We start from the raw sequence: 72,089 nt of genomic DNA on the forward strand, positions 1-72,089 counted from the left end.
ATAGGACTTTCATTTTCAGTTTAATTTTAACAGTAAAATATTTGGGGCCTCCCTGGTAGTGCAAGGGGTTAAGCACCGCACTATGAGATGATCTGCAGCCACTGTAGCACTAGTTCGATCCCTGGCTGGCAGGGAGCAACCCATATGGCGCAACAGACCTCTCCTGACTCATCTGCTGCTCAGCAGTGTATTTCAGTCAATCTGCCTGTTCTGTTCCCCACTCTGTCTCTGGTGGATCCTCTCACCCCCTGCATCTCTGGCCTGTACCCCAGCTCTTGTATGCATAAATAAGTAAATCTTTTGGGAAAAAAAAACACAGTGAAATATATGTACTGAATCTTGATATCACATTTCTTTGATTCTAAGAAAGTTTTACCCAACTATTAAGATCTCTGAAATGAGTCATTTCTTTTTTTTTTTTTTTTTTTTCCACAAGCCAAGCTAGAGTCCCATCCCCATGTCTTAGTTCCTATGGCTCTTGGCTGACCTGCCTTCACCTCAGCTTCCCAAAATGCAATCCATCATAGAAACTGTACTCTATTTTGCTACTTGACTATTATTGGACATTCAGGTTGTAGCTAGTTTTCCTCCTTTCATTTTTTTCCCATGAATAATTGTCTTACATGGTTCATTGAATCATGAAATGGTATTTTGTTTTCACAATTAGTAGGAGTGCTGCAATGCTACAGTATATATGGCATTTAAAAATGTGGGTTGCAGAATCATAGTGCCTGTGTTTGGATCCTGGCCCTAGTACCTCCAGGCAGAGTAATCTGAGCAATAATTTAGCTTAAGTCTCCTTAGTTGTGAGCTATTTCATATGACAGTACCATACTTGGCACATAAGCATTCCCTTTGTAACAAAAATATCTGTGGATATATAAGGATAATTTCTATAAAGCAGATTCCTGGAAATGGTAATATTTAACCAAAGGATATATAAAAATATGTTAGGACTCCTAGGAGGTATTGATAAATTACTTTTCACAAATTTGCATTAATTTACCTGCCTATCAGTAGTATAGTGTCAAAATGAATGTATTTTAATCTTTTTTTGAGACATACCAGCACTTAAATATTAAATGCTGCCTGGGAAGGGAGGTGGGCATTGACTGATGTATTTTATGCCCCAGGGACTGATCAGTGGAATACCTTGTTAATAAGATTGTAGCCATGGGTGATGGTCTGGAGTACATTAGTGGACTCAGCTCCCTAAAGTCCTAAATTCAGTTTTCAGTTTGACCCAACCTTTTTTTTCTATCAAAAAAAAGGTGAGGATCTTGCTCTTTTCTTTTTTAAAAAAATTATTTATTTATTTATACAAGAACCGGGGTATAGGCCAGATGTGCAGGAGGATGAGAGGATTCACCAGAGACAGAGCGGGGAACAGAACAGGCAAACTGATGAAATACACTGCTGAGGGGAGCAGCGGGCGTGACAGGAGAGGGCTGCTGCGCCATGTGGGACTCTCACCAGCCAGCCAGGATCAAACCGGCACTGCAGAGGCTGCAGACAGCTTCACAGCGCTGCGCTCCACCACCTGCTCCACCAGGGGAGACCAGAGGATCTTGCTCTTGAGCAGCATCCTGCATCCTACAGTCTGTGCCACAACTCCTGTTGCTTTTCTTTATCAATGTGGTATTGCTTATGCAACAAGGGGTGCCCAAATAGGGACACCGCAACATCTATTATATTTGTGGTAGAAAGATTTTACTGTTGCTTCAGGTGACTCATCATAGTTTGTTTTTTCATGTTTTATGGTTTTGGGTTGTGTTCCTTGAAACATAGGAATTCTTTAAAGCCTGGATTTAAAGGATGTCTTGCCTAAGAGAACATTTGTCCTTGTTAAGTGCATTGGAGCATTGATAAGTAGGACCACTAAGTTTCCACTAAGTTTTCAGACTGGGAGGCTTCAGGCTATATTGGCGGAGTGAATGTCCAGGATCTATGCAAGAGCACACAGCTTGTGGTTAGGATATCTGCCCCACCCTTTGGTGGCGGAATTATTTCTTCGTTCCTTAAATTATCCATTTAGTGGGCCATCTTTAGAACATTCCAGCTTTATTTGTGGTCTCTGTTCTGATCTGTCATCTTGTGAAAGATGCAGGCTTTTCTCTTGCTGCCTTCTTACTCAGAAGGTTTATTAAAAGCTCAACTGCCAGGTCACCAGGGACCCACAGACGCCCCAGGGTAAACATGGCTTACTTCTATCACCTGCCCCCTGGAGTCTTACAGTCTTGTAAGCTTTTAAACATTGCTAATTCCCATGTTGTAAGGCAGGAGCTATCTTCCAATCCACAGATCCCAAGGAGAATAACACCTTCTACCCCAGAGGAGCGTATAACACTTTATGGAGTCAGCATAGTTTAGGCATATTTATACACATAATTCATCAGACTATATGAAAGTATATAAAAGGTGACAGGAAAAAATACTGCATTGCAGAATAAGATAGTCACATGTGGAGTGCATGTTTGAGGCAGTTGGTGGTAATGTGTAGCTGAGTCAAAGAAGTTGGTCTGGTTTGAGGTAATTTTGCATGGAAAGGAATTGGCTTTATGACCTTAATGACTGAGAATTGGAGGCCAATGATGCTTGAGATGCCAGGTGGTTTCATTTTCAACTGTGGTCCAGATAAAGGGTGGTTCAGAATTGCAATCAGACAAAAAAGATGGCAGTAAACTGAACAGGTCACCAATGTGGCTCAGTTGGGACCCTTTGGGATCAACTGGATCACTTTAAATCTTGAAGAATTCAAGATCACAGTCATCACAACAAGAAGCAGGTAAGGTCCTCGTATGCCACGGTTGCTTCAGGAGCTGCCATCCCCTTTAGTCTCTTTGGTTTTTTTAAAATTAAAAAATATTTTAGATACACAAAAAATATATAAAATAATTACTCTCCATTCATCTTAATGATTAAGGCATCATCAATATATTGTTATGCCTGCGGAATTCTGGTAGGTGTCTCCTTTCCTAAGAACTCTGGTTATGAAGTCAGAAACATCTGAATTTCATCTGATTCCAAGTATTAGGGAATACATCTTTTGGGAAAAGTGCCCACATTGTAGCCTCCTTTTCTGAGAACTGCCCCCAGGAATGTGCCCTACAAATTCATGTGATTACCTTAGTGGACACATTTGATTGGATCAGAGGAGGAGAAAGATTAATCAAATTTTCTCCTAATATCATGACCACTGCATTTAGAACAAGTAAACTTGCAAGCTGGGGGCAACTCTATTTGGCCATGCATATATGGAGAAGCAAAGTACATGCCTGGTGCTTAGACAAGAATGAAGACAGATGACCTTGAAGAAGGAAGTCAGAAAGGAAGAAAGTGAAAGAGAGATGAATTCTTAACCACAAAAATACCTTTACATGAATTCTGAGCCTTCACGGACGTCTCCTAACTAATTTCCACTTCCTGATTTAAGTCCATTTTGGCGCCTCATATTACTTTCTGACCTCTAGTTCCTGGTTACACACCTCTGTTCTTAAATTTCCTTTTTGTGTAGGAGGGGAGCTTAATTTAGCTCAAATGGGTTTCTATTGCTTACAATGTAAGAAAATCCAATTCTAACAATCATTTACTACCTGTGTAACTTAGGCAAGTTCTTTAACCTTCTTGTCTCATTTTCTCATTGGTAAATGGAATTGTCGGAGTATCTACTTCCTAGGGTTGCTGTAAGGATTACATTAGTTAACATGTAAAGTTTCTTAATGCTATTGGTGAGCCAACATTCAGCACATATAACAAACCCATAACTTTAGTTAGATAAAGGATTGAATATAGGTAATAAATTTGTTGTCTTAGCCTCATTATTTTTGTGGCAAGGTGGCTTCTTCTTGGGTTTTGTTACAGAAAAGACAATTAAGTGAAGTCAGCTGGAGAAAGGCTAAACTCTTATATAAGTCTGGAGAAAGTCACCAAAATCTCTACTTTTAGGTTTAAGAACATTTTCCAGGTCTTTGAGATGTGAGATAATGAGCTCCATAAAAGTGTACATTTCAGAGAGGTATGTTTTGATTTGAAGACCAATAGACATTGCTACTAACCTATTCGGTGAAAATTTCCCTCTTCTTTCTTTTGATATAATCCTTATTTTGTTAAGGCAGCATGGCTCATCCAAAAGTAGATTTCACTTTTCTTGGCAAAGTGGTGGTGGTGTATGATTTTGGTCAATACGATGATCAATAGAGACACATACAGTTTGCACCATCATAGCTTCCTTCCCTCTTCTGCCTTGACTAAGGTGTAATGCCTGAAAGTGCAACAGCCATCTTGGGCCATGAGGAAAAGAGTGAGAAACTCATAGAGGTGCCATCTCTGATATAATTGAGATATTGAACACTGCCTGCAGCTTCTGCCTCCATCTTCTTGTTACGTGAGAAAAATAAATTGTTATTTGTGTAAGCCATCACAGTCTGGTTTTCTGTTATTTGCAACTAAATGTAATCCCTGCTGATGTGAGACTCTGGGCAGAATTGTGCTAACTCTGTTGATCAAACAGCCTTACAGGCAGTGAATATAACTAGACTTGACACTATCCAGGATCAAGAACTCTGACTTCAACACCCAAATTCTGTTTTTATTTTGGGATATGTTTTCCTGTGGCAGGTTTTCCTTAAATGATTGGCCATTAATTTTTAAGAGTCTTAAAAAAGCTCTTCAGGGCCTTCCTGGTAGTGCAGGGGGTTAAGTCGCAGCACTGTGAAGCAATCTGCAGCCACTGCAGCATGAGTTTGATCCCCAGCCAGGGAGGTGACCCACATGGCAGGGCAGACCTCTCCTGACTCGCTCGCTGCTCCCCTCAGCAGTGTATTTCAGTTTGGGTCTGCCTGTTCTGTTCCCCACTCTGTCTCTGGTGAATCCTTTCACCCTCCACACCTCTGGCCTTTACCATAGTTCTTGTATGTATAATAAATCTTTAAAAAAAAAAAAAAAAAGCTCTTCAGAAACTCTGAGTGCATTGATATCAGGTTTGTTGTAAGATGAGTGGATAGTGAACCAGCCTCATTACTGGGACACTCTAATGCCAGGCCTGGAGGGCTTCTCTCTGGCACTGTCCAGTTTCTCCAGCAGAGAATCTCTAGTTGTTTGGATGAAGACAGGGTATATGCTTGTTGCTGAAATTCCAGAGGCTGGAAAGGGACATACCATAGTTCAGTGCATGATACTCATTTTTAGTTCAATAGCTTGTCCAAGCCTTGAGTGTGGCTTAGTCTCCGAGTCTAGAATCTCTGATTAATTTCTCTAGAGTATGAATTTCCATTCTCCCATGGGGTGGTGAGCAGAGAGATGTACATTTGTCTGGTTACTTAGAGTTGGTAAGGGAACCTGGAACTAGAGGCCCAACTTCATTTTCCACACTATAATCCACCCCACTCACGTTAGACTCACACATTTGCTTCTACATTTTGTGGTCTGTGCTGCATGCAAGCACTGAGACTCTCGGTTCCTAGATTATTCTTTGGAATTCCCCTCTGGGATGCTTAGAGTTCAACTTCCTCTGTCCTATTTAGTTATTCCTCCTCCAATTACTTTTCATCTTCCAAAATTTTTGGAATATTGTCTTTGTTTTCTCTTCAATTTGTTATTGGGGGTTAATACCTTTTTACCGTCTATGTCTTTTTTTTTTTTAACCGTTATTTATTTTTTTAATATTTATTTATTTATGCATACAAGAGCTGGGGTACAGGCCAGAGATACAGAGGGTGAGAGGATTCACCAGAGACAGAGTGGGGAACAGAACAGGCAGAATGACTGAAAAACACTGCTGAGGGGAGCAGCGGGCAAGACAGGAGAGGTCTGCTGCGCCATGTGAGTTGCTCCCTGGCCAGCCGGGGATAGAACTCATGCTGCAGAGGCTGTGAATTGCTTCATAGTGCGGTGCTTAACCCCTTGTGCCACCAGAGAGGCCCCTGTCTATGTCTTTACTGCTATTTTACCGGTGTCTGGGGGTAGGCTAAGGTGAGTGGTCACTACTTCATGTTTTTCTTCTTTTCTAGTTAAATTGGTTTTGGATCCCAATTCAAATGGTAGTGAGCATCCCAACGATTGATTGTAGGAATAAAAGCTTGTCAAGAGGCTTCATAGGTCAGCAGATTGTGGCAGGATCTTGCATTACTTTTTAGTGAAAGAAACTCTACCCAAACAGACTAAAGCAAAAGAAGAATTCATTGGCTTATGACAGGAGGTTTGGGGGTGGGGGTGGGAGGGTTGAATGAACAATTTGTTCTAAAGAAAATTCAGAGAGATAATCTATGTAGGAGGAAGAAAAGCTATCTACATTAGTAGAAGTAAGATTAAGTTAAATTAGTAAATTCAGGGCAAAATGAACATGTTAGTCAGAAGACTTAAAGAGGGAGACAAAACAAGGAATTGCAGAATGTCTGTTTCTGTGCGCACAAAAGCAAGGGGCAGCAAGAGCGGGAATTTAACCTGGTGAGGGTCGATCAAACTTTGTTCACAGTGTAATGTGCTCTTTCCCCATTGTTCTGGCAGTGGAATTCTCTCTTAGAGATACTGACAAAGACCATATGCAAAATGAGGTAAAGAACAAATTAGGGGCAAAGTCACAGGTATTCTAGCTATCCCGGAACCTAATTGGAAAGGAATTTTTTTTTACTGCTGCAGAACAGATGGGAGAAGAAAGGGGAATCATAATGGAGCTGGCTTCAGATAGAACTGGGTCAAGGGATTCCAATGATCATCAGGGCAGTTTCCCTATCTTCAGGTTGCCTTATCTCTAAGCTTCTCCAGTCCCAGAAGTCTATGATTCCAGTTTAGTAAATTCAGCAAAATAGCAGTCTTTCCCAACATCTCTGATGAAAAACTCCTGGAGGTGATCCAGATAGATTTTGCTCTGAAAGAAGCAATGGAACTACAGGAATGGGAGATTCTGGTTAGTATGACCTGGTCACTTACACACTTTTCTGTTGCTGTGTAGCCTCAAAGGAGAATTCAGCCCCAGTTGGGTTCCTCACAGAAAATAAGAGTTCTATTATAAGGGGGAGGAACCAGACTTTTTAAAAAAATTTATTTATTTATGTGGACAAGAACTGGGGTGTAAGCCAGAGGTATGGGAGTGAGAGGATTCACCAGAGAAAGTGGGGAGCAGAACAGGCAGATCCACTGAAGTACACTGTTGAGGGGAGCAGCCAGCGAGGCAGGAGAGGTCTGCTGCACCATGTGGGTTGGCCTCTGGTCAGCCAATCTAACTCATGCTGCAGTGGCTGGCAAAAGCTTGATAGCACTGTATTTAACCCCTGAGCCACCAGGGAGGCCCCCGGAACCAGACTGTTAAACAAGAGATGTCCATCACAAGTTCACTTACCACTGATGGACTAAAGTCTTATCCCTGTGTGCTGGTCAGTACGGCCCCCTACAGAGATCATACCCATTAGACAACAAAAAACATTCTAAGCTTTTAGAATGACTGTGGAATGTATTTGCTGTACGTAATTTAAAGTAAATTTTAACTTGATGTGATGATCATAGTACCTGCAGACACAATAGTATTACAAACTCACTCTTTGAGTTTCATAAATCCAGCTTATAAATTTGGTAGCTGTGAACATGGGCAACCATGGCATCGACTAAAATGGAGAAATAATTTTAGAGTAGGGGATGTGCCCCTCCTGGCTATCAATGCCAGCATGCTCTGACTTAGCCTTCTTATCAGTGCCCTTTCTTATCAAGCATTTTAAATCCAATTTATTGGAATTTTTCCCTTCACTGGAAGAAATGTAATGGTTACTATATATGTAAATTACACCTAAAAGCTCTATTATGAGAAAATAGGATTTGCTCTGCAATTTGTGTGTAGTCAACTTTTCTGGAATATGAAACTGGGAACCAGTGGGATTTTTTTTTTTTTTAAACCAAATGTGACTGTTCTTCACACCTAGTCAGCCTGTGGAAACCAAAACCACACTAACAATACATGTCTACCTAAAAAGGCTTCAATAACTCCCCTTTATAAAATCGCCAGCAGACAATCTGGGAGTTGTGATTGGGTTTCTCGCATGTGCTTAAGAGCAAATCTGCTTATATTCCCGTGGAGGCCCAGTTTCCTGTGGAAGTTCCTTGCTCAAAATCTGAGGTAGCAACCCTATTGCTGGGCCCCTGTGTCAATTCTGCTTTTCTGCTGCTCTCCCCTACACGCACTTGCGGCCTTAACTTTACTCCATCCATGCAGAAATGAAGACAATGCCCTCAGCCCACTCAGTTCTTTACTACATGGGTTTCAAAACAGTTCTGTATGTACTCAGAGTATCAGGAGAAGGTTTTTTCAACTTTTTTTTTAGGCATGTATTTTTTATTTATTTTTATTTATTTGTTTGTTTGTTTGTTTACACTGGGTACAGTCAGAAGCACGGGAGGGTGAAAGAATTCACCAGAGCCAGAGCGGGGAGCAGAACAGACAGAGTGACAAAGTACACTGCTGAGGGGAGCAGCGGGCGGCAGGAGAGGTCTGCACGCCATGTGGGACCCTCCTCTGGTGGCCGGGGAGCAGCCGGGGAACGAACCAGCGCCGCAGAGGCTGCGGGCAGCTTCACAAGCCAGTGCTCAACCACTGTGCCACCGGGGAGGCCCTTTTTCAACTTTTGATTCTAACACTTTTCACAAGAACATGAGTCCACAGGACCACGTGGATCAGGGTGGAGTGGAAGTGGGGTGCTGAGAGACTATGCTTTTGACTCTCCCCTCTCCAGACTTTTGTTCACAATTGTTTCTCTTCCTTTCTTCCTCAGCCTTCAGACCCCCCAAGCATTAGCTTGCTAAGTCAAACGTAAAACACCCTTGTGTTTGTCAACATTTTCAAATACAGTATATACCTTAGAACAGGAGAAGGTGTGTATTTAGGTCTACTGGATCACCTGTTTCTTAGCTATATTGCTTTTCAGAATATCATTGAGACTTTTAAAAAAGTTTTTAATCACCTGTTCTAGTGGAGCAGGAACAGAATGGCTATATAAATGTTGACAATGGTTTATTCTTTCTCAGTCCTACGTGCTAGAGTGCCTTACCCTCTGTTTGGTCTATATTATATACTTGCTGTATTTCCCAGCACATGTTCATAATGGAGGTTCTATTTTTTGTCCATTAAATGAAAGTTTGAACACTGCATTCTGCAAATGTTAGATGCTGTAATTCCTAGTACAATTTTTAATAAAACTGGGCACTGTCAAAATATTTTTAGAAACTTTCTCATTGAAGCCAAACATACATTAAGTTCTTCCTCAAATCCAGTGATGGCTATCAGTGATGAAATAATTCAGATTTCACATTTTTTCTTGTACAAAGTTCCCTTTGAAATCTATGGCAATTCTGAATGTGGGCTAGCTACAGAAAGCATTTGGCAGAATAAAAATTATGCTGGTTCATGAAGGCGTCATTGTGTCCTTCCTGTATGAATCACATACAGTTTGGTTTTTATGGATTTCTAAAAAATGATTTTGCAAGCATCTAAATAAAGCTCTATTAATGATATGATTATAGTGGGAAGATTAAAATTATCTCTAATAATAAGATGTGTATTAATCTTTAAAGATTAATTTTTACGAGTTTATAAATCATAACATTGTTCAATTTTATTTTAATGTCCTAAAATTTTTATTGCAAAAATATTAAAAAGAATGTTTAAAAGTTTCAATAACTATCACTTATTAAAATGTCTTTTTAAGTTTTCTTTCCAGCTCTGTATATATGTGTATATATTTTATATAACTGTCATTACAGAAAATACACTATCCATATAAGTTCATCTGCTAGGGAGTCTCAACAGGAAGCAATTTTGTCCACTAAGGCACAGTTAGGAATGTCTCGTGATATTGATTGCAGGTAGGTGCTACTGGTATTAGTGGATGTAAGTCAAGATGCTATACATACTACAATTAAGGCCCTCCCAAAAAGATAATTATCTAATCCAAAATGTCAATAGGGCCAAGATTGAGAAATACACACACACAAATACGTTTGTATTTATGTTTTTTAAAATTGTCCATTAAATAATGAATCATTTTTTATTGTTACAAGAATCTTACAATTATCCCTTATTTTGTCTAGCTGACAATGATAATTTATCTAGTGATTTCCCTATTCTCGGATATCATAATGTAGTGAACAGCTTTATATAGATAGCTTCTTAAATTCTTATGAGTAAAATTACTTTGATAAAGGGTATTATTTTTGTGACTCTTGGTAAAGGGATGATATCAATGTTAACTGGCAAAATGCATTATTAATAACTTATTAAAGAGAATGAAAGTATGCTTTTCACTACAGTTTTTAGTGCTACAGTTTGTAGTGGGAAATAATGGTGCTGACAGTTTTAGCTTTTTGTATAGTTAAGGTGCTATGTACCCTACTATTTTTCTTGAAGTCTCAGGTAAGTCTATGGAGGAAAAATGGTAACAATATTCCTTAGCCTTTAAGATATAAGTGCTTGACATGAACACAGAGAAAACTGTGATGTCTTGCTCATCTTCATCTCCTTAGGCATATGCTCACCCTAGGGTCAGGTTGAAAATATATGTTATAAACATTTGTTGAATGAACAGAGAGCTGTAAGATTATGAGGTGATTAACTGAACGTGATTGACTTACAAGGGCAGATGACAGCAAAGAAACATTTGTGCTTCTATAAAGCTATTAGCACTCATGTTGCAATTGGTTCTTATGGTAAATCATTATCCTTAATGATTTAAAGATTTTTTCCTCTTGCTGTGAGACTCTGCTAGAAATATCTGCTAAGGTTGATTGTAGGAGACAAAATATCAAAGGTCTGGGAAAAACATATGGCTCCTCTTCTCAGCTAAGATGAAAAAACAGTCCCTTGCAAGGTAACATTGGTTTTTGTTTTATAACGATACAAAGGAATTAATTGATGAATTTTTTTTTTTTTTTTTTTTATAGAGGCATGTTTTATTTATTTATTTGTTTGTTTGTTCGTTTGTTTCGTTTATACATGCACTGGGTACAGTCAGAAGCACGGGAGGGTGAGAGAATTCACCAGAGCCAGAGCCGGGAGCAGAGCAGGCAGAAGGACCGAAGTACACTGCTGAGGGGAGCAGCGGGCGGCAGGAGAGGTCTGCACGCCATGTGGGACCCTCCTCTGGTGGCCGGGGAGCAGCCGGGGATCGAACCGGCGCCGCAGAGGCTGCGGGCAGCTTCGCAACCCAGCGCTCAACCGCTGCGCCACCGGGGAGGCCCATTAATTGATGAATTTTTAATAACTAAGGGCTATAACTACATGGCACATGAGTTGAAGAGTATAAGAAAATATATAAAGTATTTTTTCAAATTGTGGTTTCCAGTAATCCAGTTTCCTTCTCTGGAGGGTCTAACATAGATAGGTTAGGTTAAACTGCCACAACCACGTGATACCAAATTAAGGCAAAATAGAAGATTGTTTCTCTTACATAACAGTCTGAAAGAAAGTGGTTCAGGGGTGTTGGTGGGTGGTGGTGGTGAGGATGATGGCTCTGCTCCATGAAAATTGGAGGATCACTCATGTATTCATTGCTTTACATAGCAACTATTTATTTACGGTCTTCTGAAAACAGGTGCATATATATGTGTGTAGATATCTTAAGTACATATCACATACATATTTCTTTTACAGGTATGTAAAGCAATAGTTTTTATTCACAAAAATTACTTATTGATTTAAGAGTTATAGCCCTAGGAAAGTAATTCTCCTTATAGGGCAGAAAAATGAAAAGTTTCACTTCCAATCTAATCATATGTCCTCATTGGGAGAGTGAAAAGAAGATGGAAATTTGGAGATTAGTCTCTCCAAACTTCATCTGCCAAATGAAGATCTAAGGAGCTAACCTGTCTACCTCGTAGGTTTTCTGTGAGAATCAAATATATTTGAGATTGCTTTGTACATAGTAAAGTGCTACACAGTGCTACTTCTTTATAATTTAATCTAGAAAATTTTCAACATTGGATGCTTACAATAGTACCTTTAAAGATAATTATTTTTGTTTGCTTAGTTCTCAATTATGTAATTTTGATTTTCATATAATGTTGTTCTTAAAGATAAGTCAGAGAGTGGTTACTCACTTTGAGAAAGGAATGTTCACTTTTGGAAAATATTCATAACAGTAAATCTTTCATTAAATGTGCCTTTCTCACATTGAACACAGTGGTTGATTTACAAATTTAAATCATACGCTTTTTGGTACATCCAGTGCACAAAATGAGTCATATGTGTTCAGCTTTTTGAAGAATGGAATTATATTTTGAAAATGATCTCATTGCAAAAATGGGTGAGGAGCAAATCAAATTATAGATCAGTCTTTGAGATACCATAGGCGTAATTACAGTTTACATATTTTGTTTTATGTGTTTCTTTTTATTGAGCTATGAGAAAGAGCTTAATTTAGATCAACAAATATCCAGTCATTACCTATTATGTACTTTTATTAAGTGTGAGCTACAACTGGTAACTTTATCTGTATTTTCATATGCAAGATGAATTTACTTTGATAAATTCTATGTACTCTCAACTGTGGACAGAAATGCTATAGTTTTATTTTATAAAAATTATTATTTTTTTTTTTTAAAGATTTATTTATTTATTTATACAAGCACTGGGTACAGTCAGAAGTGCGGGAGGGTGAGAGAATTCACCAGAGTCAGAGCGGGGAGCAGAGCAGGCAGAGGGGCCGAAGTACACTGCTGAGGGGAGCAGCGGGCGGCAGGAGAGGTCTGCGCGCCATGTGGGACCCTCCTCCAGTGGCCGGGGAGCAGCCTGGGATCGAACCGGCACTGCGGAGGCTGCAGGCAGCTTCGCAACCCAGCGCTCAACCACTGCGCCACCGGGGAGGCCCTATAAAAATTATTTTTAAAGGTGTGTAAAACACAATTCACATGAATCATAGAGAAAAATGAAAGCCATTTAAATATTCTTTCTTAGACTAAGGGTAAGTGGCTACAACTGATGACAAAAATCTAATTTTACCTCTTATTAGCTGGGATATGACCAGTCATTGTAAGATCAATGTATTTTATTTTTGCAGATTTATCACAAATGGTTACTATTTTTTATAGAGTTCAAATGTGAAGGCAGTCTAGCCCAAAAGCAGATGTGCGTAATAATAGTGTGTGAAAGAGAATACCACTGTGGTTACACTTGGCTGCACAGTGAGCTAATTGTACTGGAGGCACTTCCTGCAGGGTGCATGCCCCTGGAACGGTGACTTTTCTCCTTAACCAACTGTGGATTGAATTAAATGGGCCAGTTTGGGTAACAGTGCTGCCTGATGCTCTCGGTTAAAAAAAGAAAGTTCTAACATCACAAATAGTATGTTTTGGGTTCATCACAAATAGTATGCTCCGGATTGACAGTTTCACAGGGACTAATTGATTTGCCTGTGAATGGACTTTGTTCTAGGCTGGATTTCATGTTAAGTATGACTTAATTAAAATATCCGTCTATAGTTCCAATCCTTTGGGAATGTGGCTCACAATTAAGGTGTGCATGAAAGTTTTATTTGAATTTTGCTGGAGATGGGATAGGAAACAAAAGCTTTGTATGAAATAGCAATATTGGGAATTGAGTTTTACTGTGAAAAGCTTATAATTTGTACCTCTAGCTCAGAGAATTCATTCCTCATGATTTTTGAGCCTTGTCTATAGAAATTAAAATTTAAAATGAACACTTAAAACAATTGTTAAATGAATTTCCTTATACCAATGAAAATGGTATATAATCTACAATCTACTCACACCCTTCCATAATTACAGCTAGAAATAAGTCAATTAGTACTATAAGGGACTGTAAATTATATCTGCATGTATAGTAAATAACACAGTAAGTCAACTATCCTTCTTCGTGATGGAGAGTACTGGCTTTGGAATCAGATTGCTTGAGTTCCAATCCTGGTTCTGTAGCTTACTGTTTCTCTAGAGCAGGTCTCTTAACCTCTCCTAGATTTTTAAAAATTGTGCAACGGGCATAGTAATGTTTCTGTTAGATGGCTTCTGTCAGGACTGACATATTACTCTTGAAGTGGTTAGCACAGTGCCTGGTACATTGAATGTACTGTAGTTTTCTTCACAAGTGTGTTATATGTGCCTTGTAGCCTATCTCTTGGATATATGCTTTGTTTCCTCAATTTGATTGTAAGCTTCGAGAAGGCAGAGACCAATTCGTATAGTTTCCTAGCCCCTCATCACAGGGACTTATAATTTTACATAGGTCAGCGATGAGATTTAAAACTAAAGGGCAATTTGGGGCTAGATTATAAAGAACCATGACTATCTGTTGCTCATATAATCTTTGAATCTTTTTGACTAGTGATAATGGAAGTTCTTGGCTGCTGCCTACTCAAATCAGCAGCAGTCAGTTCAATCAAGCACTCAGATAATTGGCCAAAGGTCAGATGCTGTATGTAGTGCAAAAGAGATTCCAGATGGTAACTGCATTTAGGAGCTCTTTTGGGGTTTCTTAGGCATTTCTGGCTACTGTGTAATTTCTTTATCTCATCTAAGTCATGCAGCAGGTAATTTATGCCCCGTTTCTTTAGTTTTTCTCCTAGTATAGTGATTGATGAGCTGCTTCGCATTTTCCTTACTAAAGAACTTACTGTTTGAGCAACATATCTGCAAGAAACCCAAAGGTTACCATGTCAATGTACTACCTGTGTCCTTTACATATGCTGTCTCAGTTTTACTTCCTTTTTTAACAGTTTTATTTAGGCTATTTAAAAAGAGAATTAAGTGTAATACTTGTTCATATTGCTTCCTACCCACTGTTAGCGAAGTAAATACTGAGTACAGCAGTAAGGTTTGCCAAGACTGGCTTTCCTTATGGACAGGTGTCACAGTTGCATTTTAACCTGTATAAGCCATAGGTTGGATGTAGACTTTGAGAATTTAAAATTATTTTTCCCATCATACAAAATATCTGGAAAGTTTGTATAATGCCTTCCAGTTCCTTTCTTTTTCCCAGTGTGCTGCCACTACAGTTCCTCATCTGTAACTAACTCTGCAGTTTCCTCTTATGATTTTTCTTCTGTTCATTTCCATGCGATCTTCATTTCTAATTGTTTTTAGTTCTACTTTGTTAGTGTACACCTGCAACCAAATCAAATTTCTAATTGTTTTTTAGTTCTATTTTGTTAGTGTACACCTGCACCCAAAGACAAACTTGATTGTAGCTGGATGGCATCATAGACAATGCCTACAATTGGATTTCAAGATGACAGGCAGGGTAAATTATCAAGTACAAAACACTGTATGTTAACGCACTGTCAGCGCTAAATAAAAACGGCTTTTCTGAAGGAAATAACTTTGGAAAGGAGAGAGAACTAGGCTAGGGAGGAAACAATCCACACAGGAAAGGAAGAGCCAGCCACCTTTAGGGAAGCAGCTGAGGGACAATAACAACAAAAACACTTAAATGACGCCTGATCCTAGGCAGCCCTCCAAGTTTGAAGTCACAGAGGCCAGTTAGGTGCTAGGTCGGTACTTCCTTTCCTGCAAGACCTTAATTTCAATATTGGACCTTAATTTTCCAGGCACCACCCATGCAGCATGCTTGAGTACCACATTCACGTGGTGGGGGACTGAGCAGGAACTGGGTTGGCAAAGACAAAAGGGGCACAGTTTCTGTCATCAGGCGCTCCTAGTGTTTACAAGAAAACATCCTAAGAAGTAGGTATAAAGGACCCGCTTGCAAAAGAGGAAAGCGGCAACGAGGAGTCCTCAGAGCTCCGTAGAGGAAGTGAGCGGTGTGGCTGGAAGGACAAACACTTTTACGAGCCCTTCTTATCTTTCAAAAACAAGCAACTTGAGATCGATCCTCCAGAACTGAAAGGGCGGTGGGGAAGAGTAAGATTTTTATCTGGAAGCTTGAAAACACACTTAATTGGAGCAGGAACTGCCACAGCCAAGTGCCCGACGGCGTGAGCCAGGAAAGAAGAGGGGGTTACCGGTGAGCGCCGACTTGATCACCCTGACTTTCGCCCGCGTGGAGGTGTCTTCTGCAGCTGCACCTCGCTGCTCGCAGTACGTGCCGACTGCAGTTCTTCACTATCTAGTTAGGGGCCGGGAGAGTCCACCCACTGCTATTAGATTCTGCACACAGCACGAGGAGCACGCTACTTCACGGCTTTCACCCCCTGCAGATTCAGGGGTGCACGGGGCGTGCCCGCAGGGACTGCAGAGGTCTTCCTCATCCTCTTCCGAGGAGAAGTAATTAGAGCATTTGAATTAGCGGGAGGGCGGTTAACACCCACCCGCAGCCCCGGCCCCCTGCTCGCCTCATCTCCCACCGGGGCTCACGCCGCGCCCGGCCTGGGCCTGGGCCTGGGCCAACACGCTAACGGCCGCGGGGCGGCAACGGCTCCCGCCGGCTCGCGGCGGGCGTTGCGCGGTCAAGACTCTCCAGCCAGGGGCTAGTTGAGAAAGCGGGGGGTGGGGGCCGTGGGCGGTTTTTGACGAGCAGCCCCTGCAGCCAATGGAAAGCCCGGTCGGCTTCCCCCCTCGCCAATAGGGAGCAGGACCCAGGCTGAGGGGCGCTTCCCGCGGGCTGCGGCTGGATTTGATCCTGCGCGGCGGCCGGGAGGCGGGGGCGGAGGGAGGCGCAGCCGGGGCTGCGGGGAGCGGATCAGGGGAGGAGGGAAGACCGGAAGCCGCGGGAGCGTCCCCATCCTTAGCTTCGCTCCCCGGGCCGGGAGCAGAGACCGAGGAGGAGCGAGCGGCTGAATGTCGGCTCCCTAAGAAAGGGGAGCGGCCGCTCTGGAGCCTCCGCCCGGGGCGCCCCCCTCCAGCCGCCCGCCCTCCGCTCTCACCCGGATCCTGGGCGCGCGGCCCCCGCGGACGGCTCGGCGGCGCAGACCCTCGCTGAGGCGGCGCTGCCCGCGGCGGGGACTGGCCGGCGTCGTCTGAGGCCCGCGCCCCGCCACCCCCCACACCCCCCCGCCTGCCCGCCGGGCCCTCCGGCCGCCGCCATGTCCTCCTCCTCCTCCTCGCCCCGGGAGACGTACGAGGAGGACCGGGAGTACGAGAGCCAGGCCAAGCGCCTCAAGACCGAGGAGGGGGAGATCGACTACTCGGCCGAGGAAGGCGAGAACCGCCGCGAAGCGACGCCCCGGGGCGGGGGCGATGGCGGCGGCGGCCGGAGCTTCTCACAGCCGGTAACAAAGCGCGGCGCCCTGTCCACCGTGCCGGGCGGCGCCCCGGGAAGCAGGGCCCGGCGGGGGCACCGGCCTCCTGCCCGCCCCGGCGGCGTCGGGAAGAGCCGACTCTCCTCCGGGGGCTTCTCCCCGCGCGGCTCTGCCCGTTTTCGCGTTTCCCGACGCGAACGCCGACGCGGCCCCGGCCCGGCCGAAGGCCCCGGCGCCAGGCGCGGCCGGCGGTGAACTTGGGGAGGGTCGGAGGCGACGGGGAGGCGCCGCCGGGCCGGGGGTGGGGGTGGGGGGCTTCGGGGCGCGCTCGGCTCTTTGTTAGTTTGACTCCTCGGGCCACTGACCCGCCGCGGCCGACCCCTCCCTTCAGCCCCCTCCGGCCGCAGCATCGCGCGCCGGCCGCGGGCGCAGGACGGCGGCGTCGCTGCCACCCCGGGGCCCGTGGCCTGGCTCGGGGGAGGCCGTGACTGACTGAACCGCTCCGCGCCCCGCAGCCGTGTTCCCCTGAAGGTTTACTTCAGCATTTTTCACTGTTGGCGGGCGTGGGGTGCCTGCCTGGCGACCCAGTTTCACGATCAGTGCGGAGGACCGTTTTCACCTCTTCGGTGGGGCGGCGAGCGTGGCGGGTGAAAGCACATCCCTGTTTCACGTAAAAGCCATCGTAAAATCATCTCAGTTCCCAGTAGCATTTTTTTTTTTTTTTTTTTTTTTGGTCTTCAAAATTTGCCCCACGAAGGCAGGAACTGAGCTCAGAACCGCTTTCAAGGGTGTTTCTAGATCCTTGTTTTATTCATCCAGAGTGTTAGCTGGAGGCAGAAGGAATGTGAAAATCACTTAATCCACAGCAAGTAGTAACTCGGCTTCAGTGGGAGACTTAAGGAAACAAGCAAAGGTTTTTTTTTTTTTTTTTTTAACCTTTTTGGTACACTTAAGCTCTTTTAATGACAACACATTTTAATTGTGAGTTGTCAAGCAAACTAACTGAAATTTATTAAATTGTACACATTTCATCGTTAGATTAAAATGTTTCCTTTCATCAGCGTCAAATTAGAAGTCGTTTAGATACCATGTGAATTTTTATGCAAAAAATTCTGTCAGTACTTTTCAGGGTTAGTTTCAAGTAAGTGATGGGACAGATAAGGTTGCAACATTTTTTAGTAGAACTTTTCTTCTCAAAATGAGATCTTTTTTAATGGATATTTTTATGCCTGACTGGGATCTTCAGCATGTAACTTGGAAATGTCAATGAAGTATATTCCTTCCTAGAAAGTTTCAGTTCCAAACAGGCTCCATTGTGGAAGTTAGAAACAATTACTTTAACGGGTATTTTGATGTGGTGGATCAGTATAGCTCTTTTGCCAAAAATACTGCAGGAGTTTTTGTGCAGCTTGCATACATGTCTTCTTTCAGTAATGCCTTGGGAAGATACTTAAGTCAGTTTGTAACAGTTTTTTGAAAACAGATTAAACATTAAGCTAATAGTATTCTTTTGGATGTTGTGAGGAAATTAACAGACTATCCAAAGTGAGTTTCAGTGCAGCCCTGGAAATAGCACTGGTCAGGGTATGGGGGGAGTTGGGAGTCTTAGGTCCTTTACAATTTGTGATCTTGGAAACGTTAGGGACTAGTCTCAGTTCTCTTAATCATAAAATGTGAAAGTGAACATGTTCCTTCCAGCCCTGAAGTTGTAGTTCAGTGACTAATGTAATGCAGTTTTTTTATTTTTTGAAGGTTGACAGAATAGAAAGAATAAAGATACTGTCAGGTAATTTGAACAGTTAGGTTATACCAGAAATGACTTGGAATTTATTATCTTTTTTTGATGTTCTGCAAAAGTTGGATTCCATTATATGTGCCTTGTTCTTTTTTTCAGACTGGAATTGAGCAGAATCATGGCTTACATCTGCCTCAAATAATTCTTGTACTCTAGACAAAGTGCTAGACCTTTAAGCAAAAAAAACAAAAAAAAACAAAAAACAAACCAGGTTACTGGCAATAGTACCTTTAAACTCTGGAGGCTTTTTAATGATATATGTAGGAAGGAACAAGCTGCTCCATTCAGTTTTGCAGGCGAGCAAGACCCCGCGTTAGATCAACGGACATTGTAGGATGAATGAATATATTATCAGGACAACCTGTATTCATCCAGGGGGCAGTTGAATTCTTCAGAATTGGTTATGAGGTGATGCAGCATCATCGTAATGATGGATTTCTATAGGGATAATTCTCGTTTTGCTCTGTAACCTATGAGCTCTTTTGAGCTTAACCACATTTCTGAGAGGAGGCATTATACCCATTCTCCAGCATCTTAACATGCTCAGGAGTTCCAGAGCAGTGGGTAAAATGAGTTAATGCAGCTTCAAATTGCCCAGTTTTTATTTATCTAAATTTATTTTACTGCTGTAAGTACAATCACTTAAAGTTTACCTTACTTAAAGTTTACCTTACTGCTGTTAGGCTTCTTAGAAGAGAGTGAATTGCTTTTATTTAGAAACACTATTGTGCTGCCATATCTATGAATACTTTTTTCTTTTTTTAAACACTTTCTGCACAATTTTTGGTACGATTTTGAAATTGTAACCATGGAAACCTGTACATAATTTATTAGGATAGGAATTTTCTGGATAAAAGTCTACTGTCTAGTGTGTCATCATCTAGAAATAGGTGATTTATCTGACTGAAAATGGTTTGACTTAACTCATTGGTCCTTTAGCCTGAAGAGGAAACACCTGTGTGGTCAAACTGTTAAGTAAATGTAGTTTAAATATGATGGGCAGCCCTTTAAACTCTAGTAGGAAATTTGTAAAACACTAAGTAAGACTTCAAAGATTTATGTTGTTTGGCTTTTCATAATTAAATTCCCATTAGTGTTTTAATATATTAACTATACTTAAAGAGGAAAGTGAATTTTGGAGGAAAACAGTAGTTCTACAAATGCTTCTAAAGTAAAGATGAATTGGTCATTGTGAATGATATTTTCTTATTTTTTTTAAAGATTTATTTATTTACACAAAAACTGGGGTACAAGCCAGAAGCACGGGAGGGTGAAAGGATTCACCAGAGACAGAGTGGGGAGCAGAAATGGCAGACTGACTGAAATACACTGCCGAGGGGAGCAGCCAGCGAGACAGAAGGGGTCTGCCGCGGTCTCTCTCTGGCTGGCCAGGGATCGAACCTGTGGTGCAGTGGCTGCAGACAGCTTCACAGTGCTGTGCTCCACCCGCTGCACCACCGGGGAGGCCCTGTAAATGATATTTTAATGTGCACAGAGAAATGAGTTAGTACTTTGGATATGAAAACTATCAGATTTGTGTCTTTTGGCATTTACTCTGAAGAGCAAAAACTTCCAGTATATTTCAGATTCACTGGGCCACATTGTTGAACAAAACTTGATGATGGAGATTCATACTTTGCACTATATACAGTTTGTTCTTATGGGGTAGACAGTGTTTTCGAATTTAGAAGGCATGACCTTCAAGATTACATTAATAATAAATTTCAGGGCCTCCCTGGTGGCGCAGGCGGTTGGGCGCCGCACTGTGGGGCTGTCCACAGCCTCTGCAGCACGGGTTTGAGCCCAGCTGGCCAGCAAGAGTCCCACATGGCGAGGCAGACCTCTTGTGTCTTGCCTGCTGCTCCCCTTAGCAGTGTATTTCGTAGATCTGCCTGTTCTGTTCCCTGCTCTGTCTCTGGTGAATCCTCTCACCCTCCCGTGCATCTGGCCTGTACCCAGGTTCTTGTGTAAATAAATAAACCTTTAAAAATAAATAAATAAATTTTAGTGTCGCTTTACTTTTAAGAAAGCAGCTTGATATATAAGTATTAGCACTTCATCTAGTAAAGATCTGGTTTTAACATTTACATCAATAAAATTTATGGAGTACTAGTTCATTTTGGAGACTTCAAGTTTTTCCTTTATTCTGCAAGTGAGTAAGCAGAGAAATAAAAGACTATAAAAGTTTGTTTGCTGATGAGGTAAAAATTTAAATTTCTCATCTTTGGTAAAATGCCAAGGATTTCCAAACAAAGGAGTTTACATTATGCAGAGAATCTAGTTTGAATTCAAGATACACTATTATACTTTAATGACCTAAACTACAGAGATAAGTATTATGGCTTGTTGGGTGAATTTGGGCTGGGAGATGGGATGAGGTGACTTCATTAGTCAAATTCCCATAGGAAAAGTGTAGAGACTGGCAGTGAGCATAGTAACCACCCTGTGGGGAATGAAAAAAAAAAAAAGGGTTTGTTCTCTGGAGGTAAGTGCCAGAGCTTTGCAGCTTCTATAGCAGTTATGTCCTATTGTTTTCTTTAGCTAAGCAGCTGTGCTACAGTGGGCTTTTTAGTTTTGGGTAAGAAATGTAAAGCAGTAGGTTTTACTATATTTTGGTTTTAAACAAGTGACTGTATTTCTTCATGTTAGTACATTCACTGAAAAGAGCTGTTAATAGAGCTACAAGCCCAACCAAGGCAGGTGTCTTGCCTCTGCTACCGACAAGCTTTGTGACTTAGCCTTTTTGGACTCACGATGACATGGTTGAATTAGATGAGCACTGTGAACTCTTTAATTCATTAAAAAAATAATATTAGCTCCTCCATGGGTTTGCTGCTGTTCTGGTGATGTGAGTATAATAGTAGAAACAGTTCCATATCTGTGTTGCTTTTTTCTCTCTGAAATTTATTACAACTTTAAAGACTTTGTTTGCAGCCATAGCATCTACTCAGGTGAACTTAAGCAAAACAAAATGGAGCTGAGGGTAGGGAATTTGTTGGCCCATGTAGCTGGGAAAGCCAAGTTAGGCATAGCTGGACCCAGAGATTTGGAGGATGTTTTAGCGACTTGATTCTGTTTCTGTCTCTACGTTGGGATAAAACTAGGTTTGTAGGTTTTTGTTTCTGTTTTTTTTTTTTTTTTTTTAACCAAAAGAAGGGAAAGGGTTCTGGGTAGGCAAAACCACAGGATTTTTGCTACATGAACAAAATAATAAAGATTTAAAAAAAATTTAAAAAAACTTGTATTTTCTTACATCATCAAGTCATTTTTAAATTTTTTTTTTATAGAGGCATGTTTTATTTGTTTGTTTATTTGTTTGTTTGTTTATACATGCACTGGGTACAGTCAGAAGCGCGGGAGGGTGAGAGAATTCATCAGAGCCAGAGCAGGGAGCAGAACAGGCAGAAGGACCGAAGTACAGTGCTGAGGGGAGCAGCGGGCCGCAGGAGAGGTCTGCGCGCCATGTGGGACCCTTCTCCGGTGGCCGGGGAGCAGCTGGGGATCGAACCGGCGCCGCAGAGGCTGTGGGCAGCTTCGCAACCCAGCGCTCGACCGCTGTGACACCAGGGAGGCTCTTCATTAAGTCATTTTTGCTCCCCCCTTGGGTGTGACCATCCCACCACCCTGCTCCCCCAAGTTTTCTTCCCCAGCTCTGATCCAGCTCTTCCCTCAGTGTAAGACACAGATCAATGGTCGACTCACGGGACATTTCTTTTTCTTGGAACTTGTCCTTTTCCTGGATGAGGACCTGTGCTGGACCACAGCAGACCAGGCTGCTCAAATCCCCAGGAGCAGCCACTGTGAGGCAGGTAGCAAGGCAGGGCATTTCAAGAACCTCTTGTAGGGAGTGGTTCTCTGGACTTCTTGATTCTGGGTCTTCCTGTGGTTTAGGAGCTGTCCTGTTTTCTCCAGACCAGTGATCTCTCTGGGTTCTGGGCATCCTCATTCACACTAATTGTCCCATCCATTCTGATGACTGTCCCATGATGCTGCTTCTCAGTCTTAAAATTCTGGTATTAGGAGTCCAGCTCCCAGCCAATGTCGGTGGAGGAGTTCCTCAGTGGGGCAGACTCCAGTAGGTGGTCAGTCTAGTTCCTCTCCACTCCTTTTGTGGTTTCCAGTTTTGCCCTCGAGTTGCCTCACCAACCTCCTCAAGGTCTTATCTCATGGTTCCAACCATGGGTCTGCCCCAAGCAATGACTGTCTGGGGATTTGATTTGTCCCCTCATCTGAAGGTCTCCCACCGGACTGGACTAAAGATTATTTTTTAAAAAGTTATTTGAATCATGTTTGTCCTTTTTAATCTTTGTTATGTGATTAGGTGTACTTGAAGACATTGGATAGGAAAATTAAAGGTTTTCTCATATTTTGGATCTGCTATATATTTTTTTTTTTAAATAAAGGAAATGACCAAGGAGAGAAATGTGATTGTGTAGTTTAATAATATAGTAGGAAAAAATGTAGTTTAGTCTAAGCATAGTCTGAGTTTAAAAAAAAAAATTGCAGCTGCACCTTAAAACTAGTTTGTCCTGGTTCTGCATTAAGTATCTGCTAAAAGAGTGGATAGTCTTACCTACTGTATCTGGAAATACTGTACTCACTTTTTTAACTACATCAATAAATTCTGATCTCAAGAGAAAGATTACTGGACTCGTATGTAGAGTGACAGAAGAATGTGGTGGATATTTAGCCTGAAGGGGAAATTTAGGTGTGATTTAATAAGAAATCATGTAGCAGAGAGAAATGTATGTAAGGGTAGGGAATGCCAAATAATATTTGTTGAACCTTTATTCAATAATTACATGCAAAACTGTGTTAGACATTTTGTATTTGTTGTTTCACTTATTGTAGTTTTGCATTCTTTGTTTTTTAAATAGTGAAAATGTGGCTTAGACAGGTTAAGTAACTAGCTTAAGATCACTGAGCTAGTATATATCCAAAGCTTCAAACACTGGTGGAACTCCAAAGACTGTTTCAGATAGGAGGTATAGGGAGACAGATTTGGGTGCCTATTATGAGGAATTTTCTAAAAATATAACAGATTGTCTTAACAAGGTAGTGTGTTTCCTGTCATTGGAGATGTTTAAAGAGAATCTGGATAATCACTTGGCAGTGGGTCTATGTATAGCTTGGTGTTGGGGGATGAATTATTGAATTTGGGCTGTTTTTTAAAAATCCTATAATTACAGCAGAGCAGAAAAGATTGTTCAATGCTATTGAACACGTGTGCACGGAGATGGTGGGAAGACAAAAATACCCATAGGCTTTTGCCTGGCCCATGTGTATACATTTAAGTTGTTGCTTCACTATACGAAGAGAATGAAGAGATTAATGGGCCCTTCTAATTTCTCTCAGATAGAAGCTTTATTTATATGCTTTTGAATTTTTCTTCAGTAGAGCCTGATCTTCATCCTGCAATAATCAAAATTAGCAAGTAAGATTGGTATTATATAGAATTTGTTCTTGCGGAAGGGCTGGGAGTTTGGAATGGCTATGACTAGCCTGGTTTACAATGTGGACCAAATATGCTGCTGTTATAGTAGACAGTTTACTTAAAGAAGAGATTGAATAATTAAGAAAGAAAAGTATATGTATATTGCAGGTATGCCTTCATTTACTGAACAATTAATTTAGGATATTTTCAGTCTGATAATAGATATAAATAGGCCAGATGAGTCTAGATAAACATTTGAAATGGAAAGAACTTGGTGTCTGTATGAAAAAGGATTAATCAAAGACTTGTTAAGTGGGAGAGATGATACAATCAAATATTAATATATGAATGGAGTAAATAATACTGATTTGTTCAAGTTTAGGAATCAAATGCATAGTATGATACTTAGTGATTTTAGGGTAGATAAAAGAAATTGTACAGACTGCAGATTTCTTATCACCAATATATGGAATAGGTAGAAATAGCAAAATATTGATTTAAGAAAAGTGTTAGTAATGGGAAAAGGAGGAGGTGGTGAAAAATAGTTTGAAAAGAGATCTTTTAATGTAATAGATTTTTTATTTGGAAGGGACCCTAGGATTTTTTTTTTCTTTTTAAAATAAACTACAGAAAGAATGAGAAAAGCTGGATGACCGTTTCATTGAGTTTTGGGAATAAGGGAAATACAAGAGGAATGAGATGCTTTCAGCCTTGATGTTGAGCTAGTCATTGTCTTCCTGTAGGTACCATGTTGATTGCACTTAGCATCTTCCATCTTCTAGAGAATGACTTTAATCTCAATCCATTCCATCTAGGAAATGTAGTTAATAATGTATTAAAATCAGAGTGTTTTTAAAGATTTGTTCTGTAATCCATTTCTTTGTGAGAAGACCATTTTGAAAAATAGTCCTTTTTTTTTTTTTTTTTTAGCACTGTATTCAGGATAGTGGTTATCCTGATGGGGAAGCAGGCAGAGGAGATATAACCAACTAATTGGTAGAGTTTTGTTTATTAGATTGCTAAGTTACTATCTGTATTGTTCTTCATACCTTTTTGGATCTAAAATGTTATTGTAGGGCCTCCCTGGTGGTGCAAGGGGTTAAGCACAGCACTGTGAAGCTATCTGCAGCCTCTGCAGCAAGTTCGATCCCAGCGGGCCAGGGAGCTACCCACATGGCGCAGCAGACCTCTCCTGACTCACCTGCTGCTCCCCTCAGTAGTATATTTCAGTCAGTCTGCCTGTTCTGTTCCCCACTCTGTCTCTGGTGAATCCTCTAACCCTACCTCACCCCTGGCCTGTGTACCCTAGTTCTTATATGCATAAATAAATAAATCTTAAAAAAAATGTTATTGTAATAAAATAATTTCCCCATTTCTTCTTATGGTAGAGTGTTCAATTGCATATACCCTTCACCTAGGTTCAGCAGTTTTTAACATTTTCCATTTGTGATTTTATCTCTATTTGTGTATATATTTATTTAAATATATTTATTCCCTTAAACTATTTGAGATCCAGAGGCAGACATGGTAATTCATCCCTATTCTAGCTTTCCTAAGACTAAGGATATATTTTTCTCATAGGCATTACCATTGTTATAATGGTACCAAGGGCAATAACTCCATTATATACTATCTGTATTTAATATTTTTCAATTGCCCCTAAAATGTCTTTTATAGCAGTTTTTAATCTATTATAAAATTAACATTCACTGTTGCATTTGCTTATTTTCAAAACAATTGAGTTTACTTTTTACCTTTGCCAGCTGATTTTTAATGATCAAGAGATGACTCTTATTTCTTGTAGTTTATTGCTGTCTATTTTTAGAGTAAAACTTATTATTTATCCTGAAATGTATGCTTTAAATTAGGTTTCTAGGTGTTATTTAGAATAACTGCTTTACTATCATCCATTTATGTTTTATGCTTATTTGGTTGTTGAATTTCACATAGTCTTATCTGGTACGATTGCCTAAGAGTATATTGATTTACAGAGGGCACAATCAGAATGGTTCATTTCAAATTTAGTGGCATGCGATGAATATCTTTATAACTGTAGAAAAGACTCAGCAGGGCCTCCCCGGTGGCGCAGCAGTTGAGCGCTGGGTTGCGAAGCTGCCCGCAGCCTCTGCAGTGCTGGTTCGATCCCCGGCTGCTTCCCGGCCATCGGGGGAGGGTTCCACATGGCGCGCAGACCTCTCCTGCCGCCCGCTGCTCCCTTCAGCAGTGTACTTCGGTCCTTCTGCCTGCTCTGCTCCCAGCTCTGGCTCTGGTGAATCCTCTCACCCTCCCGTGCTTCTGACTGTACCTACTGCTTGTATGAATGAATGAGTGAATGAATGAATGAATAAATAAATATTTTTTTAAAAAAGAGAATTTAAAAGAAAAGACTCAGCATAATTTTTAAAAGATTGATTGGTTGATTAATTGATTGATTGATTTTTTGATTTATGCAAGCACTGGGTACAGTCAGAAGCATGGGAGGGTGAGAGAATTCACCAGAGCCAGAGTGGGGAGCAGAACAGGTAGACTGACAAAGAAGTACACTGCTGAGGGGAGCAGCAGGCGCAGCAGGAGAGGTCTGTGCACCATGTGGGACCCTTGCCTGTTGGCCTGGGATCCAACCTGCGCTGCAGAGGCTGCGGGCAGCTTTGCAGCCCAGCTCTCAACCGCTGCGCCACCAGGGGAGGCCCAGCAGCATAATTTTTTTAAAGACTTATTTTTTTATTTATTTATGAATACATGAATTGGGGTGTAGGCCAGAGGTGTGGGGAGGTGAGAAGATTCACTAGAGTGGGGAGCAGAGCAGGAGGATGTACTGAAATGCACTGCTGAGGGGAGAAGTGGGCGAAACAGGAAAGGTCTGGTCTGCTGCACCATGTGGGTCAGCTATCTGGTTGGGGATCCAACTCAGGCCGCAGTGGCTGGTTATAGCTTGATGTCGCTGAGACTTTAACCCCTGTGCCACTAGGTAGGCCCTCACCATAATTGAAATAAAACTCCAAGGACTGGATTAGTATTTGCAAAGGACAGACTTTATTTCTTGGGTTTGACAATAGTGTAAGAGTAACCATGATTACTTTATAAGTCAATTCTCTCTTTTTTTACTGGGAAGGTACACAGTTGTTTTTCTAACAGTCTTTATACAAATAAAGAAAAATTGGTGGGCCTCCCCAGTGGCGCAGCGGTTGAGCGCTGGGTTGCGAAGCTGCCCGCAGCCTCTGCAGCGTTGGGGTGCTGGTTCGATCCCCGGCTGCTCCCTGGCCTCCACCGGAGGAGGGTCCCACATGGTGCGCAGACCTCTCCTGCCGCCCGCTGCTCCCCTCAGCAGTGTACTTCCGTCCTTCTGCCTGCTCTGCTCCCGGCTCTGGCTCTGGTGGATTCTCTCACCCTCCCGCGCTTCTGACTGTACCCAGTGCATGTATAAACAAACAAACAAACAAATAAAATAAATAAATAAAACATGCTTTTATTAAAAAAAAAAAAGAAAGAAAAGAAAAATTGGTGAGTCTTTTAAAATAGACATAACAGAAGTTAATTTTCTTAAAATGATTCTTCGGTTTTAATGGTAAGACATTAATGCTTTTAGAGTAGTCTGTTTATAGGCGAAAAGAACTATAATAGATTTTTGTGTGTGTGCATACATGTATAGATTGTATTGGAAATAATTTCTGAAGTAAGAGAAATGTCCAGCAGCCAGTGTAAATACAGATCTTTGTCTTAAGAGAACTTGAATAAGGGAATGAGAGAACTATTTTCATTTTCAAAGTAATTCTTATATATAGTACCATGTGAAATAAACTTTAAAACCATCCCATACTTATATTTTAGAACTTTCTCCTGGGCTTCCAAAGAAATATTATTATGTTACTCCTTTGAAGCCTAGGAAGGGTTGCATTTTTGAGTACTCCTTAGTCACCAGCAAGAGTGTGGTATCTTGTGTAAATTTAAATCAAGTGTACTGTTAAGTGTGTTACGTTATAAGTTTAAGCTCTAGTCACACTCGATAACCAAGGACAAGAGATGATGTAAATCTCCTCTTCAGAAAGAATTAAGTCTATACTCCTTATATTAATGAAAAAAATTAATTGGGACTTTTTATTCTTTTGGATTAGTTGAGGTTTTGATTTTTTCGGTGATGAAATTATGAAATTTTGTACACAATCTTTTCCAATCGTGGTATGCTCTATATATCTGCTGAAATTTTTTTTTTTTCTGCTGAAATTTTTTCTGAGATTTCCTTGACTAAGTTATCAAGTAACTTATTTGTACTTCTAACTGAAAACAAATGCTCCCTTTTAAAAAATCAAATTCTTTGTGTCACATTTAATTGTTGATTTTACTTTTGTTAACTTGTGAATTGCAATTTGGTTTGGGGTTTTGTTTAAATTTAACTCTGCTTTTGGACGCAGATTTAAAGGAAACAATAAGTTTTATAACTGGGAATTATTTTTTCTTGCTAGGAGACAGGTGGAAGTCATCATAAAGTTTCTGTTTCGCCGGTTGTACATGTTCGAGGACTCTGTGAATCTGTGGTGGAAGCAGACCTTGTGGAGGCTCTGGAAAAATTTGGGACAATATGGTAAGGATGATCGGGGCTTGATGCAGTTTGACAATACGGTTGCACAAACCTTGCTTGCTTGCTGCAAGCCTTGGTGTTTAACATAGTATATATTAAGTTTGTTATGATTGTATTTCTTTGGAGTCTTTTAAGCCTGTTATTTTTAACCTTCCTGGGATGATGCATTGATGTATTTTCATGGAACCATGATCATCGCTCAGTCTCCAACCTGTTATATATAAAGTTGATTATTGCATCTTTCATCAGATTTTCAAGGAGTCCATGATTCCTTCTTAAACACTTCTTTAAGCCAGTGAGTTGATTATACACTTCATCTTTAGAGTTTCAAGCAGTGGTACTTATGATTAAAAAACATCTTTTTTGTTTATTCTGGAATACTTTGCAATTAACTGGCAATTGCAAGTAGGTAGTTAAGGGTAGGTATTATTTGCTTAGGTGGTGAGTGTTCTTAGAGTTCTTGCAGATCATGAGCCATCACTGTTTTATACTTGCTTGTCTCTCTTTTGTGCTTTGTATTCAGTCAGGCTCCTCCTTACTCTCCCACAGCTGGTATATGCTTGAGAATATTGACTTAAGTGAAAACATAATTAGAAAAGTGAATCTACTGCCAAAAATAGACACTCGGAAATTCTTTGTAAATTATTTTTGGAGCGTGTTCAGCTGTTGTTCTTTTCTTAGTATGGATAATCTGGGGTTTATTTTATTATTTTTTTCTTTGATGAATATATTTAGGTTTTTTGTTATGGGTATCAGACTAAGTCAAAACATATAAACAGGAAATTTCAGTGTATTTGACAAGATAGCTTAATTTTATAAAAGTTCGGTTTTTTGTACTAAAAGGATGATATATAAATAGATGGTGAGGAAGTGATAGAAATGTCGAAACGAAAGTAATCATGCTTCAAAGGAATAGGAATAGTTTAACAGTTTTTTAATAGATTTAATAGTTTTAATAGTTTATAGTTTAATAGATTTAATAGTTTTTTAAAAAAGATTTATTTATGCATTCTAGAGCTGGGGTGTAGGCTAGAGGTGTGCGGGGTGGTGAGAGGATTCACCAGAGACAGAGTGGGGAGCAGAATAGGCAAATCTACTGAAATACACTGCTGAGGGGAGCAGTGGGTGAGACAGGAGAGGTCTGCTGCACCATATGGATCAGCCTCCTGGCAGGGGATGGAGCTCATGCTACAGTGACTGCTGATGGCTTGCTTCATAATGCTGAGACTTAACCCCTTGTAACAGCAAGAGAGGCCCCAGGAGTAGGAATAGTTTTATTTATTTATTTTTTTGAGTAGGAATAGTTTTAGATAACACCTTCCATCTTGACATTTTTAAAATTAATTTCTGTGGTGACCTCATCGAGAGGTTGGTGACTTGGGAAACCCGTTATTCTCAATTTATGCCCCTCAAGAACAATATTATGTATTGTTCATCCTTGGAGGTAAAAATTGGGGATCCACATGGACATAATAAATTTCTTTAAGTATCACTAAAATTTCTGTATCACTTCTCAGCCATTTGGTGTAGTTAAGTCTGTTTTCATAATGAAACAGACTCCTTAGACTGTGTTTAGGCTTAGATGTTGGCACTAAACTAACCCCAATCATCATAAGGACCTTTTAAGTGGTCCATTGTCCCGCAGTTATAAAAAGATGATTATCTTTGGTCTTTTTTACTTTTGTTTTTAAATATTTAGGCTTTTATTTTCTCATAGCTAAGAAATACCAGAGCAAATGTCAGAAAACAAGTTGGTGAGCAAAAAAGCTTGGAAAATTTTAATGACAAACGACTATTGATATTTTGAAGTTAATTATGATTATGATCTGAATATTTGGTATTAAAGAATTGAACTATTTTAAGTTGGTGAGTGAGTTGAATTACTTTTGGGTGACCTGTGTTTTTTAGACCAGACTGGTATAACCCATGGTAAAGTTTTCCACATACAAGTGTTACTCAGTTCATTTGAATAGTACTCATTTTGCTCTGGCATTTGGTATTTGTGTTGATAGAAAAGTTGTGAAGTAATTGAAACAAATTAGTGTATAATTAAGAGCTTATTTAGCATAAATATGTATAATTGTTTCAGTTATCTGAAATAATACGAAGATAAAAAAGGGAAAATTAGAATGTACATTTTAGAATGTACTTAAATTGTCTGACACATAATTTTTTTAAAATTATGAATAAAGAGGTGACTGCTATTAAAGTTAAAAAACCTTGAGTAGCCTCAGATGAGGAGTAGAAGTTATGTTTCAAAATGTTGCATTTATAGAACCATTTTCTACTTATCTATTTAATGGTACTTGGGGAGTTATAAAGATTATAGAACGGCTCATATTAAAAATGAGAATCACCAAGTTCAATATATAGTGAATTTTTAAATCTTAAGGACTAGATGAATAGAAAAGATGTTCAAATAATGAGAATGCTGTGTCAGGATAATAAAATTATTATTTTTTTTTTATTCTATAGTCAAGTATTATAATCAGAAGAAGGTTTAAAAATATGTACTGTAACTCTTCTTCCCCGCTCTCTTCTCATTAAAGGAGCAGAAGCTAGGTAGTGATTAGCTATACGGTTTAAATTTTGAAAAATTTTGTATTTTTGTAGTAAATCACTTGCCTCCTCCTGTTTTTATTTAACAGTTAGTAAACATGTTTTGAGCTGAGTTGAAAGCACTGATTCTACCTAACCATGTCTCTTAACCTTTTTAATTTTTTTATCTGGTCTTTCAATCTTCTTCATATTAATGATTTAAAATTTTTAAAAAAAATTATCAGACAATTTAAGTACATTCTAAAATGTACATTCTAATTTTCCCTTTTTTATCTTCATATGATGCTACTTTCCTAGGCAACCAACCTTTTTGATATTTAAGTCTGCATTTCTAGCTTGCATTTTATTTATTTATTTATTTATTTCAGAAAGCAAGTTTATTCTGACCAAGTTATAATAGGCTAATAAAGAATTTATTTTTTAACTTGTATATTTTTCTGTGTTTCCCAAAAACCAAATGGCATTATTAACATATTTACTTGGTTATACTGTTTAGATGCTAAATCATATATATAAAACTTAATATTTGTGAGTAAGAATATTTACTTTAATTTCTTTAATGTAGAAAGATACCAGGGTTTTGTTTTGTTTTTTCTTTTTTTTTTTCCTTTTTTTTGTATGCAAGAGTTAGAACATCAATAAAGAGTCTGTGTTTCTAAAAGGAATGTTTTTCTCCAGGCATTTGTATCTTGCATTTATAGTTCTAAATCTAAGGCATTATTGTTTTCTATTTTTTCTTTAATTTGAATGATGTAGATCGGGAGAACTAAAAAGCCTCATAGACCAGTAAATATTGATTGAACATGCCAGGTTGTTTCTAGATTCTGAGGATATAAAGATGAATGAGTAAAGGTGTATAGAAAATATAGTAATATTTCCCTTTTATTAGGGCCTACAGTGTGCTATGCAGGCTGTTAAGTAGTTTGTATGTGGTAACTATAATCTTGACAACAATCCTTTAAGTTTTATAAGTGAGGAAGCTGAAATTCATGAGAAAAATTGTATAATTGCCAGGCTACGAAGTGGTCTGTTTCTTATTAAAAAGAGAACCATTTGCCAGTTTCTAAAGTTGTAACAGTAAGTCCTAGAAGTCTGACTGAAAAACAGTGCTGTCACAGAGTATCTGGACTGATGTTATATTTCTGATGTGCTTTTTTTTAAATTGAGGTATAACTGGCATATAACATAATTGGCTTTCTGGTATTATAGAAACCTTGTTAATTGTATCTTAAAACAATTTTAAGATCCCTTTTCTTGCACATAGAGGGTGTTCCACTTTGTTGTGATTCATATTGTTGTGATTTCTTTTTTCCTTTCTTTCACTTATTTTTCATTTTATGTATTAAAATATATTTTCCCCCAAAGAGTATATAAGAAAAGTAAGTACTTCACCTTCCTGCCCATAGACAACCAGATTACCATAGTCTAGTGATAGCTTTTAATGGATTCTTTAACATGTAAAATATTTTGGAGGCTATTATTTGTATGAGATTTGGTCAGTTGCAAAAAAATTTGGTTGGTGTATCTTTTGGTTCCTTGTTTTTAGTAAGATAAATGAAAGTATAGTCAGTTTTTAGTTATAAGTGGGGGCATTTTTATATTTGGAAAATTTAGAAGTAGTAGCACTTTTCTGGTAGGGGTCCTATTTGCTAACCTTCTGTGGAGTTTTATCTTTGTTGCTTTCTGTGTCTCAATATTTTCTAGTACTGCTTAGAAGTGGCAGCCTGAGGAATAAATTGGGTTGTGCCATTAGTGACTAAGAACAGAATTGTGCTTGAGGAGGGCATGAGGATAAACTTTGAATCACAGGGGAGGATAAGCTTTCAAATATATGCCTTCTATCTGTTGTTCCACAGTTTATTTGGATGATTTAAGAGTTGATTAGCGTTGAATATTAGGTAGTAAAGAATACTAATCTGTAAACTTTTAGACACATTTTTTTTAATGTCTGCTTTTACTTAATTGAGAACAAAATATTAATTGAACTTTTTATATTCTGGCATTCTCTCCCAATCTCCCTTCAGCTATGTGATGATGATGCCATTTAAAAGGCAGGCTCTTGTGGAATTTGAGAATATAGATAGTGCCAAAGAATGTGTGACATTTGCTGCAGATGAACCCGTGTACATTGCTGGTCAACAGGCTTTTTTCAACTATTCTACAAGCAAAAGGATCACTCGGCCAGGAAATACTGATGATCCATCAGGAGGCAATAAAGTTCTTCTACTATCAATTCAAAATCCTCTTTATCCAATTACAGTGGTATGTATTTAGTATGACAAAACTAAGTTAAAAGTCATCTTGGAATTTACCCCTGGAGTGACTAACTTCCAGTTTTCTTCACTGCCATCTGGATATTTCAAAGTAGTTTTTTTTTAAGAATTATTAAAATTAATTCTAATTTTGACTATTAAATTTAATGAAGAATGGTAGCACTGAAACTGAAAAAGTTAGAAGCACAGTTGTCAATTTAAAAAAGCAAGCGAAGCTGCAAACTGAACAAACTCAGCAAAGTGCATGTTAAACAAACGCATGGAGCACATTTTGAAATTTGTATCGGTCCACATTAACTTTTTTCTGGTAATAAGGAATTAGGTAATCTTGTTGGAAGTGATCAAAGAAAATCTGTCTCACTCATGTGCCAGTACATGTATTGAAAGTATTCTATGGGACAATCCCAGAATATAATGGGATGCTTATGTCCTAATAAGTTGCTTTGTGATAGTTTGTTAAAAACACATCTGATATACTTAAAACTCCCTGCTTCACCTTTTATTTTATTTTTATTTTTAGTATTATTTTTTATTTTATTTATCTTTTATATCATTGTTCTTTTCTTTTTTTTTTTTTAAGATGTTTCTAGCATCAATGGCTGGCATTCTTTTTTTTTTTAAAGATTTATTTATTTATTTATACAAGCACTGGGTACAGTCAGAAGCGCGGGAGGGCGAGAGAATTCACCAGAGCCAGAGCAGGGAGCAGAACAGGCAGAAGGACCAAGGTACACTGCTGAAGGGAGCAGCGGGTGGCAGGAGAGGTCTGCGCGCCATGTGGGACCCTCCTCCGGTGGCCAGGGAGCATCGGGGATCGAACCAGCACTGCAGAGGCCGCTGGCAGCTTCGCAACCCAGCGCTCAACCGCTGCGCCACCGGGGAGGCCCTTTTTATAAACAATGTTTGCTTCCCCCCACCCTCAGGTGTAGTCCCCATAGAATTTCCTTCCCCAATGTACCCATGCACCATCACCTCAGTCCCCTGTGCTCCTCCCTAACTCCCTCTGCTTCACCTTTTAAAAAAGTAATATCAGTACAATTTCAAAAACAATTCATGTCTTAAAATAACTGAATTTTCTATTTCATAGTCATGTTATTTGATAATAAGCTAATGACAGTAAGTCTGTTGTCATTTTTATAATGAATAGAATATTACAGTACGGCAAACTTCAATTAGTATGATTTTTAGTGTGGATGTAGGATGTTGCTATGTAAACTTAAAGCATAAGGTAGTGATATTTAAATTTGATTAGATATTTACTTTTATAATATTTATAAAATACCTACTAATAGGTAATATTAATATCTTTACACTGTTTGTTTTTGGGAAAAAGAATATAACTAATCTCATACAAGCATTCTCGTTTGTTTTTCTTGTGTCCCTAGTACCTGATAGTGTGATTGTGTAAATGTAAGTGCTCGAGAAATTTCTTTAAAGTTGAATTGTTCCTAAGGGTTCGTGGGTATTCAGATGTTCTCTCAGAGGATTCAGGCATCTCCTTTGGTGCCATCTCATACTGTATGTGTGACCTCCCCTGGGTTCCTTCTCTATAGCCGTTGTTTGCTGAGGAATGAATACTGAGTTGTTCTACAACTACCCTTTAATAAACATTTATTACTATAACTCAAGTGTTTATAATATTAAGCATTTCATGATCACATTTGGGAAGAGAATGATTGCAGTTTTGGTTGCTAATTATGTATTGTCAGATTATTTTAGGCATCTGTTAAGAAAATAAAAATTGAGGATTCACTGAGGAGATAAAATATCAAATAGTGATCTTCAAATATTCATTGGAACTTTGATAATGTGTTGTGGAGGTACAAGAATTTATTTAGATTAATTTTAGACTTATTAAAGTGAAACAGTTTTAAAAATTTTATTAGTAGCTAGTAGAAAGGACATCTTGATTGCTGTTTTTTTTTTTTTGTTTGTTTGTTTGTTTTAGTAAAACCAGACAGTATAATGTCAATGTTTTCCTAAATATAAAATATTTGCTTTCCTTTATAGGATGTCTTATATACTGTATGCAACCCTGTTGGAAAAGTACAGCGTATTGTTATATTCAAGAGAAATGGGATACAGGCAATGGTTGAATATCCTTTATTTGTAAATTTTTATTGATGTATGTGAGTACTAGGTTATATAGATCTTTTTTCCTGAGTAATTGTTTCCAAACCAGTGTTGTTTACTCTTCCTTTACCCACAAATAAATCTACTTGGCTTAGAGTTAAAAAATAAAACTATAGTACCCGTAAAAATTTTGCTGTGTTTTAATAAACATAAAACAGTCCAGGTCTTTACCTTACAGTGTGGTCTTCCTTTTTAAGGGAGAAAAAATGTGCACTATTTGATAATATGTATACTTGTACCATTTTGAAATTTATCCCAAATGAATTTTTCTAAATTTCTCTTCAGAGTAGGTAGGTTAGAAGTACCAAAACAAAACCTGCTAAAGATAGAGCTTCCATATGATCCAGCAATTCCACTCCTAGGTATTTACCCAAAGGACAGAAACATTAATTCAAAAGGGCACCTGCACCCCTATGTTTATAGCAGAATTATTTACAGTAGCTAAGCTATGAAAACAATCCAAATGCCCCAAAATAGATGACTGGATCAAAAAGATGTGGTATATATACACCATGGAATATTACTCAGCATCAAAAAAGATAAACTCGTGCAATTTGTGGTGACATGGATGGAGCTGGAAGGGATCATGCTCAGCGAAATAAGCCAGAAAGAAAAAGAAAAATACCGGATGGTCTCACTCACAGCAGGAATTCAGAAAACCTAATTAAGGGCCCAGGAAAAAGACTAATTATAAGAAAAAATCATTATTATAAAGAAAAAATCAAAATCAACAAGCAGCTATAAACCAGAGACACACTATGGGGGACAGGGGAGGAGAGGAGGGATTAGGGTCAAAATAAAGGGGGTGCAATTGTATGGGGAATATAACCAAAATGAAAATGCATACATTGTGCAAAAATGAAAAATTATGTAAGAGTTATAGAAAATAAATATATTAATTAAAAACAGTAATGGGGAAAAAATACCCTTAACTTTTGTGTACATATGTATGCATAGAAAAAGATAAGAATATAAAAACAAACTCTTAATGGTGCTTGCTTCTGGCAAAGTGTTTTGTCTTTTTTAAAAACTTCTGTTGTTTGATTTCTTTTTTAAAGCAATTGTAGACTTAAGTGATTAAAAAAACAAAAGTTACATGATTATAAAATCTGCTTTCTCAGAAATACATGAAAATCAGGTATTTCTTTTCTGTTATTTTGATTCTTTGTAACGTTTTTCCTGTTTCAAGGCAGCAAATAGTCCTTAGCTGGGAAATGGGAGTATGCTCCATTCTCTCTCTCTTCTCCAATTTATAAAGTATTTCTGATGAATTAGGCTTATTGTAAATAGTTTGGCTCTATTATGTTTTCTTTGGTTCTCTTGATCTTAAAAATAATTTCTACTGAAATTCACCTAAAAGTTTTATTTGGTAAAACATTTCTAGAAGTGAAAGTGTTATTTCTGATTATTTTCGGTCCTTACAGAATGAGTAATAGCTACATATTGGACACTTTAAGCCAAATTTCCTTAATAGAGCTTATGTTTGAATCAGTCCTTTGTGCCCAGAAAGCTAAAGCAGCACTCAATGGAGCAGATATATATGCTGGATGTTGCACACTGAAAATTGAATATGCAAGGGTAAATATTTTTTCAATACTATGCCAAAGAAATATTTATCCTTTGGATATACAATTTGAACTTACTTTCTTTTTAATTTTAACAGCCAACTCGTCTAAATGTTATTAGGAATGACAATGACAGTTGGGACTACACTAAACCATATTTGGGAAGACGAGGTAAGTATTTTATGTATTTTAAAATGTACTTATATCTGCTGGCAATTTTTACATGCAGTTAGATTCCTTTGTCCTGAGATGAGCTAGTTTATTCAAATGAAAACCTTGTTGGTGAATGCTTTTGTTGCAAAAGGCCATGTAATGCTGGAAAATAACCTTGAACATTAGTGCCCCCTACTGGTATGTACCGAGCTACTTATATTTAGTTCAACAAGGAGCCCACACATACAGGCACGCCCGCAGTTCAAGGACTTGCATTTCTCCAAGCAGCTCTCTCTCTTTGGAGGAGAGGAAACTGATTCAGAATATTTCTTACAAACTGCAAACTTGCACACTGCTTCTCTATGGAAAGGACTTTTCCCCCAAGCTGGACAAGGCATTAAGAAGGATAGAGGACTCCAGCAGGCTGACTCTACACTTCATCATGCACAACATCGGCATCAGCAAAAGCCCTCTGAAAAACTCAGACTTGCAATTCACCTTGACTGCATACTGCATGCACCATCACCCCAAGTTTTTAAAGGAGGACACTTAACAGTACTTCAGACTTGCATGGGATGAACACCATGATAGACTGTGCCCATTTATTTATTCAAGTTGTATGTATATATTGGTCTGATTTCCCTTAAGCTTTCAGTTGTTAGAACTTAAGAATTTTCACTAACGGATACTAGACTTTATTATGTTGTAAATCTTAATGCCCATTACTGTAACTGTTTGCAGCTTAGATTCAAATTGTTAATTGGCAAATAACCGGGGCCAACTTATCTACAGGTCTTGGGAATTGATAATGCTCAACCAATCCACACAGATGCTATAAGAAATTAGAAAGGTGCACACTTGCTGCACTTAAGGTTACTTTTTTCCCTTCTCGATTGTGGACATTGAGCAGAATGACACAAATGAAAAAGGTGCATTATATGTAAAAGCCGATTTTCTGTGTGGTTTGATTTTTGTAAAGTGGCTGTTTATAAGTTGTCACTTTTTGTAACATTTTAAAGTTATCATTCATGTTAATTTGTGTAACGAGAAATTTTGACATTTTAAATGTAGGTGAAAGTAACATGTCTGTTCAAGGTAGACTATATTTAAACTTGATAAATCTGAAAAGAGCATTTCGTTTGAGGTGCATTTTCACTTTTAAATGGTAGATTTCATGGGCATAGATTCGACTGATAAAATTGTTCAACTAACTGTGTGGCAATTCTGGAATATACAAATTAAAATGTGGATCTTGTAAAAACAAGGGGGCTGCAGTATTGGCTATTTCTCCACTACAATATCATTATTTGAACTACTTGTTGGGAAAACCTCACCAAGACAAGAATGTAAAAGTCAATAAACTAGAAGAAAATTTATGGCATCCAAAGTATCTTGGGCAGTAGGACTGTATAGTGTGTGTCCTTGCCAGAAGAAAAAAGATAATGCAGTGCTCCTTGCATGTTCAGATTATTTAGGACATTTGGATGATTGGCTTCTCTAATTCTCAATTCCCAGGAAATCATCTTGCCTTATCCTTGGGGTTGCAGACAAGTTTGTTTTGTAACGTGACTTTGGCTGGACCCCACACTTTTCACGATTCACAGAAATCTGCTTGGCATAGACTTGATGCAGTTGAATACAGTATTGGAAACAAAGCCTTAGTACTCAAACAACAGAGCAAGTGGTTGATGAGAAATCTCTCACTTCTGTCAAATTATAGTCAGTTGTTAAATGCTCAGTTTTTGTTTTTTAACTCATTTCAAATAGTCTTGGTTATATTTCTCATGTCATTTAAAACATTTATAGATATGCTTATTGTAATACATATGTTCTTTGAAAATATCTAAAATAACATAACACCAGCTTAGCTTTCATACAAGGAATTATAGTCAGAAAAATTTAGGCATGTTTAAGGTAAATATTTACATATTGAAATATAATTAGAAGTAGTAAAACAGAATTTTAGTTGTTTAAACTGTCAAGAGAAAAGAATACCTATACAGATAGGTATTTGTCTGGCAAGAATGTACCAGTTTGCATTTTTGGTTTTGTAGTGATTTCAGCTTCCATTTAAGTTGTAACTTTTTCTACCAAGACAAAGAAAGAGGTTTTTTTATAAATCTAACAATTTTTAAAAGTCCTTTTCAGCCCAAATTTACATTTTAGGGCAAAGAATTCTTAGCCTAAACACCAGAGATTGCCTCCAGTAATATTAAGTAAAACTTGGGTGTATGTGGATCTTTTTTGGGAGGTCCATAGCTTCTGTCAGATTTTTAGATGAATACATGAAAGGTTACAAGCCACTATTTAGAGACTGATGTTTTCAGTGTTTGACTCTTAGGCACATTTGTTCTGTTTTATGTGACCTTGTACTAGGTAGTACTTCAAATAAAGAGAATTATTAATAATAAAGAATGTGTAGCTGAAAGATACCTTGGAGATCATCTACTCTAACACCTTCATTTTATGAATGAAGATTGTCAGTTTCTGTGATTGTATAGCAAATTTGTGGTTAAGTTGGAACCTTCTGATCCCTAATCCCGTATTCTTTCCTATATAGTACACTGTTAACTATATCAATAAAACTGAGCCTTGAAGACTTTATGATATCTTTGGTTTAAGAGTCCTAGATCAGATAAAGAATTATATTTAATCTTTGGTGGCATGCTTATGCAGAGGTACTTAAACAGAACAGATTAGTGGACTGGAATGAGTCAGGATGAGTGAGACTTAATGATGAGGTGCTGGAAGTCTAGTAATGCAAAGAAGACTCTGAAAGCTTAGAATGGAGAAGAAATGACTTTGGGAAAACAGGAAGATCAATATGAGCATTTGAAAGGATTTTTGAAGACAGATAGACTGTGAGGACCCCAATGGGATAGACTGTGGGTAGAGGACCAAATTTTACACAGTGTAAAAATTTTCTCATGATTTGGGATTACTGAAAATGTAAGGGAAAGGAGGTAGTACTTTGCTACTGGTGTTGGGTATTTGGAAGCTGGGCGGTTCCAGTTGTTAGGGAATGATGTAAAGAGAATTTGTACACTGAATGAAAGTTTAACTTGATGACCTCCTAGGTTCCTTTCAGTGCTATGATAATTTGGAAGTGGTAATGAAAGTGATATTTCTCAAGACTGAAGTGAAAATTAAAGTATTTCTCATCGCCCATAAACCTCATTTGTTTAGGTGACTAAGGATATATATATAAAACCTTCTCTTTGAATTTTCAAAGATTAGAATAAACAGACTCTAAAGATACATTAAAATTTTTTTTATTGGACACAATCTGAGCAGCTGACTTTGTAAAACTGTTATAAATGACTTTTTAAAATTTACTAACATAGGAAGTGCTGTTTCAGAAACTCACAAGTAATTTTATTGATGTCTCAATTAGATTTGGGAAAATTGGCATGCCTTCTCTGAAAATGTAGCTAGTATTGTAGTACTCTAATCCAATAATGTAGCCCCCTTGGTTAGTTTTATCTTGGCGTATTTAAACTTTGGGGGATGCTCATAGTCATGCCTGGTGTTAAAGTCTATAGCTAATGACCAATCCATGATACATAATATGGGCCAGTGATGTGCAAATTTCCATCTCTCAAGTCAGTAGGTGTTTGTAAATATGTGTATATACATACAAAATACTCTGTGTTTACTGATTGTGAAACCATGTAATACAGGTTGTTGTTGGCTTATGCTGAACTTCTTGAAAGAAGCCCACTTTGAAAATGTGTTGCTGTTGAAGCTAATAGTATGATTCAGGTACTGTCTTTCAAAAGTACTGCACTTAAAGCTTGTTTTAAAGACATGTATTGGTAAAAACTTCTGTACAGTGTCAAACTAGCATTGTGTACATTCACTTTCTGAAAAGTATCCATTCTTTCCTTAAATTTGAAAGTGTGATTGTATTTGGCATTTGCCAAAAAGATATTTTCAAGTTAAGTGGAATTTGTTAGATAGAATTACTTTCTTAAACTTTTGGTGTTTGTATTTAAATTGGATATGAATGGATTTTAAAGTTAACCAGGAATCATATTTCCTTTATGAATTGTAATGGATGTTTTGAATGGGTGTTTCCCATGTGAGAACTCTGTTAAGTACTTGGGTCAAATTGTTAAAACCATGTTTCTACTTTTGTGTCAGATAGAGGAAAGGGTCGCCAGAGACAAGCCATTTTGGGAGAACACCCTTCTTCGTTTAGACATGATGGCTATGGTAAGTTTGTCAAGGCAGAAGGAAGGTAGTATAGATGAACTATTAGAATTTTTGCATTTTTGATGAAGAATGGCATATTTCTTGTCTCTATTTTTCTTGCTCACCTGACTTGGTTTATATGTGATCAGTCCCTTAAAATATATTCTGAAGTTGTCCAAAATCCTTTGTTTTCTTAGGATATTGATACATAATATAATCCTTCAGATAAATGAGAACTATAGGTTGGGGATTGAAAACTTTTTGTGTTATATTTTGTTTTGGTTTGGTTTGGTTTTGAGTAGTTATGGGCTCTGATGTGTTAGGGGAACAAAATGTATTATTGCTCCGTAAGTGTATTTTCTTGCATTCTAGCAGTTGTCAACAAGGAGGAATTTTGATAACAAGAGCAGATAGAATAGGGTATTTGTCAAAAGGAAACATGTTTCTGGTTAGATCATTATTTCTTTCAGTACTGTAGTTGGTATTTTGACTTTGGTTAAGTTTGTTTGTATTTAACTCCTCTTTTAAAACTTGATAATGTTTACTAGGTTGATAAATTAAGGTTATGAAACCGAGAATTACTTCTTCAGGAAAAAGTTAGGTTTCAGATTATTGTCGTTCAAAGTAAATGTTGAGAATTACTATTGATAAGACTTTTAACTGATTATAGACTCTGTTCTTAAATATTTTTTTTTGGTTTTTAGTCATAGTTATTGACCTTACCTATTCTGTGGTTTAAAGTTGAAGTACTATTCTATTAGAAATGGTAGAAAAATAAAAATTGTTACATTGTACTCCTGAGATTTATCACCAAAAAGCCCTAGATATTGTTTGTTGTCAAAATGTTCTCAAATTACCTACATATTTGATGAACATTCTCAGCTGTGAGTGTTGGCATATTTCCTAGTGTCTCTTTTTGAATTTCAGGCATTTATTTTGTGTGTGTGTGTGCACGTGTGTGTACATATATATATATATGTATGTGTGTGTGTGTATATATATGTGTGTGTGTGTGTATTCAAAATTCGGTGGTAGTCTATATGGTAGAATAGAATGAAACAGTCTCTTGTTAATGTCAAAACAGCAAGTGTAGTATGGAATGAAATCTTGCAGTCGTTTTAGTGAGTGTTCTTTGATCATGTTTCTTAGTTGTTTAACAGAAATAGTAAGTAATGGGTAGTTCCGATTTTGCATTAAAGAAACATGTATTGGTAGTCCACTATGCTTTGCATAATGGAGCCTACAAAAGAATTACTAATTACAAGTTTGTAGTGTAGTTGTAGAGTGTATAAAAGTGTTAAAGGAGTCAACTGAAAGCTAAAATTTAAATACTTTGCCATAGGGGCTTAAAAAAGTGTGTGAAAGAGTAAATGAAGGACAAGGAACTCTAATAGTGTTGACAACAGACTATTTTCTCAGTATGAGTTCTCAGATTTGTCTTCCTTTATAAAATACATTTTGCTGAAAATTTGTATAAGCAAAAATATATGACTTGATGCCCAAAAAGAACTTTTTATTTTTAAAAGAGTGTTGTGAAATTGTCAGTTTCATGCTCTTTAATTTATTTACTTACCTAGAGACTAAATTTTAAAACATGAACTTATTTAAAGAGAGTGGCAAAATTTTTCGTTGGACTGACAGTTGTAGATGGAGAGTCCTGCTCAGGATGAGAGTGGTGGTGATGGGCTTGTGCCGGAGTGTCTCATCTGAACTATGTCCATTAAAATTGAAGAAGTAAGCAGAGTAAGGTATAGGAAGTAAGAATGAGATATGAATAAAAAGAGGTAGAAAAGAGAATTAAGATGAAGAAATAGAAAAATTAAAGAAAGTAGGAGTGAGTGCCAGTGATATTGAGCCTTTTTGACACATTATAGCTGTATCCCTTTGGCAAAACAAGTTTATTTGTAACTTGATAATGATACCATGCATGGCTGATTTTCCTTCACTGATGGTATGTGGGAAAGAGGGAATAGAAAATGTTAATTATTGGGCCTCCCTGGTGGTGCAAGGGGTTAAGACACAACCTATGAAGCTGACTGCAGCCACTGCAGCACGAGTTCGATCCCCAGTCAGGGAGCAACCCACATGGTGCAGCAGACCTCTTCTGACTCACCTGCCACTCCCTTCAGCAGTGTATTTCAGTCATTCTGCCTGTTCTGTCCCCCACTCTGTCTCTGGTGAATCCTCTCATCCCCCTATACCTCTGGCCTGTAACCTCGTTCTTGTATGCATAAATAATTTTTTTTTAAAAAAGGTTAATTATTAAATAAATTCATTGGTTTATTATAGCAGTACAAAGCTGTGCTTTTAGACATCTTTAAATCTTTTAATTTGGGAAGACCGGCCCTATGAAATAAGCTGGTGGATGCCCTCATACTTGAAAAGTGGCAGAAATGAATATATAGATTAGTTGCTGTGAGCCCAATTGTTTGTTAATTGCTAGCACCTTTGGATAGTTTCTAGACCAAAGGTTTTAAGTTTCAAAAATAGAAAATGCCTTTGGAATGTGAATAATGCCATTTATGTGGCATTTTTGCACAAGTGAATTTTTAAATCTGAAATTTTTTTGAGCACCACGACTTTTTTGCATGAACTATTTAATATAGAAAACTTTTAAAAAACTTCCTTTAAGAAGATCTTCTTAGACAATATAGGTAACAATTTAAATAATGTAAGTAATAAAATATATTACTGATGGCTGAAGGTCATAGTTCAGTGCAAATTCTCTTGCACTGAATTTGGCCTTTACCTGTAGCAGCAGATCTCAGAGGTTTTAGACCATGGTTAACTTTAAGCATAGTGGAGGTTTTCACTTCCCATCTACCGCACATTTTCCATGAAAAGGAAATGAGTGATAATAGTGAATTATCCATACTGTCCAAACTAATAATGGTACTAGTTGGAGGGGACAACTAGTATGTATTTATAGTTTTGTAATAAGGATAAGAATGATTGATATTAAAAAAAAAGAATGATTGATTTGAACCCCAGTGTATATAGCAGTCTAAATTAGAGACCAAAATATGTTCAATTACTAGAAAGTAACTCACCATGATTATGTTGATTGTTTGAATAAACTACCAATTGTTTGGATAAACTACCATCAAGAAAAGCAGTTAAAACCAGTTTAAGGCACCACTGATGATGAGGCATTAATAAGTATTCCTCCATAAAATTTCAGAAATTCACATTGTGTGTGTGCTCAGTAGTGGTGTTGCTGTGTTATGAATTGCAGCTGTATTTAGAAGACTGCATATGAAACTGGAGCCCGCATACTATGGTCTGGATACCAAAATATAGTCACCCTTAGTAATTCACTTACTAGATGAGAAGTATCTCTTAGTTTTACATAAAAATGAGAGTCAGTGGCATTACATACTCTTTACTTGAGAAATAAGAAAAGGACTTGGGTTTTTGGATTGGTTTCTTGCACATCTGTCTGGAAGACCTTTACACGTACCCCAGAGTATGCTTCTGTAATCACTAAGATGTGTGAGTTTATATTGAGCACGTGGCTCCATCTAGTTGCTGTTTCTTTGTTCTTGCTGCTATAAATGTGCCTGTGCCTATTTTAAATATCACAGTTTCTGCAAATTCCCCAGTTCATTTCTAGTCCTTTCAGTCTAGTTTTCTTGTTTAGTCCGTTGTGGATGAGAAAATCAGGTTAATTAAAGTTATTTAGAACTAAAGTTAGCAAATTCATAAGTGTTCTCAGTACAAGAGACAGATTGTGTATTTCTATGTTAATAGTTTCAGATACTCAGGCATTTTCTTCTGGGTTTTTTATTTTGTTTAAAAAATGGAAGTTTCTGAATAATGAGACAACTCTGAGTATGTGAGGTATTAACTTTGGGTCTTAGTTTCCTAAATTAGAATTAGGGTAATAAAATACTAACCTGAAAGTACATTATTGTAAAACATTCAAGAACACAACTTTTCAGTGGAACTAAAGATGTTTTATGTTATATCTATATAGTTTCTTAGGTTTTACTGTGTATTTTATGTATTATTTTCCAAAAGACAATGAGGTATATTCACTTTTTAAAAAATATAAGGTATACTTTATATGTAGTCACCTAAGGGTTTGCATTGATTTTCCACAGCTATATCCTGATCTTACATACTTTTTAAAAACTGTATTAAACAAAATACAGACTTTTAGCCTGATGTATTTATGTTTGTACAGGTCAATGTATATTGGATTTAATACAAATAAGGATAGATTTTATTAATTCCCACAGGTTATATTTGAATATTCAGGCATTTGAGTTTTGCTTGGACAAGCTATTTAATAAAAATTTATTTTTTTATGTAGTGAAGTGTATTTGCTAAAGTTATGGGTTTTGTTTTTTTTTTTGTAGGTTCCCATGGTCCATTGTTGCCTTTACCAAGTCGTTACAGAATGGGCTCTCGAGATACACCTGAGCTTGTTGCATATCCATTACCGCAGGCTTCTTCCTCTTACATGCATGGAGGAAATCCCTCTGGTTCAGTTGTAATGGTTAGTGGATTACATCAGCTAAAAATGAATTGTTCAAGAGTCTTCAACTTATTTTGCTTATATGGAAATATTGAAAAGGTAAGTTTTGTTTTATCTTATTTTCTTTTGCTAGTTAAACAATAGAAAGTTCTGAAAAAGCTTTAGATATGTGTCTTTTCCTTGTATTAGGAACACACTAGCTCTTTTAATAGCCTACCCCTACTCCTTTCACCACCAAAGCTAAAAATTCATTAGGTGGTTTTTGTTGGTAAGTGATTAGTATAGAGTATTGGTACTGAAAATATTTTTAAATAACTGATATAAAAAGTTCAAACAGTACTTAAATAAGTTATATATTAGAGATATAAGTCTATATTTTTTTAACATTTCAAAGAGAGTCTAGAATTTAATATGCTGCACTTGGGAATTTGCAAGAAGTTTTGTGGAGGTAGGTATACATGAACATGTCTGGAAGTTTGATCATAAGTCATGTATTTTAGAAGGGTTCTAGATTTATATATTTGCTTCAAATGCTGGAGCTGAAAGTATTTTCTGAGGAACAATGTGCTTTTAATCAGTAGTTAAACTGATCCACTTTGATAGAATATATCCAGGACTTTCTGTCTGAAGCTTACATTCAAAAGTATAAAAGGTTTAAAATACCATATTTTAAAGGTCTTTAAAATTGTGACTTTATTTTTGCCAGGTACTGTGGTTTCCCCAAATACGTGATGATGTTTTCATTGCTACCTCACAAATAATTATAATAGTTTCTGACATAAGACATATGCTATTTTTTTTTTTTTAAAGAATCATGGAAAAAATTGGAAATGAGCAGTAGTCTTAAGTTAACCAATTATTTGACAAACTCAGTAATTTGAGTTTCAATACTTTGCCTTGAATTTTATGAATTCGCTTATGATTTAGAAACCCAAATCACTGTGTCTATTAAAACTTGTTTTCTGTATTTTATGTAATTCTAGTCTTTCATCCCATCTCTCAAAGATGTTTTTAAAATTTTGTTTTTATTTTTATTTTTTACTTTTGTTTCCTTTTATTTTAAAAGTTAAACTTACTCCCTCGCCATAAGTTTTTGTTTCTTCTGGGTTATCTTTTTCTTCTGTGCCACCTCCTCTTCTGGTTTAGGAACAGTCTGCTCTTTTTCAGTAAGGATCATCTATCTCAGTGTGGCAGGGGGAGCTCATGTATGGGTTAATCTGACCATGAGCTCTGTAAGTTCTGTGACGCATCTTAGGGGCTTTGTTCTCTTGGATATGCTCAATGACCAGAGAATCTACATCTAAGCCCTTAAGTTCGGCATTACTCTCTGCATTTTTAAGCATGTGCAGTAAAAATTCAGCACTCTCTTGGGCCACCGACCCTGCATCCAACCCCACTGTTTGGCCTGGGCACACCTACCAACACCACCATTTTAACAACAGAGTAGCACGCACTGCTTCTATAGAGTGATATCCTTCAGATACTTGGTGGCTTTTCGGATATGCATACCCTTGATGGCCTGGAGAGTTTCACGAGTGTTCTTAAAATGAACACGGAAATTTGAACCTCTTGATTTGCATGCCTTTATAGGGGTTTCTGGGTCAAGTGAGTACCATTCAGAGATCACTAAGGCCGCTTACGGGAAGAGGAAGCAGTTTTTAAACATTTTAAATGATAACATGATCCACTAAACTTAAGTAATCATAACCCTTTAAAGACCTATATGTACATATTAAAATTTCTGAACTTTTCTTCAGATTTACCAGCACGTGTACTACATAGTTAACATATATATTTAGTCATTATATGATTTTGTCAGATGTTGTTACATTAAATCTAGAGAAATTTTTCGCACAAGAATATTCAAATCTTTGGTTTGATGTAAAATAAAGCTGAATACTGATTTGCAGTGTTACTTCAATTAAAAAAAACTAAAAACTGTTGAACTTGTTGAATGAATAAATATTGAGTCCTGCCAGATATTATCTATTTCACAGGAAAATTTATGACTCAGAGGAGTAAATTGCCCCAAATCACATAACTAATAACAGAATCAGGGTAAGCCTGTGCTCTTCTTCAGTGTACCATATTATAAAGTAGATATAAAAATACACTGCCATTTATTTATAAACTATATAAAATATATTATGGCAGAACAGAATAAAGATTCCAGATGATCGCCTGTATTTGACTTCAACCACTTAAATCATATTGCCTTCTAAAAATTGTTACTCTTAAGGGGGGAAATGGTCACTTTTTTGGGATTTTGTATTCACAGGTAAAATTTATGAAGACTATTCCTGGTACAGCATTGGTAGAAATGGGTGATGAGTATGCTGTAGAAAGAGCTGTCACACATCTCAACAACGTCAAATTATTTGGGAAAAGACTTAATGTTTGGTAATTATTTATATTAAGTGGTAATTTAAAAATCTTTTATTATTTTGTGAAAAAAATTCCTTGCATCACAGTTTGCTATAAAGTGAAAAGTCACAGAGTGAGAGAAGACATTTACATATAACTGACAAAAGATTGACATTTATAAAACAAAAATTACTGGGCCTCCCCTGGTGTCACAGCGGTTGAGCGCTGGGTTGTGAGGCTGCCTGCAGCCTCTGCAGCGTCAGTTCAATCCCCGGCCATCAGCGAGGGTCCCACAAAAAAAAAAAAAAATTACTCCTATACATTTACAGAGAAACTAGATAAATAGAAAAATGAACAAAACCATAAATAAGAGCTTAAATTTTTTTTATCAACTTTAGACATTAGTTTCAGTTTCAGTATTTTAATATTTTAATGTAGGTGACACTGAAATTAGCAGCAATAATGTTACCATTTTGGAAAAAATATTAGGATTATATAATGCAGATTTTGCCTACTTATATCTAGTTTTAAGTTTCTGATCATAAAACAGCATGTTAGAGTGGCAATGTTTTATGTTAAACATTTCTAATGTGAATGTATTCAAAAGATAGTTCTTTCTAATTGGTATCTAAAGTATCAGTGATTGATTATATTCAAGCTAAATTGAAATATTAGATGCATATTTAAAATGTTAAATATTTAAACTATTATACAACACCTGATAATGCCTTTTTTATGAATGATTCAGGCTATGTTAGCATTTAGATACTATTTGCTACTTTTATTCTAACAAGTATGTTCTCTGTTTTCCTTTCCAATTTTTAGTGTTTCTAAACAGCATTCAGTTGTTCCAAGTCAAATATTTGAGCTGGAAGATGGTACAAGTAGTTATAAGGATTTTGCAATGAGTAAAAATAATCGTTTTACAAGTGCTGGACAAGCATCTAAGAATATAATCCAGCCACCCTCATGTGTGCTGCACTATTATAATGTCCCATTGTGTGTCACAGAAGAGACCTTCACGAAGGTAGGCACTGAAATTAAGTACAAATTGTATAGAATGTTCCTATTTCTTACTTTAAAGTATATATCTTACTTATGATAATCTCACTTTAAAGTCTTGTTCTGTTCATCTCCTTTTGATATTAGTATTGTTATTTTGGCCTCCTTATTCTCTGGTCTTTTGTTGGTTTGTGACTCAATCTTTTTGAGAGTTAGAATTAGATTGAGATACTGTTAACTCCCACATTTAGAAAGTTCTTTTACCTTCCCTTTTACTCTCACCCTTAACAAAACTTTCTCCTGACTGTAGGAAATACTTCAGAAAAGAATTGATTTTTTTTTTTTAACTCTACTTCCTACCTTAAGTACTAGATCTTTCAGTTACAAGTCTGTGGTTTTATTTGTGACACAAAGTTATTTATATAGTTTATAGAATATTACTGTGATTTGGTCATAAAGGATATTCTGAAAAACATTTAACTTAATTCATGCTAATCTCAAGACTTAAATGCTGACATAAAGTTTATTTTCTTTAAAAAAAAGATTATTTTTTTGGCCATATTTTAATGGAGTTTTACATTTCTTTGGCAGTTGTGTAATGACCATGAAGTTCTTACATTCATCAAATACAAAGTGTTTGATGCAAAACGTGAGTGAACATTCATTCCTCTTTAAAGTTTTTTTGTTTTACTGAGGACAAGCAAATAACAACTGGATTTGTGTTTCTTTATTTTACTTTAGCTTCTGCCAAAACACTTTCTGGGCTGTTAGAATGGGAATGCAAAACTGATGCAGTAGAAGCTCTTACAGCACTTAATCACTACCAGATAAGAGTTCCAAGTAAGTTAACTGGTGTCTTAATTATTCAATGAGAGAGACCTTCAGAAACATTGGCAATAATTTAAAATTTATACTTTTATACTATAAAGTATATAGTATAAAGTATATAATATAAAATTTAAAATTTATACTGAATTTATACTTGCATTAGTTTCCTATTGCTTAACAGATTATCACAATATTTTGCTGTTTAAAACAGCAGGCATTTTATTATTTTTTTTCTGGGGTTAGTAATCTATGTGCAGTTTATCAGGGTGGTGCCTAGTGTTTCTCATGAGGTTACAGTCAAGCTGTTTGTTCTCTGGGTTTACTGTCATTTCAAGTCTTGAAAAGTGCACTTCCAAACTCACAGATAGGGTTGTTTACAGGTCTAGTTAATCCACATTAGTCATTTCAGGGTAGTTGTCTTCCTTCAGAGTGAGTGATCAGGAAAGATGAGTGAAAACGACACAGAGACATTGGTGTCTTTTATAACTTAATATTAAAAGTAACATATTACAACTTACACTATATTCTTTTTTTTTTTTTTTAAAGATTTATTTATTTATTTATACAATCACTGGGTATAGTCAGAAGCGCGGGAGGGTGAGAGAGTGAATTCTCTGGAGCAGAACAGGCAGAAGGACCGAATTACACTGCTGAGGGGAGCAGCGGGCGGCAGGAGAGGTCTGCGCCCGCCATGTGGGACCCTCCGCCAGTGGCCGGGGAGCAGCCGGGGATCGAACCGGCGTTGCAAGAGGCCACGGGCAGCTTCGCAACCCAGTGCTCAACCGCTGCGCCACCAGGGAGGCCCTACGCTATATTCTTTTGTGCCTATTTCTCTCTGTATATTTCACATCATCATTTTTGTACAGTTTGCTTTCTCCTCTCAGGTATAGTACCCATAAAATTCCTACCACCAAGTCACCCGTGAACCATCACCATAGTCTCTTGTGCTCTTCGGCCTGTTTTAATCCCTCTCCCTCCCCTGCTGAATGTCTCTGATTTATAGCTGCCTGGTAGTTTTGTCATTTTTTCCTCCAAGGTCCCTTATCCCTTATTTGGTTTCCCTATGAGACCATCCGATATTTTCTTTTTCCTTCTGACTTATTTCACTGAGCATAATCCACTCCAGCTGCATCCATGTTGCTGAAAATGGCATGCATTTTTTTGATTGCTAAATAGTATTCCATTGTGTATATATACCACATCTTGATCCAGTAATCTATTTTGGGGTGTTTAGGTTGTTTCCATATCTTTGCTATTTTAAAAAGTGCTGCAACAAATATAGGAGTGCAGGTTTCCTTTCGGATGAATGTTTTTGTGTCCTTTGGGTAGGTTGCTAGGAGTGGCATTGCTGGGTCATATGGTAGCTCCATTTTTAGTAGTTTGAGGACCCTCCACACAGCTTTCCATAGTGCTTGGACTAGTTTGCGTTCCCACTAGCAGTGTAAGAAAGTTGCTTTTACCCCACATCTTCGCCAGCATTTGTTGTTACCAGTTTTTTTAAAATATGTGCCATTCTCACTGGTGTGAGGGGTTATCTCATTGTAATTTTGATTTGCATTTCCCTGATAATAAGTGATGTTGAGCATTTTTTCATATACCTGTTGGCCATTTGCATTTCCTCTTTGGGGAACTGTCTTTTTAGCTCTTCTTTTGACTGGATTTGTTTGCTTTGTTTTTGTTGAGTGGAGTAAGCTCTTTGTGAATCTTTGAAATCAGTCCCTTATCAGTTGTGTGGAGTGCAAATATTTTCTCCCAGTCAGTAGTGTCTCTTTGTTTTGGTTGTTGTCTCTTGCTGTACAGAAGCTTTTTAGTTAGATGAAATTTTAGGTCACATAGAAAAACCATGGTACATTGTGTATGTGAGTGATGGGGTAGGGCACCTCAGACTGCAGGAGTATGACTACCAGGAGGTAGAGATTATTGGGGCCATTTTAGAGGCTGGCTTCCACAATCCCTGTTGACCTTAGAAGAAAACAATACATATACATGTATATGATTAAAAACTCAAATAGTATACAAAGGTACAAAGTGAAAGTTAAAGCTTTCTGTAACTTCTTACCTTTTTTGTCTCATTTTCTCCTTCTGTGTGTGTGCGTGTGTGTGTGTATTTCCCTCCCTGCCTATCATCTACATTTTATTTTTTGTTGTGCCATTTGCTTCACTTTATTTCATCAGGAGTGGCGGTAGTGAGGTGTCACTCAGAAAATGGATTTATATATCGCACAGGCATATTTATATTTTAAAAACATAAAATGGCCTTTCTATATAGATATTTTATACCATGCTGTTTTCACTTAATATGTTAATATATCTTGGAGCTATTTATAACACAGTTTGATATACCCATCTTTCCCTACTAATGAATACTTGATTGTTTCCAGTTTTTTCTGTTACTTCAATAAACATCCTATTAGTTGCACATTTTAAAGTGTATTTGTAGGACTATTTCCTTACAGTGGTAGACATAAAGATTTATGTTTTGGTAAATGTTGCTAGATTTCCCTTTAGAAAGGTTGTACCAGTTTGCACTACTTGCTTTAATTCCAGTACCCCATGTGTGTGAAGGGTAGGTAGATGGGTTAAAGCTGCCAAAAGTTTATAATTATTGAAATTAGGTGATACATATGTGATGTTATACTAATCTCTATAGGTTCTTGTGCTGGAAAGTATTTGTAGTAAGTTTAAAAATAAGTTAGAGGGGCCTCCCTGGTGGCGCAAGGGTTAAGACGCAACCTGTGAAGCTATCTGCAGCCACTGCAAGCACGAGTTCGATTCCAGGCCAGCCAGGGAGCAACCCACGTGGTGCAGCAGACCTCTCCTGACTCTCCCGCTGCTCCCCTCAGCAGTGTACTTTGGTCAATCGGCATGTTCTGTGTCCCACTGTCTCTGGTGAATCTTCTCACCCCCCCGCATCAATGACCTGTACCCCAGATCTTGTATGCATAAATAAATAAATCTTTTAAAAAAATAAAAATAAGTTTAAAATATCTTCTTTTTTTATTGAAAGATTTATTTTTATTTATGCATACAAGAACTGGGGTGTAGGCCAGAGGCACGTGGGGTTGAGAGGCGTCGCCAGAGACAGAGTGGGGAGCAGAACAGGCAGATCTACTGACATACACTGCTGAGGCGAGAGTGGGCGCGACAGGAGAGGTCTGCTGCGCCATGTGGGACCCTCACCGGCTGGCTGGGATCGAACCAGCGCTGCAGAGACTGTGGACAGCTTGACAGCACGGTGCTTAACCGCCTGCGCCACCAGGGGAGGCTCTTAAGGCTTAATTTTTGATAGAAAGTTCTAAAAGGCTTTAAAAGTATATGCATACTTCTGATTTATTCAAGATGCTATATGAATTGTAAACTCCTTAGAGGCAATTTTTTTTTTATTCTTTACAGTGTCTTGCAAATACTTGTTGATGTATATGCTTTTATCTTTATAGGATTTTTTTTTTTTAAGTATCTGTAGCTTTTAATACTAAAGTTGTGGTAACATTAAGATAATCAGAATTGTTGGGCCTCCCTGGTGGCACAAGGGGTCAGCACTGTGAGGCTACTGAGTCAGCACCTGAGTCTCAGCACTATGAGGCTGCTGGCAGCCACTGCAGCACGAGTTCAATCCCTGGCCAGGGAGCTAAGGAGCTAACCCACATGGTGCAGCAGACCTCTCTTGTTTTGCCTCCTGCTTCCCACAGCAGTGTATCTCAGTAGATCTGCCTGTTATGCTTCCCACGCTGTCTCTGGTGAATCCTCTCACAACCCGCACCTCTGGCCTGCACCCCAGCTCTTGTGTGCATAAATAAATAAAATAAATCTTTGATAAAAAAAGATATCAGAATTGTTCATTTTGATTTCTTAGAAAGCAAAGAGTTATCTTCCTGGTCTGAAAAGTTAAAGAAAAGTAGAAGTATTTTTTGTGGATTAAACCTCATTATTTTGGAGTAATTTCAGAACATATATGTCCTATTGATGATCAGATATTAAATACTAGATCTTCTGAAACTTTTTTAATTCATTAATATCTTCATGTACTTTTCACCCAACGCACTTCTCAAGCTGTGTTTGAATTAGCTTTTATCGGAGAATTGCCACTGGAAATATTTTATGCAAAGTGAGTTTTGCTGATGGATACATGCCTAGGTGCAATACTATTTGTAATAATCTACTAAGAAGTTATGGAATGTCTTCTAAGTGTTGGGTGATGTTTAGAAGAGTAAGAATGTAGCAGTGGGGCCTCCCCGGTGGCGCAGTGGTTGAGCACTGGGTTACGACGCTGCCTGCAGCCTCTGCATCGCCAGTTCGATCCCCGGCTACTCCCCGGCCACCGGAGGAGGGTCCCACATGGCGCGCAGACCTCTCCTGCCACCTGCTGCTCCCCTCAGCAGTGTTCTTCGGTTCTTCTCCCCGCTCTGGCTCTGGTGAATTCTCTCACCCTCCCGTGCTTCTGACTGTACCCAGTACCTGTATAAATAAATAAATAAATCTTTAAAAAAACAAAGAATGTAGCAGTGAACAACACAGTCCCTGCTTTCATGGGACTTACCTACTTACCGGTAGATAGGAACAAAAGTAATTTTCCCCTTAGTTTAGAAACTTTCTTCTTTATATTCCTGCTTCTTCTAATATTATAAAAAGGTGAAATATTTACTTCGCTAATTCCAGGTAATCTTGAAACTTGGATGAAATGGACTATTAATTTTGTTTTTTAACTTTTACAGATGGTTCCAATCCCTACACATTGAAGCTTTGCTTTTCTACATCATCCCATTTATAAGAAGAGAAGAGCATGTTAGAATTTATGTTCGCCTTTATTACAATTTAAAAATTATACTTCATTGAAAAAAATCTAAAATGATTGATCTAATGTTGCCTTGCTTACTTTAAGATCCTGTTCTGTAATAAACAAATATTTTGCCTTGAGTAAATTTGTTGTATTCTTAAATATTGAATTGTTTTCATTTTAAAATAGAATATCATAATGTAGACTATTTACAGCTTCCTTGTAGATTACACAAATATATGATTTCTAACTTTATTATAATTTTTCTTCCACAGTGAAAATATATTTGCATTCTTAATGCTTATTATCTGCAAGTATTTTTCCATTGTGTATGAGATTAATGCAGGTGAAAGTATTGCATTTTAATATTATAGAATTCCTATTATATGTTTAGATGTTTAAGTATGTTGCAGTTATTCATATTAAACATAACTTGTATTTATTAAGTATTTTAATCAAGTTTGAGAGAATAACATTGCACATATGGAGTTTTAAGTACTACAGATTTAGCTGATTTTATATTTCTGAAAGGCTAACAGACATGGGTACAATTGTACAGTATGCACTCAAACTTAAATTGGTGTATTTTTTTTAAGTCATTGTCCATTTGTATTGACATGCCTCTGTTTCTAGTTCCAGTTGGAAGATTTTATAAAGTTACAACAATTAGTTAATGTGTTCATCTTCATTTGTTGCATGTGACTTGATCTTGAAAATACATCTAGTATTTGACATTGAGATTTCTATAGAAATTATTATTAACAAATTCTCTTCTAAATAACTGAGATCTATCTGAGCTTTAGGGACTATGTGAATCTCCAAAATTGTATGTAGAATTTTGGGTACTTGCATTTTTATTTTTTACTCTTGAATCCATCAGTAATATATGTATTTTTCTATATGGTGCAAGGTGTAAGGATCTAATTTTATTTTTATTCCAAACATAGCTATTTGTTTCAATATCATTTATTAAACATTCGTTCTCCCACTGGACCAGTTTTTTTCCTTTTTTTTTTTTTTAAATACTACATCTCATACATGGGCAAGATGTAAGGTTTAAACATGGTATTCAGAGACTTATTCCACATTTACTAAGTTCACAGCTTTTTTATAATAGAATAAAACGCTACCTAGAATAATAACTGAAGTCTATAGTTGGCAATAAATTTTGTGATCTTTTAGACTTTTAAAGAAATTTGCAAATCCAAGTTCCATTTAGATCATTTATAAAAGTTTATTTTGAACTTTAACATAAAAAAGTCAGTTTGCCTTAATCCTTTAAGACATGAGGCAAGGGCTTAAAAATGTTAGTTGCTGTTGGATAGAAAGCCTAGATAGAAACTTAACACATTACCATATCCCCTTGAATTTTCATCACAATGAACCAATCATTGTCTCTCTAGCCCTCTTAAGATCTAGAAGTATTTAAAGTTCAGGGTAATTTGTTTATGAAGTGTAAAATGTATGATACTGAGCTGTTTATGTTCTTCACTCATTGCCCATCTAATACCCAAGCTTACCCATAATAAGCAAACTTTTATTTTTCTTCCTCTATACTTTTCTACTTTGTTGCAAAATTAAAATGACTTCATTTTAGAAGGTAGCTTGTGCATGTATGTAATACTCCATTTCTGCTGTAAAAACTAATGTGGATATCAGTGATAATAGATTATTTTGTGTCAAAGATTTTGGGAACAAGACCAGCAGATGCTGACAGGGTTAATTTAGATTTTCTTTAGGTGGTAATGATTTACAGATAAAAACTCTTCATGCTCTTTCCCCACCAGAAATGACAGATAAATTCTTTAGGAGTAAATTAACTGCTAAGTTGGGCCATGTTGATCTGTGCACTAGTGTGTCAGCCTTTTGCTGTCAGTGATGTCTGACTGCTTTTAATGGGATTTCCTTTAGCTAGTACTCCCTCTCATTAGCCTTAATAACAGTAGTCTTCCCTATGCTATCTTTTTCTTTTTAGAAGAACATGAGGAACATATTTTTACAGCTATAAAGAAATTAGTTTTGAGTTATTTTTTTTAAAATATTGAAATCCCATTCCATATCTAAATTCCATTAAATATTTGATAATCTGCTGGGGTTACTATCCCACTACATAAAAAATATTTGCAGCTGACTTGAGACTTAGCATCTTGGTTATTTGGTTATATTTTTTAGCTGAACTAAGAGATCATGATAAAATGACCAAATGGGGTCAGTTGTAAGTTGTATTTCATATTTTCTTTACATTCCTATATGTATGGGGATAGAGAGATTGCTGGGTAACTGCTTTTTAGTAGTTATCAGTGATACTCTTTCTGGAATAGAGACATTTTGAATGTAGAATATTCTACCACAATTAGGAATCTAGAGCATAAAGGGCTTTATTTCACTGAAAAGTTTGTTCAGGTGACAAGAGGTCCTTATAAGAAAGTTAACTGTCATAACCTTCCTGTCTTTATATGGCTGTTTGAACTCAAGAGACTTTTATTTCAATGAAGGGGCCATGTGAAGAGTAGAAATTTAAAACTTTAACAAACAATGAGAAATAGAAGACACAAAGAAATGGACAGATATCCTGTGCTCATGGGAGAATTAACATTATAAAATGACTGTCTTGCTCAAAGCAGTATACAGATTCAGTGCAATCTCTATCAAATTTCCTGTGGCATTCTTCAAGGAAATTAAGATTACTAATATTACAGAACCACAAAAAGACCCCAAATAGTGACAGCAATTTTGAGGGAAAAGAATGGAGGCACCACACTCCCGACTTTGAGCTATGATACAAATTTTAGTAATCAGAATAGCATGGTACTGGGATTAAAAAAATAGTATCAGATGAAACAAAAATTAAGGTTTGTAGGTTTTATCCCTCAGCATGCTTTATTCCTTTAGGAATTTTTTTACTATACCACTGTCAAGCAAAAGTAAGTGAATGTGGGCCTCCCTGGTGGCGCAGCCGTTGAGCGCTGGGTTGCGAAGCTGCCCGCAGCCTCTGTGGCGCCGGTTCGATCCCCAGCTGCTCCCCGGCCACTGGAGGAGGGTCCCACATGGAGCGCAGACCTCTCCTGCCGCCCGCTGCTCCCCTCAGCAGTGTACTTCGGTCCTTCTGTCTGCTCTGCTCCCCGCTCTGGCTCTGGTGAATTCTCTCACCCTCCCGCGCTTCTGAATGTACCCAGTGCTTGTATAAACAAACAAACAAATAAATAAATAAAACATGCCTCTATTAAAAAAAAAAAGGAAAGAAAAAAAAAAAAAAGTAAGTGAATGTGCAACCAGGACTTCTATTTAAATCAGAAATTATGTTGGGGATCTTTAGTCTAATGGACATTTAATCTATGAGATCATTGCTTTTTCCTAAAACCCAATGTTTCCACTAAATGGATTCAGCTGATTATTTCAACTAATCACCTTCCTAAATACCTCAATTATAACATGTTTTGACCTGGAAGAAATAAAACTGGACTTTATAAGTAAAAATATGTTAAATATAAAGCTGTTTTTTGAGGGAGCACTTGAAATTCTCTTAGTTATAATTTATGAAGAAGTTAGTAATGGTGGTATTGTTGCTTCCTCACCTTCATTTTGTTGAGTATCAAATTTTTAGTCAACTTAGACTTTTTCATCTCTCTAGCTCAGTGCCTCTTAATGAGGGAAGTACTACTTGCCCCGTTGGAGTTGAGAGACACTTTTGACAGTTTGTAAGGGTGCTTTTTCACATTTTGGGGGGGAACTACAGATATTTGATAGGCAGTAATCAGGAAGAGTTGTCCCCTGTCCTCCATGATTTCCCAGTATCTCATCAGATAACTGATCCTAGACTGTAACTATCTTGAATACATAAAGGATTTTTGTAGAAATTCAGTATACAGTACACTGAATTTTCTGAGTGCAGCTACTTTGTAAGTCAAGGAAAAGATGTGTGTGTTGTTTGTAATGTTTCCAAGAGTACCACTGAAAGGGTATTTGAGTTCGCTTTCCAACATATCAGGGTCATGTTTTTTTGGTAGTAGTTACATTCACCTCTTGTATGTCTCCTACTGTTGTCATTTCTGAGCATTTATCTATCACTATTTCCCTTTGCCAATTAGGAGGCAAAGCACTATTTCCTAAATAGAAGGAATTGAAATTAGTTAATCTTTTATCTTTGAGTAATATAACTAAAATCTTTTTTTTCTTTTATGAATTTCAGTATAAAGTGAAAAATGAGGTCAAGGAGTGATTAGCACAGCATGGGGTATGGAGGGAAATAGATATGATGATGTTTCACAAGTGGATGAGCGACCCAGATAGTGTGATCTCCTTGAGTTTAACAAACCTGTAGGGATTTTATGACCTCAGGTTAAATTGGACTTAGAATCCAGTTGTTAATTCTCAGAATTTTTAAGCAAAAAGCCCTTCTGCTGCTTTGAAATAAATGGTCCTTTTAAGTGACTGGCAGTATTAGCTGTATTAGCTCAAACAATTATTCTGTAAGTGGCTAGAAGGAAGAAGAATGGCTGCAGAGACTGGAGATTAGGGAGAATAGGGAGTGACTGCTGTAATGGGTATAGGATTTCCTTTTAGGGTGATAAAAAGGTTCTGGAAGTAGTGTGATTTACTGAATGTCATGGAATTGTTGTACACTTTACAATGGTAATTTTGCTAGGTGTATTTTATTACAATGAAAAAAGCTGGTCTAGGGCCAGTACAGTACTTTGGGACTTTAATGTAGCTGGTTCAGTAAATTGAGTTAGGAGTGTTGGAGAAATCTGAATTAGTTTCACCCCCCACACCAGCAGAACATGTGATTCTAAATCTGGCTTATGACTATATTGCTGTGATGGATTCTGTCACTTTGGACTACGAGGCAGGGGAGTTGGGACCAGGAAACAGCCCCCTGGGGTCTTGTGCACAGTGATAGCTAGGAAAGAGGATTTGAGGCAGGGGTGGAGGGGATAGCTCCATGAGTTAAAGTGGAATTTCTCTTGAGTTCCGAATCAGTAATGCATTGGCTACTTAGTTAAGGTTCTGCTGGAACTCTATCTACTACTCTACCCTTAGCTTGCAGGCAGACATGAATATGCTAATATGTTCATGAATATGCTAAATTTTCTTGAATTGAGAGACTTAAATTTTTATTGTGGTAATGGTTTATGGTTTTCAGGTGTACCACATTGTAACTCAACATACATTGCATCATGATCAGCACCAAAGGCCTCATTTCCATCTGTCATTCTGGAATTGACCTCCTTGACTCCTTTCACTAAATTCCTAATCCTTTCCCCTACTCCCTTCTGCTGTTCCAAGAGGCTATCTTAACCAGTTTAATCTGGTTTTATTTAGACTTTAACTCATTATTAGCATGCATAGTTGGTTCAAAGTCTTGGAAAGGGATCCAGTAAGAGAGTTACATAGAAAACATGTAATATATAAAAAATTTCAGAGGCCTTTAGGAGTCTTTTATCTAAAATAAGAAAACATGCATTTTGTCTTATGCACCTGTATAATACATGATAAAACCTCAGCTTTTCCTGCCTAATGCAAACTAATTGAGAGACCTAATGCCAGTATCAATGTAAGAGCTTTTCTTGCTAGGCTGTTAGATAACAGGCCTGAAAGTATTAGGCCTACAAAGGCCTAATACATTTGCTTAATGCCATATTTCTCATCAAAGTGTTAATATTTGAGCTGAAATTTCTCCCACTTGACCAAAAAGATTAAAATAGTTCCACAGCCTGTTGTACTTCTTCCTGCTGTGTAATAACCCTTTACTCCCTACAGTTCCTGCTCTAAACACTTGTCTCAGAATCAGTAAAACCTGTTATTTTCCTTAGTTTGCTTGTTTCTAGGAAGGTAGATCTGCTTCAGGGAATTATTTCCATTATGTGTGAATGAAAACCACATGGTTTATAAATTATAGAGGAAGACCCTGGAAATGCACAGGGTAAATATCTTGAAGACCTGCTTTCAACCTATTTGATACCAAATGGCTCTGATGCTCTTTCAGTGAAGAGCATGTGATTGTGTACAGGGCAAAGGGCGAAGACTGAGGAAGGAGATCTGGATTATAGTAATTGTTCTTAGGTCTATTTCTGCATTGGCAACAATACAGGGTTTAGGTTAGATGACATGGTTCAGACTGTAGTTCTATTTGAGATTTTATATATATGTGTATATATATTATGTATTTGAATAAAATAGGTAAATTTGTTACTGAGTAGTAGTTTTATTTTGCATGAATTATCTAGATAGGTTTCCTCAATTGATCAAAATAATTATTGTTCCTTAGTAAATCTGCTTTTGTAGCAAAATTTGAGTGAATAAAGGAAACAATCAGGTGGCCTACCAGTATCTTGTCTCATGAACATCCATTCATGTGAGGATTCTTAAAGCTAGTGCAGATCAGAGCAGTAACTTGGGTTAGGGAAAAAAATTTCAACTTCAGCTTATAGGAAAGTAACTGAGGAGATGGTTACCAAGCAACAGTTGTTACGTTCCAGGGAAGTCCTGGATGACACCAGGTAACCCTGCCCATTCAGGTTGTGGGTAATGTGGATGGGGTCAGGATATGAGTTGGGTTGCTGTGAAGAGGGTAGAGGGAATGATAGTGTTGGCACACGTAAGTTTTGAGTTTGGATGTCTGGAGAACTATACTCTTCAAGGACCATTCTTTCTGAGATCCTAACTACAAGTCTGGGCAAAAAGAAACAGCTAGAGTCTTGATTTTTTTTCTCCCTAAAGCTATGTGACTTTGAGGGGCCTCCCCGGTGGCGCAGCGGTTGAGCACTGGGTTGCGAAGCTGCCCGCAGCCTCTGTGGCGCTAGTTCGATCCCCGGCTGCTCCCCGGCCACTGGAGGAGGGTCCCACATGGCGCGCAGACCTCTCCTGCCGCCCGCTGCTCCCCTCAGCAGTGTACTTCAGTCCTTCTGCCTGCTCTGCTCCCCGCTCTGGCTCTGGTGAATTCTCTCACCCTCCCGCGCTTCTGACTGTACCCAGTGAATGTATAAACAAAACAAACAAACAAATAAATAAATAAATAAAGCATGCCTCTATAAAAAAAAAAAAAAAAAAAAAAAAAAAAACAAAGCTATGTGACTTTGAGAAAATCTAGACATTTGTGGTCATAGGAAAATCACACTGTGCCATTGGCCGTCTAGTGGTGAGAGGGAGTGATTATTTTAAAAAACAGCTCCACTAAATGGGGGACATCTTACTGGCTATAGTTTACAATATAGTTATACAGTATCAACCAGAAATGCTGCTTGATCATGTGTACATCTTGCCAGCTCCCCTGGCCTCCTGGAAAAAGTATCTCTGTGCTAGGAGACAGGCGACTGGTTATACTGCAGGAAAGAGTGCAAGTCACAGTTCACATACATCTCCAAACTGTTAAAAGAACCAGAATTGTATTACACAATTCTGGAGAGAGAGGGGCACTTCCATTGGAGAGGACCCATTGGAGGACACTTGGGAAGGAAACATAGGCTGCCAAACCAATCATTGCCATTTCAAAATCGTGGTCAGTAGCTCCTTTGAGAATATTTAATCAACACAAATGGATTTCATAGATTAAAAAGCAGCATAGCTCAGGTAACAAGTTGGTAGTTCAAATTATTGGTATTTGGGCAGCATTTTCTAAAATTAGAGATTTCGTTCCCTCATTAGAGCAATAAAAGTCCTTCCAAATTCTAAAGGCAGGCAGAGATAAATTGATTTTAGCAGTTGAAGAAAGGCTTATGACAGACACTTTCAGCAGTAAATGTATGAAAATTATGTATATGCACATACAGTAAATGGAGAACACTTGCACAGCTAGGATACAATGCATTTAGACCCCTTTCATTTTTATCACTATGGAGTTTTGAAGTCATAATATTGGATTTTAACATGTTGGCTGTATTTGTGCTTTATTTGGCCAAGATCTTCATACCATTGTCCAATGGGGAAATAATTAATTCCTAATAATTCAATTTATGATTATTTACCCCTAGGAAATCACTGATAGGATAATGCTAGTCCAAATCTTTCTGGCTAACACTACTTCATGTAGTGTGGTGTTTGATAAATTTCCTTTCTACCCTGTGAAGAAGTAGTTTCATGGGCGTTTGGAAGGTGCCAACTAGATTCTAGGAAACAGTTCCTGCCAATCTTAGTTCTGTCAGTGTGGATTTGATAAGATGTCCCCCAGAACATCTTGTAACATTTCTAGGATGAAAGCTCCAAAAATTTTTTGCTTGCTTATTTGAACTTAGCTAGTAGTAGTTCTTTCATCAAAGAACTAAGGTGTTGTCAATCAGGTAATTGTCCTCTTTCTGGGGCTTTTCAGGTTCTGAGGTGAGGCAAGCAAAGTAGTATGCCAATGGCGGATCCACCGCAGTTCACAGGAAGCTATTTTCTGCTTTGGTGTCATACCCTTGGAAGGAAGGGAGCTGAGGGGGGAAGAGCGCAGATTGACAGTCAGAAATCTTGCGTTTCATGGCTTTGCCCTTCCCCTTATTAGCTATTCAAGCCTGAACATATGACCTGATGTCCAGTTGCTTGTTAATCTTTAAGGGGGGCATGTAACGATCCCTCGTTTATCTCATTTATCCACTTGAAACTCAATTGAATGTCATAGAGCAGGCCTGGACTCTGTTGCGGTGACTGTGTTTTTTCCTCAAGAGTGAAAGTGTTCATCAGACCAGGAAGTCTGTAAGGGCAGGATCCCTTGTGTTGCCTTTCTCCTTCCTCTCAGCATGTCACACACACAGACAGGGTGTCCCACGTGTAATTGTTTGCACAGATGAGGGCTCTGTCCATTGGTGCCAAAGACACAGCTTGACTCTGCCTAACTTTGTAACAGATGAAGGAGCAAAGCTTGCTTCTTAAGGGGAAGATAGCACAAATCTAAAACGAAGACCACAGAATCAAGATTAAAAACTGTCTTGAGGGCCTCCCCGGTGGCGCAGCGGCTGAGCGCTGGGTTGCGAAGCTGCCCTCAGCCTCTGCAGCGCCAGTTCGATCCCCGGCTGCTCCCCGGCCACCGGAGGAGGGTCCCACATGGCGCGCAGACCTCTCCTGCCGCCCGCTGCTCCCCTCAGCAGTGTACTTCGGTCCTTCTGCCTGCTCTGCTCCCCACTCTGGCTCTGGTGAATTCTCTCACCCTCCCGCGCTTCTGACTGTACCCAGAGCTTGTATAAATAAATAAAAATAAATCTTTAAAAACAAACAAACAAAACACTATCTTGACAAGCTATGACCCTGGGTTGGAAATAAGATGCAATTTAAGTGAGATAAGGAAAAGTTTCCTCATTTAAGCTTAATACTTAATAACTAATATTTATTGAACACACACACATATAAATACACACACACATATATATATTAGCCACTCTGCTAAATAATATGTTGTGTAATTTTTATGACAGTCTGATGAGGAAGATACCATTATTAAAAAGATGGAGAGGGCCTCCCCTGGTGGCGCAGCGGTTGAGCGCTGGGCTGCGAGGCTGCCCGCAGCCTCTGCAGCGCCGGTTCGTTCCCTGGCTGCCGGCGAGGGTCCCACAAAAAAAAAAAAAAAAAAAAAGATGGAGAAATTGGGCTTCCCTGGTGGCACAAGGGGTTAAGTCTCAGCACTATGAAGCTATTCACTCAGAAGGGAGCTAACCCAACCCACATGTTGCAGCAGACCTCTCCTGTCTCACCGGCTGCTCCCCTCAGCAGTTTGCGTTCAGTAGATCTGCCTGTTCTGCTCCCCACTCTGTCTCCGGTGAATCCTCTCACCCCTCAAACCTCTGGCCTGCACCCCGGCTCTTGTATGCATAAATAAATAAAATAAATCTTAAAAAAAATGAAACCACAGAATGATGAGGTGAAAACCAAATAAAATCAGAGAGGCATTTGTTTTCAGATCATGTCTTACTGTTTTTATAGATTGACCAGACTATTTCTGGAATATCCGGTCAATTCTGAATACTATATTTTGAAAGTAGTCAGCAAATTAAAGTGAATCAAGCATAAGAGTGATGGCCCTAGTGGAATGATGAGACTGGGATTCACACTTTTAATATTTTGGAAATTGATGCATTTTTCCCATGAACTTAGCTTTGTCCTAATATCTTCCGAGAGTAACAAAATATATCGTTAGATCATATAATATAGAATTTTCTTTTTGGTTTGCTGTTTTTATCCCTATTTCAAATATAATCAGACAAAATTCAAACATCGTCAAAATATAAGGCAGACGATGAAAGTCCACTGTAATCCTAAATCCTAGCCATTGCAGCCTGCAAAATTTTCTTCCAACATTTTGTTTGTATGTATATTCACCTATCTATATGTGGGTACATTTTTTGAATTAAAAAGCAAATGATAAGGTTTATATATTTTGAATATTGATTTGAAAGACAAAGTCTATTCCAAGATTTTAAAATATTTTTCTATACTTTAAGGGGTGAAATCAATATTATAAAAATATTTTTTAGAGTTTTAGTCCACATGGGAATTTATTTTTATTTGCTGTGTAAAATAAGGATCCAATTTAAACATTTTTTCTGTATGCAAAACCAATTGTCTTAATACCGCTTTTGAATAATCCTCTCCAGGTGGTGACCTTTACCATATATATTAAATCTCCATAATGTTCATGTCTGGTTTTGTATTCTCTAATCTGCTTTAGTCATCACCTATTCCTGGGCCAGAGCCGTGCCTTTTAATCTGGTATCTGGAAGAGTAAGTTACCTCACTCTATTTTTCACAAATTTTCTTGCTTATTGTCTGGTATGTATTTTTCTAGATTAAGGATCAACTTGTCAAGTTAAAAAAAAAAAACCCTGTTTAAAATTTTCATTAGAATTACATCAGACTTATACATTATTTTGAGAAGGATCAATATGTATTTTACAGTTTTAATTATATTTAGTTATTGTTAATCATTCAGAAATTGATCTATTTCCCATTAAAGGAGACAGAAAAGCATGGTGGTTAAATAAATGGCCTTTGCAGTTTGATAAGACTTCTGTGAGTCCCGGTGTCAGCACTTGTTAGCTGTGTGTTAGTGGGTGTGCATTTTAATATATCTTAAGTCTGTTTTCTTGGATGTAAAATAGGAATATTGATAGAGTTGCTAGAAGGCTTCAATGGGGCGTTTTACAGCACACGGTTAAGTCTCAACAGTAATGGCTGTTGTTACCATCACTGTCACCCTCACTGGCCAGGCAATGGATGCACCTTGCTATGCCTGCAAGGGCTGGAGAGGTGCCACCTGCCTTTCAAAGAAAGGCTGTCTCCTGGAAAGCAGAGCAAACATCTCTTCCCTATCCCTGGCGGATGACTCACCAATGCTTGGTAAACAGCTTCTCCTGCTCTCCTGTTCCCCTACAGCACCTTAGAAGTCTATGGCAGAGCTGCTTCCACATTTTGCTATGACATCTTGGGTCTGGTTGCTATGGAATGGAAAGTTGAAGACAAGGACTAGGAAGAGAATCTTCAGTGTTTTGTACTCAACTTGTTTTTTTCTCTGCTTGCGTTTTGTTTCTTATTCCAGTAATGCTAAGAAGGCCAGATTTTCTTGGCAACATAATTATTGGTACCCAAAAGAGGAAGCCCGTTTCCTTCGGAAGATCCCTGCTGTTTTCTTAGCAGGTAGGAGTTCCTGTGCTCTGCTGAGGCTGTGGGCTGTTGTGTTTCCCGGGTTCCTCTTCTCCATTATGAGACAGGAAGCCAAATATGCAAAGAAAACTACTGGTAGTTCCACCCCTACTTGTCCTCATTAGTAAGGCAGATGGTTTGGTTTTTGTTATTTTGATTTGTTTTCTTTGTCCTCTGTCCTTCCTTTCTGTAGCATTATTACCTATTTATTTTTGAAAATTCAAAATATATCATTTGATAAGACTGATAAAATATTTGAAAGGAATATCCTAAAAACCCTGAGACTTCTGGTCGCTGTGTGTACTACCTCCTGTAGGGTCTGAGCAGTTCTGTATGACTACCCGTGAGGCACCCACGCGTGTCCTACTTTATTTCATATAAGGCTCAAAGGCAATTTTACCTTGAGGCCAAAGGAAATGAAGTGTCTGCACCCCTTTCTTGCTAGGGGCTGGCCCTTTCTAAGGTGCTTGGAAAGGACTTATGGATGTGTTCATACTTTTTTTGTATACATGGCAAAGACATTTTTGTATTGCTTTCCATTAAAGACAATCTCAAAAATTTTATAAGCTTTGTGCCCTACAACTGTGAATTCACTTCTGACAACGGTTTCCTTTCTGGCTAAACCCGGCACATTTCACCTTGACATTGACAGATAGGAGGTATTCTCAACTCCAGGCCAGGGCACACTGGAAAGCCAACAATCTTGTGGTAATACAAGGAGAGAGTAGTATTTACCACCCAATTAGCTGGATACAGAGAAAACTGCATGCTGGGCCAAGACCAGACCTCCTGGGGAAAAAGAATTGGTAGAAGCTATAATGCAGAATCCTGTTCTACGAGGTGGGCAGCAAGTGACACTAATCAGTTACCTTTTTAAAAATCTTTCAAAAAAACAAATGATCTACTTTTTAAGTCCTCCCTGCATAAAAACACCATGCCTACATGCTGTGTTCCAACCACCGCCAAGCCCTGGAGGGCTGTGTCTTGTTGTGGAGAGATCCCTGGGGGTGCTAGGCTCAGCCCACCTGAGAACTTTCGCCAAGTTATTACTATATCTAAGTTTCAGTTTGTTCATAGTTAGGATGAGGCAGCTTTACTCTGAAACTTGTATAATTTTATGGCACAGGGGTAGAATTTAAATGATTTCTGTAGAAAAGCGTGATGCACGTATTGAGAGGAAGATTGACATGTGCACCATATGGGATTAGGACACTAAAAATGATAGCCTCCTGCTCAGTAAATGTGCCAAATATGAGCTGCTCATCCCCAAAACTGTCTTCCTTTTAGCAGACATTATGAGCAATTCCAAAATTAAAAGAATGTTCATGTCATGTCACATGTGTGATGTGTGTAGGCAGTGATGTCTTAGGTTCTAGGAAGATTTGTGTTCAACAAGTGGGCTTTGTTATTTTGGAGATGACAGCTAAAGCAAAATTAGCCCAGATGAAGCAATTAGCAAACAAAGGGGATAAGTTATAACCACAATATATAATTAATAATGGGCTGATTTAGTAAATGATGGTGCATCCATCCTATAGTAAACGATATCAAATTTTTGATTTGGAAAGGTGTAGAGACCTTAAGTGAAAATAAGCAATGGTAGATAATATCAAAAAGTACAATGATATTTTTGTAAAAAACAAAACAGACTATAAATAGGTGATTGTTTGTATAAGTACAGAAAAAGTACGGATGATATGCACCAACATCCTGATCCCAGCTACTCTGAGAGGGTGGGGCTGGCCAGAGGAGGAAGAGAGAATTTTTTTTTTAAATCTTTTTGTAACTCATTTTGTTTAAATTAGAATGTTTAAACTATTATTTTAAAGTAAAACAAAATGAAAAAAAACAACCATAATCTTCCTTTCCCCAAGCCTCACTAGTCTGTAAGTGTAGGTTGGAGCGTATCATTGTTATGTCTTTCACTCTCCAGTACCCACAGCTTCCCACTAAAATTTACCCAGTGGTTTTGGAGCCTATTTTGGGTGGGGTCTTGGCACAAGAAGCAAATGCCCTACTGGAGGGGGCACTATCTGTACTCAGTGTTCTGCCAGAGCTACAAGATGGCGCCATCTTCCCTCAGATTCCCCAAACCCCAGCAGCCCTTGGTTTCCAGGAAGGAGGAATGCCTTTCTTCCCCTCCCTCCATCACAGTTCGCTGGGTGGTCACTAGCGTGGGCCAGCTTGGGCTCCTTTGTGTTTGGGCAATGCTACTAGGGGTCCCACACTTCTCAGGAAATGCTTGGGTCTTTCTACCAAGGGTCAGCTTCTCAGGCATGTCCAGATAATGAGTCCTAAGTGTGTGTCAGGGGCAGAAATTCAGTGAAGGAAAAGACCTAGGGTCCAACCAAATGGGACTGTGGAGAAGGGATGGAGATACAGGACACCAGCAAAAATAAAGCGTGTGTGTGCGTGTGTGTGCATACATGTGTGTGTGTGAAAGTGAGACACAAAAACACACACACACATAGAGGCAGAGGAGGGAATGATGGGGGGGTGCGCTGAGGTGAACCGGAGCAATGGCACTGAAGGCAGAGACCTAGAAATTTTCACCCTGCCAATGATGAGAAAATATATTATTGAGCAAATGAATATAATAAAGATTCCAGCAGAAATTCCAGCCCAGGTGCAATGAACATTCCAACGCAGCCATAATCAGCAAGTTTGCTTACAGCTCCTTCCCTTTCAAGATTCATGGCCAGGGCCTCAGCACTCTTATCTACAAGGTCGGGCAGCCAGCCAGGTTGGTCTCTCTCTCCGAGGCCATCCCCGAATGTCGGCATCTTTTCCCCTTGTCTTGCCCCCCTTGTCTAGGGACTTTGCTGCAAAGTCTAGGGACTTTGCCTGCTGAAAAAACGATGTTATCAATGTAACAGATATGGACATAGTTGTGTATAAAAAGGAACCCTTGGTCTTTAAACGGGTGCTCAGAGCTTACGGGGCTCCCCAGGTCTTACTCACCTCTTGCGTGAGTAATAAAGCTTCTCCTGACCTCACCATTCCTGAAGTACCGCTTGCTCTTCCTCTCATGGGTAAAAGGCTAGAATTTATTTCTACAACACCATAGGCTTTCCCAGTGGTTGTGAGAACGTCATTTACATACCTGCACCTTCAGTTCTTGATGTTTATTCGTTGCCTGAATGAACCAGATGTGTGAGGGCCTCTCAGAGGAGGCTATGGCAGAGCACTTCTTTGGAAAGCACAGGAGAGTGAGGGCATGTTGGTGAGGTGGGGAAACATGCGAAGACACTTGAATTCCAGGAGGCCTTACCCTCATAACCGGATGGAATTAAGGAAAGAAATTGGACTTCAGGACCTGTCCTTGTGCAAGATGACCTAAGTGTGGAGGGCACACTGGAGGGCAGACGTGGGAAGGACAGGGCACTCCACCATGACAGAGATTGCATCACAACCTCACAGGCAACACACCATCCCAGCTGGGCTACGGGTGTGAAAGTATAAGGAATATTCTAGGCCAACAATGGTTTCCTCCTGGAAGTATTGTGTACGTATCATAAGACGTTCAAGTGTCTGGAAAAGTGATTTCCTTTTTAAAATGGATCATATCCTGCTCTGAGTGCAGGGATCTGATGAATCAGGAGAAACATCCTTCCCTGCAGCCTGCTGTGGTCAGGGTGGATAAAAAGAGCGCTCTCTGGATTCCTACTGGAAGGGAAGCCAGGGGTTGGACGCAATGTTCCCTTCCTTAAGAGAGAACACATCTCTTGAGAAATAGAAATACTTTTCCGGTAAAGAAAGTGCTGCTCCAAAGTTTTCATAACTAATTCATTTCCAATTCCTGTGTCAAATACTGGTGAGGAAAAGATTCTGTGTCATAGAAATCCATGGACTAATGAATACCACAGATTGTGCATGAAGCAGTATTAAATAAACGTTAGAGCTGAAAATATACATATTAATTGTCAAATATATAACAACGAAATGTTAAGAGATCTAGGGTTTATTTTAAAATAACTCAGTTGGCTGGGGAAAAGGACACGGGGTACAGGCAAAACAGAATAGGTCATATGTTGACAGTCATTGAATAGATTCATGACACGGGGTTCATTATACTAAAATCCCCCCAAGGTGTGACTTTCTCTTGTTTGAATGCAAGATGTTTTTGAAAATCAATGTTTTAATAGAAGTTGCATACTGAAATATAGAACACAGCTAACATTATTGGTGCTCACCATGTGCTAGGCATATATACACACTATATATACACATAGATGTATATATTATGTACATGTGTAATCATATAATTATATGTACTTTTTAAATGTATACATAATTTAATTGTACTTGTATTCAATAAATGCACAGAGGTGTTGATGAGGCAGTGAGGTGAAGTGGAGGTAAAATAATGTGCACAAGGTCATTAAGTAGGATTTGACCTCCTTTACACTCTAGAGCCCACGCCCCTGGAGAGCACCCTCTTTTTGTTACCTGTATTTCATGCTGTTTTGTGCTGTTGCATTGTCGCCAACCAATAACCATACCATAGTTTATTTTTTATTTTAAGTTGTTTTGGGAGTGGTGTGTGGGGAGAAAATTCTTTTTTTAAAAAATATTTATTTATTTATGCATACAAGAGCTGGGCTACAGGCCAGTGGTGTGGGGGATGAGAGGATTCACCAGAGGCAGTGGGGAACAGAACAGGCAGACGACCGAAGTACACTGCTGAGGAGAGCAGCAGGCGAGACAGGAGAGGTCTGCTGTGCCATGTGGGTAGCTCCCTGGCCGGTCGGGAATCGAACTTGTGCTGCCAGAGCCTGCGAATTGCTTCATAGTGCGGTGCTTAACCCCTTGCGCCACCAGGAAGGCCCGACAAAATTCTTTTTTACACGACTGTTCAGTCATCCTGCTGAAGCTACCTGTCCACTGGGCCCGGGCCCGAGCTGGTGTGGCCGCGGCGCCACCTGGTGGCCCGAAAACCTCGAGCGGGCACCGGGTCTCCTGGGCACGGGGCGCGGCCCTGGGAGGTCGGATCCCGGTGCTCCGCCGGTGGGTGTCGCCCTCGGCCCGCGGGCCTGGCCCTCCCCAGGGCCGGAGCTGAGGAGTCTGGAGTTCTGGCAATTGCAAACCTAGGACAGGTGGGCCTGTAGCCCTTGCGTGGAGCAGGCCTCAGGAGGGGTATTTAGGGTCTGAGCAGTGAGGCCGCAGCTCCCGCCTGCCTTAACCACCCTACGCAGGGCTCACCTTTGGGGAATTGGGAATTAAGGT

The 72,089-nt window shown here is 38.4% G+C and overlaps 1 protein-coding gene across 2 annotated transcripts; it reads left to right on the forward strand.

The window, feature by feature from the left end:
• Positions 1 to 16,931: 16,931 nt before the first annotated feature.
• HNRNPLL (heterogeneous nuclear ribonucleoprotein L like) lies at positions 16,932 to 56,377 on the forward strand. Of its 2 annotated transcripts, XM_037528206.2 has the most exons (13): positions 16,932 to 17,156; positions 28,816 to 28,934; positions 33,515 to 33,752; positions 35,774 to 35,859; positions 37,378 to 37,474; positions 37,560 to 37,632; positions 41,758 to 41,829; positions 46,170 to 46,387; positions 48,567 to 48,688; positions 49,478 to 49,679; positions 50,246 to 50,303; positions 50,396 to 50,494; positions 55,195 to 56,375. In XM_037528206.2, the coding sequence occupies exons 1-13, from the start codon at positions 16,971 to 16,973 to the stop codon at positions 55,248 to 55,250; spliced, it is 1,626 nt and encodes a 541-aa protein (XP_037384103.1). In that variant the 5' UTR covers positions 16,932 to 16,970; the 3' UTR covers positions 55,251 to 56,375. The 2 variants fall into 2 exon arrangements, with proteins under 2 accessions (XP_037384103.1, XP_037384105.1); XM_037528208.2 differs by lacking the exon at positions 41,758 to 41,829 and having other exon boundaries at positions 55,195 to 56,377.
• Positions 56,378 to 72,089: the final 15,712 nt, after the last annotated feature.

Source organism: Talpa occidentalis, unplaced genomic scaffold (assembly GCF_014898055.3).
Source record: "Talpa occidentalis isolate TD23 unplaced genomic scaffold, MPIMG_talOcc4v2.1 talOcc4.5, whole genome shotgun sequence".
In the NCBI taxonomy this organism is placed as follows: domain Eukaryota; kingdom Metazoa; phylum Chordata; class Mammalia; order Eulipotyphla; family Talpidae; genus Talpa; species Talpa occidentalis.

Excerpts from the sequence above, each read along its gene's own strand:
- HNRNPLL (XM_037528206.2), top strand. The coding sequence starts at position 16,971 with ATGTCCTCCTCCTCCTCCTCGCCCCGGGAGACGTACGAGGAGGACCGG. Across the intron at positions 41,830-46,169 it reads GTTTAGACATGATGGCTATG|GTTCCCATGGTCCATTGTTG; the intron begins GTAAGTTTGTCA and ends TTTTTTTTGTAG. Across the intron at positions 48,689-49,477 it reads GGGAAAAGACTTAATGTTTG|TGTTTCTAAACAGCATTCAG; the intron begins GTAATTATTTAT and ends TCCAATTTTTAG.